We start from the raw sequence: 69,171 nt of genomic DNA, 5'->3' as shown, positions 1-69,171 counted from the left end.
AATATTTGCAGTTCTATATTTCCACGTGTTTGATAAAATGACTAAAAGAAGGATTAAAAAAAAAAAAAAAACAAAGATGGCCATGTTAATGTAGGGAAAAGAAAAGGAAGAATGAATATTTAAGAATACTATTATATTAGGAAATTTCATTCATAAATGGGTGTGTTTCGTCATTAGATTTATCGCAACAATGACGATAGTAAAACGAAGGCAATGATAAGAGCCCAAACTCTTCACCGATCAGTTCTAATGAAAAGAAAGAAAAAAAAAACCAATATTTAATAATAATAATAATTCAAATATTCTAGCAATTGTGGGGTTTTTTTTTTAATTACCCCCTGGATTTTTGAAGTTGATATAAAGAACAATAATTTGCATAATGAATACTTCATATTAGGATGCATTGTACCAAAAAAATGACAAGATATATAATATAGTTATACTACAATTAATCTTCATTTTCATTACAACGTCATCTTTGCCAAAACAGAATAAACTATCTAAAAATTGTGACTCTAATAATAATAATAATAATAATAATTGCAAAGTTGTGATTTCCACTTAGCTTGTGTTGGCTTTAATTCTGTGTCAAATTTGATTGTAATTTCTTCAATCATTTTCTTGTATGTACGTGGGTTTATTTGTAAGAAATGAGTGTGAGAAATCAGTGAAGAATCAAGCTTTAAAGATGAATCTGTGTAGTTCACGACTAGTTAGGGAGAATCTCCCAAGAAGTAACCCACTAAAAGGCCACGTGTGAAGCACATGACTAGAAGTTGAAGTATCACACTAGGCTATCAAGTGCGCAAGTGTTTCGCGAGAAGGGCCATCCCATAAGATACCTGTGAAACATTCTGTTTGGCAAAAAGATAAAGTGTTTTACCATATTCTTTACCCACACTATAAATACTCTCATTACCCAAGAATTTTAAGGAGTGCTTTTCAGAGAGAAAATCCTAACAAATGCACTTGAGAGTTAGAGATTGTCATACCCACAATCATCTACACATTTTCTTGTGGTTTTTCTTAACTCCTACCTCTCCATCTCTAGATTCTTAAGAGATTCATAACCCAAACACTTACCACACCCAATCTAAGTGTTAAGTGAGATTTTGGTGTTATTGGGAAGTATTGGAATGAGCCATTTAGTGGCAGATGCAATCGGGCTGAACTGTGGGATCTGGAAAGTTAGAGGAGACAAGACTTTAAGAAGTACGTTAATAGTAGGAACTTGGAGGGCTCAAGTACATGGGGTAGACTAGGCTTGGAGGGTCTTTTGTTATTCATGTGCTCTGACTTCATTCTATGGTAGATTGATTTTGACTTGAAAGGTCGTGGAGAGGTTTTTCGCCGAGTTCTTCGGTTTTCTCTTCGATAACACATCTATGTGTTATCTTTTGTTTACATCTCTCTTCGCTACTCTTTAAGCTTTCATTTTATTGTTAATTGTTGATGGATATGGCTTATAGCAGTGTTATGGATTCATTGCGCATATTTACTCTTATTTTGTACTTAGTTAAAGTTTAAGTAAAATCAATCTAGCCATAATTTTTAATTTGGGGTCTAAACAAGCTCGTGTGTGTAGTGGGCCTTTTGTATTTTTTGGGCTGGACTGCTTCTTGCTGCACTGTGACCCAATAGTTCTAGGGTAGGAAAGTCGAGACTGGCTTGATTGAAACTTACCTCAAGCCAGTTTGTGCACAAGTTAGGATCCCTTCACCTAGATCTCGATCACTCGCTTACGGCAGAGGACACTGTTACAAAAATGTTATGGCAGGAGGCACATAATATGATAAGGATACGTCTACTGCCAGTAAAAGATAACACTTAAACAATTTTCTCAGCAAGAAAACACGACTATGTGAATATGACGGAAGCACGGTTAATGCTCAATTAATTACAATAAAGGAAGGGAGGGGGGATTAGTCTGCTGTACTTAGTTCTTCAACAAATAAGTCCGAGAAGGGAACCAGTCTTCAAAGTGAGCAATCTCACTAGGAAATCCTGCCATAGAAATTGCTTACTTTGAAAGAATGGACCTAAATGGCTTAACCCCAAGTATTCTAACTTGCTAGAGAGTAGGCTATTAAAAGGGAGAGAAGGGAATAACCTATGGGAGCATGCCTTATCGCACTCTTGTTTTCTTGCTTTTTTTTTTTTCCCTCTCTGTTTTTTTGTTGTTTTCCTTCTTGCTATTTTCTCACTCATTTCCTTTACTTCCTACCTTTTCGTCCTTGTTTTCCTCCTCCCCCCCCCCCTTTTTGCTGTGCACAACTAAGGCCTTTTTATACTGTCTGACGTGATGAGTTTTATTGTTTTACCCCTTAGCTACGTTTCGCCTAGTGTGGGTGTCCTTCCCGGGCCACCCACTGGTTTGCTGGCCGCTTAGCCAACACCACTACCCTGCGCTGGCTACACCATGTCCTATTTCCAAATAAAAGGAGTTTTTGTTTTATTTTCTTCCTTTCCATGGCATTCCCACCAAGATAAGGATTGGGCATTCCCTCTTACTAATTCCTATGGCATGCACCTAGTGATTCTAGTTCATCTTTCCCCCTTTTGGATGATATGTCATCCTAGCAAGACATTTCCCCCAAAAGAGCTTTAAGTAGGAATCCCAGAATAGAGTTTCCCCTTCTCCCCGCCGCCAGACCATACTCTTTCTTACCTTTGACTCGTGGCCTACCGTGCCTGTAGTGGCTAGGTACAAGTAGTGCTTGAGCCTTATGCGTGCTCCACTCCCATGTGAGTCCAGAGCTTGTTTATCGTTCATGCGTTTGTCATGGCCTGTGGATTGATCTGATCCTTTTATGCATCATGTTGCTTATTTTGAACCCTTTGTGGCATGGAGGAGTCACTGGGTCTTCATTCTCTGCATCTCGTTTCTTCCCTGGGCTGGGCTTTGCTCGGGTATGGGTTCTTCCTTCTTCAATCCGGCCCCTGCCTTCTTTGTAGGTCGGCTGACACTTCTGCTATGCTTCTCCATTGTTTCTACCATGTTATCATTTAACTTGTGCTTGTTGGGCTTCTTTTGGGCCTGCCATATACTTTTCTTTTACTCAGCTCACATTGCCCAGTACTTCTGTTGGGCTTATTTTCATATTATCTTGGGCTTCGTTGGCCCATTTCATCCATTTGAGCATTCTCGGCCTGCTTCACTTCTTTGGGCATTCTTTGCCCATTCCATTACTACATTTTTGTGGGTTTTTGCTAAATTTTTCGAGCTTCCCCGGCCTGATTACCATACCATTTACTAATTCCTTTCTTTGGGCTTCTTCGGCCCATATTTGCTTGCTTTCCAATTCTTATGATACTTATGAGCTTTCTATTTCTTCCTTTGGGCTTCCTTGGGCCTGTTTGCTTTCTTCGTGGCCTCTTTACAACTTTATAAGCCTTTGGGCCATTATTCCTGTCATTTAGACTTAATAGTTTTTTCTTACCTTGCTAACCCTTCTTCCTTCATCCTTTTTTATATTATTGGGCTTCTTCTTGTTATTGGGTCTTTTTGCCAAAGTGGGAATCAACAATGTGTTTTCACACAAATCCGAGTTTTCAATAATAAATCAAAGTCTTTTCTAAATGGGTCTACTAAATATAAAAGCCATCAAACGCTATAAGAATGACTCTTTGTTTGCATATAGGTATAATACAAACTTCTCTCTCTATGAGCATATTCTCTATTGTTTCAATTACTTTAAATGACAATAAATTAGGCTCCTCTATTTTATTAGGAAAAAATACGTTTTAGGTTTCTATTATTTTTTACTATCATGTTGTTCAAGTCAAAAGTTAAAGTCATGCAAACCTGTTAAAGAAACAAGTGAATAAATGTTGTATTTTAAAGCTTGACAGCTAGCTATATAGATGGCATCTATCGAGGTTTAAAAGTAAGTTTTAGCCCGATACTCGACAGCTTCTTGACAGATAACTTATCTATCGAGATTTACGAAAATTAGTTTTTCAAATCTAATTTCACGCATATCCATGTGTATGTGTTTAGGCTTTCTTTTCTCACAAGCCTAAACATATATAAGGATTATTTTAAGGGTCATCTCAAATGATGCAAGTGATTGCAAAAGGTTTTTTGCAAGCATATTGTGACTAGAGACATATGCCCTAGTTCATCTTTCTCTTGCAGAAACTGCTGCGTTTGTACGGCGAAGGGTTTTGTAACCAAGGAGCTTTGTGATCTTCATCGTGTTGATGAACTGAAGAACTTTGCAGCCAACATCTTTCTCAAGTTGGTGTGTTAGTCATGTACTTGGATCTGTGCATCGATTGGTTAGTCATGTATTAGGAGCCGTGTATTGAAAAGGAGAAATTGTCACTACAGAACAAGTCCAATTGGGTATTGGGGTAAGGGTTCAATTGTAGGTTGGTATAAGATACTGAGATTCCTTTACTTGTAACCGCTTGTTGTGATAGTAGTGGATTCTCGGGAGTGGTAACCTTAAAATCACCTGGTGAGGTTTTTGCCTTGAAGGTTTTCCACATTCGTAAACAAATCAAATTATCGTGTCAACTTTATTTTTCGCTGCATTTAACTTAGATGGTAATTTGTTTGTACTACCACATGTATTGCATATTAATTAACTTAATTAATTTACTTGACTAATTAATTGGTTAATTTATCACAAGTGATCAATACATTCTTGATCTATCACACCCCATCACAATCACCTAAATGTACAACCTGCCCTCAATATGAAAGATTTAAATCATAAAAAAAAACAACAAACAAAAATTAGTGTCAGGGTTTTCTTGAGAGAGAGAGAGAATGGGCTTTTGATTATACTTAACATGTTTTAACTATTGCAAAATATTGAAACATATATTATATAGAAGGAGAACGAAATGATAAATCACAGCGCAATCATGGATTTACAATCAGGTTTTAGATTTATAGCTTTTATACTTCCAAATATGTATCATGGAACTAAGGCATGATGTGGCAATCTCTAATTGGATGTGTAAAACATGAGTTTTACATCTCATTCTTATCAAAAATCAGTCTCATTCTTTAAACTACAGGGTATAAATAAGCTTTATTTTCCTAAGAATGCATCGAGTTGTTACACTTTGGGTAAAGCAAGAGAGATATGATAAATATAATTGGATTGGATTACTAATCAGTAGATGGTGGAAATAGTCTAAGAAGAGTTCCACTTAAAATAAGTAAAAAGAGACAAAACAAAACAGTATTCACCTCATTGTCCTTCACTTTTAGCCCATTATTTCAGTTGAGATAAACTAATTAATGTCATGTTCTCCTTTGATATTAGAGACTTGAATCCAATTACTTTGTCCAACTCAATATATACTTCTATTGGCACTCGCATTAACACAGTTTTTAGCATTCTTGATTCAAGCCAGCTTCAAATCCGAGACATCATTGATCACTGATCATTCATTCTGTATTCTCCAACTTTAGCATGCTTGATGGGGATCAATTAGCAGAAGTGAGCATTTGGAAATTTTCTATAGCTAGATTGATCCCTAATTGAAAATAGATGGAGACCCTAAATTAAATGAATGGAGCAAAAGTAGTACTTGATCTTAGTATATTTAGAATTAGTTATAAAGTTCTCTTCTAATGTCAAGAGAAGGGCTATCTAGTGCAACTTATAATTTTATTATCTTGCCACCATTCCTTGTCTAAGTTTCTTCTTGCAAGACTTTTGAGGCTTCTATTCCTAGGAATTTGTAATTTTTCTGTCTTTATATATCTAATTACATATTAAGGAGGACACCCCAAGTAAGAATCCGGCAAAGACCAAGAAGTACTCATTCTTAGCATGTTAGCTGCCAGCCCTTCTCTATTACTCCTCATGTGTGGCTATAGAGAATGTTCTGAAGTCATCTTTAGTAGGAGCTGTTAGTTAACAATTCAACCATGGATACCTTTATTTTAATTTTTATTTTTGCGAACATATGGAAGAAGAACAATTGAATGTAGCCAAATGACAAACCAATTGAAACTTCTGGTTTTGTTGCTGATGTTGTAGTTAATGATTGTGGCTCCGATATTATGATGGTTTTATTATTCTAAAATGCTTTGAAATTCACCTGAAATAAAACAGAATTGTGATACAATCCTCCACTATATTTAGAATTCTAGTTGTCCAAAACAATTCCATTAAAATTTTATGGGTAGGAATAAATGGACAATCTACCAATCCTAATCCATTTCAAAACACTTCAATAACACAGTGACTCAATGTCCACTATTTCTGGCAGTTCCAATATTATGACACTAATAATTTGAATTACCCACCACCCTTTTACCACTTTAATACCAAATCCCACACACAAATTTTATATTGCCTCAATATAAATAAAACTAAACCATTGAAGTTGCAAAGATCAATAATTGAGACAAACTCATCACTATTTCAAATTAAGGGAATGAAAACTAAATGAGAGAGAGAGAGAGAGAGAGAGAGAGAGAGAGAGAGAGATGAACCTTAGAGCATCCACATTCATTTATTCTAATTCTATCCTATTTTACCATTCAAAAAGTTACTTTATCAATTATACAATACAATTTTACAATTTCTCAACATTCAATCTTCTATTTTACCATACTACACATTAAAATAATATAAATATAATAATATAAAATTTTTTCCCAATTCTCTCAATTCTCTCTCTGATCTTCCCAATTCTCTCAATTCTCTCTCTGATCTTCCCAATTCTCTCAATTCTCTCAATTCTCTCTCTGATCTCTGTATCTCTTCCCACCGTCCACCTTCTCTCAGTCACACCACCACACCGTCCACCTTCTCTTAGTCACACCACCACCGTCCACCATCCAACTTCTCTCAGTTACACAAAAATCATTCACAAACCAGAGAGAGAAAATCATTCACAAACTAGTTAAATTCACAAACCAAAAATCATCCAGAAATCACAAACCAAAAAACCCAAATCACAAACACAAACCAGAAATCACAAATCACAAATCCACACAACTCGCCGATCTCCACCGGTAAAAACCCAAATCACTCACCGATCTCCGATCTCCGATCTCCGATCTCCGATCCAAATCAAAACAAGAAACCCATGCCGCCGCTGCACCACCTGACCCATGCCCACATCAGTCACCGATCTCCGATGTCCGATCCAAATCAAAACAAGAAACACATCACTCACCGATATGTTGATTTTGTCGGTTTGAAGAGAGAGGGTCATCCACACATGCAAGAATGTCGGTTTGAAGAGGGTCATCGGAGCACCGATGCCTCGTCGGTTGAGTGAATCGGTAAAGGGATCGGAGCACCGATGCCTCGTCGGAATCAGTATCAGAGAGAGAGGGTCATCGGCGAGAGAGGATCATCGGCGAGAGAGAGGGTCATCGGCGAGAGAGAGGGTATCGGAGAGAGTTTGGGTCTGGAGAGAGTAGAGAGCAAATGAGAAAGAGAGAAGGAAGAGAGAGAAAAAAAAGAGAAAGAATGAGAGAGGAGAGAGAAATTGCCGGGTAAATAAACGAGAAGGAGCATTAAAAAATTATTTATTTTTATCCCATTTAGCTACAGTACCATCTTACATTTACGATGGTACTGTAGCTATATGGCAAAAAAAATTTGGCTTTTCCAATTTGCCATTTTCATTGCTGAGCAATATTTAAGTCTAAATGCCAAATATACCTTACATTTGCCATATACCACACTCACTGCTGATGCTCTAAGATTGATATCGAAAAGATCCATTCCTGCTTTTGAACCCCAATCATTGTTTGGTGCCTGAAATTTTCATAGGAAAAAAAACCTGAGTTTGTAATGGTACGGCAGGTAATTGGGTAAGATTATGGACCGTTGAGTGAGGAAAAAAAACCTCCTTTGAGTATGTATGGCTAGTCGACAAACACTATCTATCTCTGTTTTGTAATGTATCTCTCTATTCTTTGAATAGAATCTTGTCAAAGGATGGTTAGTCAAGTCGTTATTAGCGTCTTTGGAAGTGAAATTTAGTATTTTGTGATATTTGGAAGAAACGAATATTGCATAAAAGATTAAGTTTGATGCCGAAAGTTAGAGAGAGAGGAGTACCAGTGGAGTAGCAATTTGTTACTACGTTGATTATTATTTGCTACTATCTGTTGTGTTGATCATTAACAGATGGTTTCATAGTTGTAGAACTTTGAATTTATAGATGAAGTCTATCCTTAAAACATTGCCATAAATTTCCTCTGCATTGAGTTTTCTTTTGCGTGGAAATAAGGGGTGGGAAGCTTAGGCGGAGGGGGAGTGGGTCAACCATCTCTCTTACGCCTTTCTATTTCTTCCCTCTAGAATTTTCTTCTTCTTTAGAGCACCATTTAACGCTTGCTTCATTTGACTCCTCGGTATTTGTATTGCTCTAAATACAAGAATATTTGGATGGATATTTATGGTGTGATATTAACTTTGGCACTATAATTAAGAAATTTTTTGACACATATGACATAAAATTAGACTTTAATTTCATATTTGACTTGAATAATTGAAAAGATAATTATGGTATGGCCTTCACATAAATGTAGACATATGACACAAAATTTGAACTCTAATTTGAAATTTTGCTTTGAGTTTCTCTCAGCTTCACTTATTATTATTATTATTATTATTATTATTATTATATAGATTAATTATTTTCAACAAATCACAATAATCATTCAAATAATAATTATCTATCTCTCTCTCTCTATACACACACACATATGAACAAACCATAACAAGAGAGAAATATTCAATTGCACAAAAATTTACACTACGGTTTCTCTTCTTTTTTATTTTTCTACTTTTTATTATTATTATTCTTATTATGTCAATTTGAATTCATTGTTTTTGTAAAAGCCATATTTACTCTACACTATATTTAATTATGAAATTTTTAACATATGTCGTATATATATTTGATAGATGATTTAAATGATTTCTTCACAAAATTTTGTTTGAATAATTTGATAAATTATGTTATATATTTTTGGGCTTTATTATTATTATTTTTATTAATGGTAGTTTACTGACTTATGTAGTAAGAATTTCCTTTTGGCGATTCATAAAATGATCCTTAACAAATTTTTATTATAATTTTTTTTTCTTTCAAATAATTAAGTTTAACCACAAAATAACCATTAATAATATTCCCACGCATTATGTAGGTCTGCAACTAGTATGTATAAAGACTCTTTCTTGTACTACTAGTATTATTAGCACTCCTAATTTAACTAGTAAACTAAAAACCTAAAAAATTGACTTAGACATATAGAAAATGATACCTAAGAAGATACTAAGGATCTCCTAGAAAATTATAGACCCAACTAAACTACTAGAATACCTTTAATTTGTAGTGATTACAAAAATTACAATTTTGACACTTTATACAAAATTGACTATAACTTATTAAATTAAAAAACCTAACACTCGGACACATATAACTAGACCTTTAAAACCACACAACTTCACATGTGGACCCCATAAATAATTTTTAATCGGTGAATTTGCTAAGTAGTAATAAACTAATCTTCTATGGTTGCATCACATCTAGACTGCATATTTTTCATAGATATTACAATTTTGCAACCGGATACAAAATTGACCATAACTTAATATATATATATATATATATATATATATATATATATATATATATATATATAAACTAAAGTATAATATCTATTGTTGCTATACTCCTGTTGAATCTCATCAGTAGCCACGTTATCCATTTATTCTCTATATTTTCTTTTCTTTATTTAAACTTTTCTCTCCTCCACCCCCCTCCCCCCGTCTCCAAAAAAAAAAAAAAAAAAAAAAAAAAAAAAAACTATTCTTCTCCCTATTAATTCACACCTACTGTTACATTTTTTCCAACATTTTTCCTTCATTTTTGTCTCTTTATCTTCCCACTACTCTCAACTTTACGGTTACACTTTCTTCCTCTTTCTTATATTTTGACTCTTCTTCTCCCTATTTCATTTTGAATAAATTTAATATCATTTTCTTCATCTAATCCATATTTTCCCCCACAAAACTATGAGTATTCTCTCTCTCTCTCTCTCTCTCTCTCTCTCTCTCTCTCTCTCTCTCTCTCTCGGTGGATTTTTGTTCTTTCTTATACCTCTAATTAAGGTTGATGGTTCTTTTATTTTTCTTTCTTTTTTAATATGTGTTTTGGTTTTTTTTTTTTTTTCTAATTTCCCATTACAAAGTCTTATCTTTCCCTTTTATAGCTTTGGTTGAATTTTAGTTTGGGTTAAAACTTAGTTTCTTTTGGAAATAGGAATTTGAATATGCCACCAATTATTTGAGTAATAAATTATTATAAAGTATATTTTGTATTCCTTTAGTTTCATTTTAATTTTGGCTAAGATAACATTGTAATTTTGTGATAAGTTTTGATAATTATGATAATTTCCTTATATCTTAAGAGATGAGAAATTTGAATAATAAATTTAAAACTTATAAAATTTAGTAGTATATTAGGCAAAAAAAAAAATTTCATTTTAGAAAACTAAGTATTATAAAACACACACATGCACACACACACACAGAGGAAGGGGAAAGAATGTCTTAAAGAAACTAGCAGTGATGTATATTAGGCAAATATAATACACTACAATAGAAGTTAGAAGAATGTGGTTCACCTATAAAAAATTATTAATCAAACACATAAAAAATAATAAAATGATATATTTGTAGAGATAAAAAGATTAAAAAAAAATGCTTGCAATTTTTTTTTTTAAATAGACATTACTTTAAGTAATTGTTACTTTTTATATATTACACCTTATTACTTAATATTTATATTTCCACGCATCACGTGGGTCTGCATGCAGTTAAGTTAAAACCTAACACTCAAACACATATAACTAGACCGATAAAACCACAAAACTCCACATGTGGACCCCATAAAATAAGTCTTGAATTGGTGAATTTATCAAAAAGTAATAAATTAATCTTCTATGGTAAATATGTCTCATTGAAACTTTACTAAGGAAAAACGTATTTGAAAAAAAAAAAATCAATGTAAAAAAAAAAATAGTATAATCTTCTAGCATCTCTTCAAGTGCCTCTTATAATTTCCTCATTAAAATTCTTGCCAAAAAAAAACCTTGTGGGAAAAAACCTAGGCGTAGGAAAAAGAGTACAATCAACACATTCTTTTGAATATCTACTCCTCCTCATGAGTTCTTAAAACTTCAATTGCAATAATCTCTTAGTGATTTGAAGAAATAGCATAGATTTTTTGCTTGACAAATCTCTATGAAATTACAGTGTTGTCATAAGTAAATAAATATTTTGTTTATGATTGACCTTTTTCGTAGATTAGAAAGATAACCTACATCTGCATATCCAACAAACTATGGATTAGATCCATTTGGGAAAAAACCTTGTGGGAAAAAACCTAGGCGTAGGAAAAAGAGTACAATCAACACATTCTTTTGAATATCTACTCCTCCTCATGAGTTCTTAAAACTTCAATTGCAATAATCTCTTAGTGATTTGAAGAAATAGCATAAATTGTTTACTTGACAGATCTCTATGAAATTGTAGTGTTGTCATAAGTAAATAAATATTTTGTTTATGATTGACCTTTTTCGTAGATTAGAAAGATAACCTACATCTGCATATCCAACAAACTATGGATTAGATCCATTTGAATAAAACAATCACATGTAAATCGTCCCATGGAAGTGACATAATATATGCTTGATCTTATTCAAATGTTGTCGAGTTGGTACATAACTATCTTATTAGCACGTTAACTAAAAATGCTATGCCAGGTTTTGTAAGTTGTAAGATACATCTGGGCATTGATTGCACTAAGATATGGTATTCCAAGATCAAGAGTTTCTTCATTATCTAGTTGGTGAAAAGGGATTTTCATGTCATCACATGACTGAACTACAATTGGAGTGCTTATAGGATGAGTTTTATCCATTGAAAAAGTGTTTTAAGACTTTTTCTATGTATGTTGAGTCCTAGGGTGTGCATGGGTCAGGTTTTTTTTAATCCAACCCACCATGGTTAGGTTGGAAAAAATCCAACCTAGCACAGGAGTCTAACCCTACCCATCACAGCTCACTTGAATCAGGATGAACCATGGGTTGGAATTTTTTTTTTTTTTTTAATTGAGCATTAGAACAACACAAATATAAATAAAAGCAAATTTGTAAAATAATAAACCTAAGCATAGAAACAAACCAACACAAACTATTTTATTTGTGCTTCAGAGCTAGTAGAACATCATATAGTTATATCCCAACTCAGATGATAAATAAAAGAGTAAATAATAAAATTATATAATATATATTTTTAAATATATATTAAATATAGGTGGGTTTAGTCAGGTTAGGCGAATTTGTGAATCTACTAGCCCGCACCCCACTTGACCCATCATAAAATTTTGTTTTGACAATCTAATTTAACCCACCAACCTCTACGAACTGACCTAACATGGTCGGTTATGTTGGGTCTAGTTGGTTCTGGCAGATCGACAGATTGGGTACACACCCCAAATTGATGAATGATGAACAATAATTCTATTTGGAAGATGTTAAATTTATAAGCCATGTCAATTTTTTTTTATGGGGATCTTTTATCTTGAACTCATTTCATAAATATTTACAGTTTTTATGAGCTCATTTGGAGTCCCCACAAGATTTATATAGGAGGAAAAAATAGTAAGAACAAAGAAAAGTATACAACTATGAGTATTATATAAACTAGTTGCAGACCCATGCGATGAGTGAGAATATATAATTATTTTGTAATATTATAATGTATAATTTATACTCTAAAAATTATTGAAAATAATTTGTTCTCCTTAAAAATTGAACTATTTTAAAAAATATTATCCATTTTTGTTCTATTATTTTGGGTTTTTCTTAATAACTAAATCATGAAACCAATGAAGAATAAAAAACAAAAAACAATGTCTATACATATCTATACTATATATAATAATGGAAGTTTTGAAAAAAAAAAAAACTTTTTTTCTTCTCTTAAAGTTCCTCAGAAATGTCTTTGGCCACTTAAGAAACCTTCATTGTCAAACTCTCATGCATCTAGGTCAATGATCTTAAACCCTGAAAGAACCAAATTGTAGCATTATCAAAATCAGATAAAAATTAAACCCCCAATTAATCATGTTTTGAGATTTTCTATTTCCTCATGACCAAACTTTTGAGGTAGATTTTTTATGGTCTATTGGACTGCAAGATCAAATTATTATGTGTTGTGTTGACGCTCAGCCTTGAGACAAATAACCACCGTCGAGCCTTCGTTCGACTACCCACCGTGACAACGCTCCCACGCACGTGAGGCCTGTTGGAGGACCCTCTCGAATGATCGGCGTGGTTCACACGGAGCTTTGGGTGCTCTCTCTCTCTCTCTCTCAGTCTCTCGGTGGAGGAGGGTAGGTGTCTATCTCTGGTAGTGTGGCGGGAATCTTGGCCAAATTTTAAGAGATTACCAAAGGTGAGTAAAGTCGCCACCAATCATTGGGTTTTTCTAAAGTGTGATTGGTCACCTATTTATAGTTGATTTTATTACCAATCTTAGGCTAAGAAAAAGGGCATTTTTCCTAATCTAATATGGATGCCAAAAAGTCTTGATTCTTGAGTTCGGAAGTTTGGTTACGTGTGGGGAAAGTGTTAGGCACCCCACAACGCCTGTCCAAGGACAGTCTTTTGTTTTTATAAAACCTTAATTTTCAGAGATTGGCAGTAAAACATGATTTTGACATTGGCTTTTGGGACTTTGCATGCATGGGGGCTTTGAGGTTTGGCTTTTGAATGGGTGTGGTCCTAATCTATGCTTTCCTAAGGCATTCGGGCAAAGTACCAGATTTCCACGGCAAAAATTCGGCGATGTGTAACCTTACTTTTGCGGCGGAAATTAGGCATCGCTTGCCTTAGGTGACATGGACTGTGACAATCACACGGAAAGGGGCGGAACAGTTATATACACATACATCATGCACAATGCTAGATCACTGAGCAGGAAAGTAAACTGGGGTCGCCATACTCTAGAGATAAGGGTGGAAGGAGGAAGGAAGGAAGGGTGTTTTAAAAGAGTACATAACCCAATGGGAGAGGCTAGACCCCTAAACCTACTGAACATAGCCGCTTGGCTCATATTTTCATGCTTGCGTCCGTGCCCTTTTTGCTTGCGCCTAGGAGACCATGCCCTAGCTCCAAGTGGCCTTGCTCCATGTTTGTACATGCAAGGGAAAAGACAAGAAAGTAGTAGACAAGAGAGGGAAGGAAAATACGCAAAGAGCATATGAAAGAGGTATAAAGCAGATGAGCATGATAGACATTGCAAGCAAATAAACAAGAAAACAAGCAAACAATCGAGAAGGCGAACAAGTAAGAAAACAAACAGAAGGTGGTGTCCGCAAGGGACAAATGTAGGTTTGGATCGAATGTCCATAACTTCATTGTGTTGAAGCATGGACGACACACTAGCATGCAAGACTCATGCATGGACATGTAAGCAAGTGTGTAAAGATGCATAAAAAGCCAACGGGTGGCGCAAACAAGTATGGCAAGCATATCATCTCACGGAGCGAAAAAGGGGGAAGGTATGCATGAAGCAACCCAGCATCTGGATACGCATCCCAAGTGATTACAACCAAACTAGGCCTCAAGGGCGTCGAATGTAACCACACAACCACAAACCCGCTAAGGGCGTCGAATGTAACCACATAACCACAAACCAGCTAAGGGCGTCAAGCGTGACAAAACCTAGAAATAGAGAGGCTAATATGGAATATAGAGCATAGAAACAAGCAAGCATAAACATGCAAATGGGGTGATCCAAATCCTTTGATATGGGCCAAGGCGTACGGATGAGGACCAAGGCCATAGTGTCAAGATCGGATCCAAACCAATAGGCCAAAACATAAGAAAGAGTGACAAAAGCAACAAAATGGCTATAATAGCACATGGCATGACAAACATAGCCTAGGCCTAGGCACACAAACATGGCATGGAGCGCACAAGCACATGAAAGATGGCATAAAGCATGTAGAGAACATAGATCTAAGCATGTAGGCATGCGAGAACATAGGTCAAGACAATTAGGCATAGAAACATGCATGTAAACATGTAGATCCTAACACATAAACATGGAAGAACATGAATCCAAGCATACAAGCATGCGAAGACAAGGATCTAACCATACATCATGGAAATGTACATATAAACACATAGATCCAAGCAAGGCATAGCCAAAAACGTCATACAAATATGTGAGCGTGTAACCCTAACATCAACATAGTATGAAAAGGGCAACAAAACATGGGAAAACATGGCATAAAGCATAAAACATGTAGATTGAGACAAATAACATATAAACAAGCATGGAAGAACATGGATTTAAGCTAAGAATATGCTAGGAGCAAGATAAAGTGAGAAACATGCTAAGGAAAGTAATAAATCATGTTATTAAGGCAAAAAAAATCAAGATAATTGCTAGAAAAAGATTTAGAAAGTTAGGGGTGTGGATAGTAGCTAAAAAGCTACATCCACACCTCTAAACCCTAAATCCAAGATGTAGAACCAAGGAAAAGAAGATTGGGTGCAATAACACTACCTTGTATTTTTGGTGAAGAAGGAAGAATCAAAAGGCTTTGATGGGTTTTTTTTTTTTTGGTGTGTTTTTTGTGTTTGGAAGAGAGAAAAAAAACGTGTAGAAAACGTCTAGGCATAGTAGACAACTTGGGGAGCCTCCTTTTTTTTTTTTTTTTTTTTTTTTTTTTTGTCTGGAGGGTGCCTAGGACTATTTATAGCCCCGATGCGCTTTTCAAGGCGGTGGACCTTCAAGGGCCGCGACCGTGAGACTTCCTTGGATGGGTTTGATCTTGAAACCTCTGGAAAGATCTTAACTTCCTGATTCTGAAAAGGTATGTTATGGCTCTGGGAAGTTAGCGGTGCATCGATCGGTGCTTCAACCCGGTTTTCATGATATCTCGACCTCTCTAACTTCGATTTCGACCCGTGAATAGTCGTTGGAATGAGAAGTTGATTATCTTTGCAATGGCATTAATTTCAACCCGTTCTGACGGCCGGATCGAAATTAGGGTTTCTGGGCCCACTAGGGGTGTTTTAGTCATTTTCGTTGGACAAGGCACTTTGGGTGCTCCAGTGTCCAAACGGGTTGCGCCACGTCATTTTGAATGTTCTCGCAACCCTATGGAGAGAAAATAATATTTTTGGATTTTTTGGGGTCTGGCATGTAAATCGAGGGCGGACAAAATACGATATCAACATGCTGCACATAATAAGAAAAAGTGTGCTAAATATAATATTTGTTGAAGCCAAAAAAAAAATTGAGAAATGTTCCACAACAAAAAAGAACCATTGAGTCAAAAAATATGAAATCAGTAATTTGACTATTATTACAACGTACACTATTATTGTTTCAAAACATTATAGGTAAATACATTAAACTTGTGTTTGCTTTTCTTCCTCTTTTTACATAGAGTTAAACAAATTTCAAATGTAAAAAAACTAAAATGTCAAAAGATTAAAAAAAAAAAAAAAATTGAACGGGTAAAACGCAACTATAAAATAAAAATTGTACAACATGAATATGAAGTAAGAAGTTGTTGTAGAAATTTCTAATTCTTGAAAACCCTTCTCATAACTGACAACCAATCTTAGCCACCTATAGCCCCAAAGTGATCACATTGTCAGCAACCCACAAAAAATGTCAAATGTAAGAAAACTAAAATGTCAAAGATAAAATATTTATAAAAAAAAAAAAAAATTTGAACAGGTAAAACGCAACTATAAAATAAAAATTGTATAACATGAATATGAAGTAAGAAGTTATTTTAGAGATTTCTATTTCTTGAAAACCCTTCTCATAACTGACAAACCAATCCTAGCCACCCATAGCCCCAAAGTGATCACATTGCCGACAACCCACAAAAGAGCATATCATCCACAAACTTTAGAAATCCAATGGAAAAATTAAAGTTGGGGGAAAAGAAAAAATAAGGAGGGAAAGAACAAACCTCAAAGGGGCTTTCCAAATCTGTTGCCACTTTGGCAACTTTTTTGAAGGTAGAGAGAGCAATTGTAAATTTATAGTGCTAAAAATAACATAGTTAATCACAGGAGTGGCAATTGAAGGGTTTGAATTTCAAAAGAGTAAACGGTTTTGAAGGGTAAAATGAAGAGTTGAGAATTGGAAAAAGGCTAAATTAATGGTGGGTTGGATTTAATGAGTTAAAGAATGTGTAAGGTTGTTCATGGTGAGTTGGATTTAATGAGTTAGAGAATGTGTAAAGTTGCACTATATATATATATATATATATATATATATAGTTTAAAAAATGAAGGAAAAAGAAAATGTGACATGGTCGATGATGTGGCTCAACTGAAGTGTAACAACAATAAATGCTACATTTCAGCTTTTAAATATATATATATATATTGCTTAAAAAATGAAGGAAAAAGAAAAGGTGACATGGTCGATGATGTGGCTCAACTAGAGCGTAACAACAATAAATACTACACTTCAGCTTTTAGATATAACTAGACGCGAATCCGCGTGTTGCGCGTGATAATTATTTTTATGGTGGTTTTATAAAAAAAAATTATAATTTAAACTATTCTAATAATAAGTAATGTATTTCGAAATTATATTTTTATTTATTATATGAACAATCATAAATGTAATATAGGAACAATCCAAAACACCAAAAAAAAAACGTAAACTAAAAAAAAATTAATAAAACTTAACAATGATTAATTGAACCAATATTAGGATAATTTTTTTTTGATAATCTATTAAGGTTATTTTCTTTGTAGAAATTATAATTTCGGTCACCCAAAACATATTATCAAATAAACAATTATTAGCAAAATCTAAAAATTAAATTTCTATACATGCATTGTTATAAAATAATAATAATTAAAATAAAATTGCAAAAGTTAAAATTTGTCACCTATCCGATTATTTTCATTTGGCTAACCTTTGCTTTTCTTTAAATAAATGGCATTATAGAGTACTTCTAATATAACTATTAAGAGTACTTTGTTCACCACAAAATATTAGAAAATAAACAAAAATTAGTAAAGTCTCATAGTTTAACATCTAAATTGAGCACTATAAAAAATCATGTTATGTAACAAAATAAATACCAAATTATCCAAATCATGCTATATAATATAATAATATTATATTTTTATATGCTATATTTAACTCTTTAGGATGCAATAGGATAACATTTAACAATCAAAGAGAATAATTTAAAAAAAAAAAAAAAAAAAAACAACAACAACAATTTAAAAAACAAAACTAAATCACATTAACCCAAAATAGAGTTTTAAAGAATATAAAAAATTATCAACCTAAAGTAAAGATGCAAGAAAAATAAAAAAATCGACCAAAAAATTTAGAGAGAGAGAGAGAACCTTTTTTTTTTTTTGTGAGGGAAAACTATGCATAGAATGGAAGAGATAGTGACAAATTTATAGTAATAAGGTGTAAATAAGAAGAGACAAAAATAAAGGAAGATAAAGGGAAAAAGGAAGAATGATATTAATGTAGAGGGTAGTGGGGAGATGAAAAGGTAAGGGAGAGAGAAAGATTGAAGAAGTAGTAGGGAGATGAAATGGTAAGGGAGAGAAAAGTTGGAAAAGTGTAAATATTAAAAAAAATAAATGTTTAAAACAATTATTGAAAAATTGGAAAGAAAAAAAAAACCCTAAACCTTGAAAGGCTTCAAAGTTGTTGTTGTTGTTGTTGTTGTTTTTTTTTTTTTTTTTTTTTTTTTTTTTTTTTTTTTTTTTTTTTAAGTTGAAAAGGCTCACACAAAAACCTAAAATTGAACTGAAAAAGTTTTGGGTTGGGCTTAATAGTGGAACTAAATAAATAAGAGGTGGGCTGAATTAATTATACAAATTTATTATAAGGTGATAGTGGAAGTAAATAAATAAGTAGTGAGCTGGATTTATTATATGGTGATAGTGGAAGTAAATAAATAAGTAGTGGGCTGCATTTATAGGGCTGAAAATTGTAAAAACCATTTTAAAATTGTAGGACAAAATTTTTTTTTTTAAATAATGTAGCAGTTGATGTGGCTCAACGTGAGAGCAGCAGCATTAAACGTACATTACAGCTTTTAGTAATATATAGGTATATAGATATGAAACCTTGAAAGAGATCATCCACACATTCTATTGATAAGATGACGTCTCTAGAGTACATGTAATAAACTGTGTGATACAATATATGTAGGAAAATATTAAAAATATTATAGGTATTACTAAATAAAACTTATAAACTGATGTGACAATAACTGTGATTAATGTACTTTAACAATCTCATAGCTAAATATTTGAATTTTGTCTTCATCTAACACATCAATTAGTAAACCAAATGTAGTAAAACTTTAACACACATGTATCACTACTCATATATGTATATGGGCAATGACTATTTTAGTTCAAGAAATGGTGTAAGGAGTTTGTAAGAGGAGGAAGTATACTCTATTTCGGGTGTATGCTTCCTCCTCACAATTGGTGGGACTCATCACTTGTGAGTCTCACCAACTATGAGAAGGGAGAAACATACATCCGAATCGGATGTATTTTCTCAAATTAGAGACCTTTTCCTATGTGTGGGACATATTCCGTTGAAACTTCACAAAGAAGGCAAGGCAATTCATTGGTTACCACGTACAAGTTGGTAAAAACCGTAAAATAGAGACTTTTTTTTTTTGGTAAACTGGATAATGCATTCAACTAAGAAGAAAAAAATCAGAGACAGGACAAAGCCTGATTAGAGATAAACCAAACAAGTCTGCCATATAGGCATCTAGGGTAGAGGGGGGGGGGGGGATAACTGAAATACAAAAAAGAAGAAGATAAAGAGCATCCTAATCTAGCAAGGCCATCCGCACAGCGGTTGCCTTCCCTGAAGCAATGAATCACCTTCACTTGGGGGATTTGGGATATCAATGCCCTGCAATTAGCCACAATAGCAAAGTTAGTAGCATTCGGGCTTCCAGTATTGTTCATCAAATCAGAAACGACTTTAGCATCCAATTCAACTTCAAGAGCATTAATATGCATCTGCAGACACATTTGTAATCCGTCCCTAAGCGCCCAAAGCTCAACAAGAAAACTGGTAGTATTCCCTATATTCCTCGCAAATGCTCTAACCCAAATACCATTATTATTGCGGATAATTCCTCCTCCACCCGCTGCACTAGGATTGCCTAGAGAAGAGCCATCCGTATTCAATTTGAACCAACCTCAACCTGGTCTCTCCCAACGAATGAGTCTTTCAAATCTTGGGTTCTTAGAAGCTGAAGTTTTTGCATAGTAGGTGAATTCAGCTGCTTTTTGAATGACCTCCTTGTGAATGGAAGAATTCAGGGGAGTGTTCTTAAAAACCTCCCTATTGCGATGGTTCCACAAGACCCAAACGCCAAAGGAGAAGAGAATGTTCCAAGGAATTTGGAGGTGACTGGAAGGTCTGATCTGCCTGCAATTTTTCTCCAACCAAGAAAAAAGGTCTGAAGAATAAAAATCAGGCCCAAGATCACCCATTCCCAGGTTCTGCCAGCAAGTAGAAGCCACATGACAGTCCCTTAGCAGGTGTATGATGGTCTCTGGATGATGGGAGCATATCGGACAAGAAGTGTTAACTTGAATACCTCTTGCAGCAAGACGTTCCTGAGTTGCTAAGCTATTATGACAGCACATCCATAGAAAGAACTAAATCCTTGGTAAAACCGGAATTTTCCAAATCCATTTGCCATTAAAGAGATGATGATCTTCCTCATTTGCTAGGCTATACGCACTATTTAAGTTAAAATCCCCATTAGGAGAAGCTGCCCATATTAATTTGTCTTCCTCATTAACAACACACGCTCGAACACACATTGGCAAGTAACACCATAGAAATCTTCTCCCAATTCCAACCATTAACAGAAGCCAGGTCCCTGATTTTAAGATCCTCTTCTTCCCTTGTGAGAGGACCATGCATCAGAGATCTCAGGGAGCCATGAGAAGTCCAACAATCATGCCACACACTAAGATTACTGTCTCTACCCAAACTCCATCTTGTTCCTTTTTAGAAGGTATCCATACCCTTCTTCAAAGCTTTCCAAGTCCGAGAGCTTGGAAGGGAATTTTCCTTGCTGGACGAGAGCCTTCTCAGGTTAAGATACTTCTTTCTCATCACTTGAGCCCACAAGGCATCCTTTTCAGAATGAAATCTCCAATTCAACTTAGCAAGATATACAATATTCCTTCCTTTGGCAGATTGAAGACCAAGATCGCCTTTAGCAATTGGTTGGGTAATTTTCCCCCATCCTACCCAATGCATCTTCCTTTTTACATCGCTCGATCCCCACAGAAAATTCTTATTTAATCTGTCCTGATTGTCTAGAATTCTATCAGGCAAGTATGTGGTTTACATCACATAGGAGGGAATAGCACTAGTGGTGGCTTGAATGAGAACTCTCCGACCAACAAAGGATAACAGATTTGCCTTCCAACCAGCTAGTTTTCGGCTAACTTTGTCCAAAACAAAATTAAGATCCTAATTAAAAGCCCCAGCATGCCTTATGGGAAAACCCAAATAGGACCCCAGATTAGTGGTAGGGTGAAATCCAAGAACCTCACAATACTCTAATCTAAGATCTTCATTGATGTTCGGAGAGAAAAACACCTTGGACTTGGAGGGGTTAATCTTCTGCCCGGAGATCAAACAAAATTCATCAAGGGCTTCCCTCACGGCTAAGAAATTTTGAGAGTCCACCTTTGTAAAAAGGAGAAGATCATCTGCGAAAAATAGATGAGAGAAGGCCGGGCCACTAATAGAAGCTTTAACCGGACACCAAAGCTTGTTGGAGCACTTTTTTTCTATAATTCTGCCTAAAACTTCCATGCACAGTATAAAGAGATAAGAAGACAAAGGGTCTCCTTGTCGAATGCCCCTAGAGGGGAGGAAAGGATCTAGAGCACCGCCATTAAACAAAATCGACGTAGTGGCAAAAGATACACAACTCATTATTAGTTGAATGAGATCAGGGGGGAAATTTGCTGCATAGAGAACCTCACAGATGAAAGACCATTCCAATCTATCATAGGCTTTCTCTAGGTCAATTTTAATTACCATATACCCAACTTTGCCTTTTTTCCTGCTGATGGTATGAGTGATTTCTTGGGCAATAACAACATTATCCACTCCCTTTCTTCCCGGCACAAAAGTTGATTGGAAGGGAGAGACCAACTTATCCAAGAGAGGTCTAATTCTAGCTACAATGATCTTGGTAATGACCTTATAGACCATGTTGCAAAGGCTGATAGGTCTGAAGCTCCCAATGGATTCCGGCCCTTTTATCTTAGGGATTAAGGCAATGTGAGGCAATGGATCCCTTTTATCTTAGGGATTAAGGCAATGGATTCCGGCCCTTTTATGTAAAGGCAAAGCCTTTCATTGGTGACGTCGTACCGCACTAACGCCTACAGTACTAAAGCATACTCATCATTCAGCCTTTCAAAGTTGCTATCCTATATTCCTATCTATAAAAAATAAAAACAAAAGTTGCTTTGCCTTTTTTTTTTTTTTTTAAATAAAAGTTGCTTTGCCTAAAGCTGTCTTTTACAACAAAGAATCAATTTTCTTCTTGGAAAACTCTCCAAGGTAAAATTCCATATTGGAAAGGAGCCCTTACTGATCATTCGTGTTCGACTTCATTATTTCCTGCATCGCGAATTATTGCTACCCATATATTCTTGATTGTTACACAGTTATAAAATCTCATTTTGAAAATAAAATTTAAGTTATAATTATGAAATGGTAAGTGTGACTTTAAAATTTTAACTGAAATTATTGATTTCAAAACACGATTTTAGTTATGAATTTTGTACACTATACACTCAGTATGTTCTTGGAAGGAACTAGGTAATTTATTCGTTTAAAACTTGTGAACCAAGTTTCTAAGTCACAGTGGTCCGTGATCCAGCAGACATTGACTTCACTCTTTCACTCTTTCCCTCTTTCCACAAGAAGGAGGTAATTAAGACCCCACATTTCTTTACTTCCCCATCTTTTAATGAATGAGACCAGTCTATAAAAATACTCCATCCTAGTTCACTCTTATGCATCACATATCATTTTTCTCCATAACACACACTCCACATATCTCTCTCTAGCTTTCTCTTGTTTTTTGCCCTAAGTTTTTCTCCGTTCGATTAAAACATGGGAGAAGAAAGCCCACTTGTAGTAGCTCAAGCAGTCCAAGATGCACCCATCATTTCATCCTACAATGATCGGATTCGCCCACTCCTTGATACAGTTGACAGCCTCCGTCACCTTATGATCACAAGAGAAGGCATTCAGCTCCCCACCATTGTCGTGGTTGGGGACCAATCCTCAGGAAAGTCAAGTGTTCTTGAATCACTTGCCGGTATCAACCTTCCCCGTGGCCAGGGAATTTGCACAAGGGTGCCTCTCATAATGAGGCTCATGCACCAGCCAACTCCTGAACCTGATCTTTCCTTGGAGTTCAATGGTAAAGTGGTTCGAACTGACGAAGAACATGTTTCTGAGGCTATAAATCTTGCCACAGAGGAGATTGCCGGGTTCGGGAAGGGGATTTCCAACTCTCCTTTGACATTGGAGGTAAGGAAAAATGGTGTGCCTGATCTAACTATGGTTGATCTTCCTGGAATTACTAGAGTGCCAGTCCATGGTCAGCCTGAAAACATCTATGACCAGATAAAAGATATTATCATGGAGTACATCACTCCTGAAGAGAGTATTATACTCAATGTTCTATCTGCAACAGTGGATTTCACTACTTGTGAATCTATCAGGATGTCACAGACGGTGGACAAGACTGGTGAACGGACTCTTGCTGTTGTTACTAAGTCTGACAAGTCTCCCGAAGGCCTTCTAGAGAAGGTTACTGCTGATGATGTCAATATTGGGCTTGGCTATGTCTGCGTTAGGAATCGGATAGGAGAAGAATCTTATGAAGAGGCGCGAGTGGAAGAGGCTAGACTTTTTGAATCACATCCTCTGCTTTCCAAGATTGATAAATCTATTGTGGGGATTCCTGTTCTGGCACAAAAGCTGGTGCAAATTCAAGCAGCTAGTATAGCTAGAAATTTGCCAGCTATTGTGAAGAGCATTAATGACAAGTTGAACTTGAACGTTGCTGAGGCGAAAAGAATGCCCCAGAAGATGTCATCTCTTACTGAGGCAATGACAGCTTTCATGCAGATTATTGGATTAGCCAAAGAATCATTAAGGAAAATTCTTGTGAGAGGAGAATTTGATGAATACCCAGATGAGCAAAACATGCATTGCACTGCTCGGTTGGTTGAAATGCTCAACCAATACTCTGATGAACTTCACAAGCATGCTGAAAGTGACCCTGCAGAGAAATTTTTGATGGAGGAGATTATGGTTTTGGAGGAAACCAAGGGTATTGGACTGCCGAATTTTCTTCCCCGCTCTGCCTTCCTTACTATCCTACAGAAAAGGGTGAAAGGCATATCTAGCATTCCAACTATTTTTGCTGAGAAGGTCTGGAGTTATGTTGAGGAAATTGTTATTTCTGTCATGATGCACCACTCTGAACACTATTACCAGCTTCAGCTGTCTTTCAGGCGTGCTGGACATAATCTTATAGCCAAGATGAAAGAGCGCTCTATCAACTGGGTCATGGAAATCGTTGAAATGGAGAAGCAGACGGATTATACTTGTAATCCAGAGTACTTATCTGATTGGAATAAATTAATGGTTCAACAAGATGCCTTCATGACGTACGTCTTGACTAATGTAGATTGGCCTTCAGTAATAAAGCTTGGAGGTTTCGGTGAGATTGACGTTACTCACCTAAAGAAATATTCTCATGTTCTACAACAGGCTTTTGATTTGAAGATGAGAATTACAGCTTATTGGAAGATTGTGTTAAAGAGATTGGTTGACTGTATGGCTCTACATTTACTGCTCAGTATTGGAAACTTGGTGAACAAAGAGTTTGAAGCAGAGATTGTTAATGAGTTAATGGGACCTGGTGGTGGGATTGAAAGGATGCTCGAGGAGTCGCCTGCAGTTGCTTCAAAGCGACAGAAAATAAACAAGAGTATAGAGCTGCTTAAAAAGTCCAAAGAAGTGGTTGCCAAGATCATGGACAAGATCGGTACCTATAATGATTAGTTTGTTTGCTATGTTATTTAAATAATTGCTATGCTTTCATGTTAACAAAGTAGTTTGCAATATATGTATTTGGTTTTGTTTTCCTTTCTATGTATTTGGTTTGTTTCGCTTGAAACGGTGTAAGTTTATTATCTTTTTGTTGGTGGGGAGAACCAATTTTAATTTCATGAACCTACTTAGTAGTTTTAATTTCTTCATATCTGTGAGTTCTCTGTAGTTCAAGATTACAAAACCAACTTATATGTTTAGAGTACTGAAGAAATCCTCAGAATACTAAGAAGCATTCTGAGAAAAATAGCTTCTTATAATGCATTCTGTGATTATTAATATATACATATATATATATATATATATATATATATTTGATAAACTATTAATATATATGTGTGTGTGTGTGTGTGTGTGTGTGTGTGTGTGTGTGTGATAGAAGAATGAAATGATTGGTTATGGTCATTTGCAATAATCAGGTAGATGAGGTGAAGTCTGTAATATAGAGGATCATTTCCTTGGAATTGGGTAGTGGCTTATGACTATAGCTGCGGGATGTTGAATAGTTTAAGGCAACCAAGCAAAAAGATTAATTACCTATTGACGGGAACAAACTGAAACTACGTTACATTTAAATCATGCATTAATCTAAATCAATCAAGCTTTAACCTAAATCATAATAACTCGTTGATTCAATCTTTTCCCCCCTTGAATCAACGTATGCCCTGTTGAAGAACTTCCTTTTGGGTTTGTATGGTTGAAACTATCTTGGATGTTTCTACCCATGGAAATTAAGGAGCAACAAATTAGAATTAGCAATCTTAATACATTGATTGTCAACTTTGCTTAGGCCCACTTAATGGTATGAAGGTAAAGACTGATTTGCTAACCAAATTTAGAGTTTGAGCTTACAAGACCTTAAAATTGAATAGATTTCTGAGTTTGGGATTTCATATGGATCTCGTAGTCATTTCATATTTTGCATTTAAAAAAAAAAAGTAGTGCTCAGGTATTTCTATGCTAACAATGTTTAGTACATTGGCCAATTTAAATAGTCAACCCAAGATTTCTGTCAAAAGGAGCATTATCATCACTAGCTACATGTTGACTAACTGTTGCGGAATGAATGGGCAACCCCCCATGCAGCAGAGCACATTTTTCTTTTCCTCAAACTTCTCAGAAGCATACAAAGGAAAACGTCCATTAACCCGGAAAGCATGGATGTTATCAAATGGCAGTGTCAATTGTACTTCCACAGTTATAAATTCAATGTGGTAGAACCAATGTGATTGGTTGAACATTGTAATGCAAAACTTTATGTAATTTTGTATATAACTTCCTTTGACCTAACAGTTAGTACCAAGATATTACTTTTAGAAGGATAAGCCACAGAAGCAGCGCATGAACTACCATATCAAATGTTTTAATCATGTAAAGGGGTAATTTCTACTCAAATATATATTCAGCTTCATTTCACAGCTTATTTTCTTAAATTTTCTTCTTCCTTTTTTCCCAAGTTGACAAGAATATACAAGAAGCTTTATGAAACACCTATTTTACAACCAGGGGATTCAAAATATTTTCTTATCATTAGACAAGAATTTTTCAACTTGACGGGCAATGTAATGGTTACCTAACCCAGAATTAAGATTGACTCGATAATGTAGCGGAAGAGCCAATCCATGTTGCATCCGATGAATGAATGAGACTCTGGGTGTCATCTGAGCCCTGTCCCATGATCTGATCAAAGTATTCTCTTAGTGCCTTAAATCTCAAATCATCTCCATAAATACTTGGATCCATGATCAACTCATGAACAGCAGTTTGGCCTTCAAGCATGCTTACTACAGCAGACATGGTAGGCCGAAGTGTTGGTGATGGATTAGTGCATAATAGAGCTACTTTCATAATTTTTACTGCCTCTTCTTTACTGAAATTAGATTTTAAGTTTGGATCCACCAAATCCATCAAATTCCCCTTTTGTTGTGAAACAAGGGCCTGTAAAAGAATAAAGAAGAAAATGGAAAGAAGAAATTAATTAGCATTATATATTGAGCAAAAAAATACAAATCTTAAACGATAAGATAATAATTTACTGAAGCCAAATACAAAAAACTTGTTCTTAAAAAGAAACTATATCTAAAAAGACTTGTAATGAAAATAAAAGTGAAATTTGTGCAAGATTCATGCTATTCTTATATTGCCAACACTAGCTCAATTTAACATTTTCATTTTATATCATTATTCAGGTCACCCCTCTACCCACCAAAAAATAAAATAAAATAAAAAAAGAAGAAAGAAAATTGTATATATGGAATGCTTAGCTCTTTAAATGTTTTAATCAGAACTCAGTAAATGTTATTTGGTTTCAATGAAGATAAGTCTTGTGCAAAATGGCACTTAAATCTGGATTGGTAAATAAACACACAATATAGGGCCAAATAAAGAAGTCCCAAAAAAAGTGACTGGGTCTCAAAGCTGCCTTTAGTTTCAATTATAAGAAAATTTTGATGAAGATCTATCTTACCCAATCTAGAAGGCATACAAAATTTTCATTTGGTCGATATTTCATGTTGTTCTTCCCAGCAACAATTTCCAACGCAACAATCCCAAAACTATATACATCTGCTTTATATGTTAAATATCCCCATAATGCATATTCTGGTGCCATGTATCCTCTGCACAGAAAGATCATTCGATTAGTAAGGTTTCACTAGAATGAGGTTACAAGCTTCTCTAACAAACAAAACCATGACAAAATAGTTTTAGGTAACTAGATTTCCTATCATAATAATTCTATTTCCATTTTGGCAAGCAATTATACCATTAAAAAAGCTAGCATTATTTAATCACAAATTTGTTTCACATGAAAGAAACTTCACCAAAAACAAGATTTGTACCGTTAACAATTGCAAGCCTTGAAAGACTACACTTAATGTTGATTAGGTGGGTTGAGAGAGGGAGGGGAAGGGGGGTGACTCTATTTCTCTACTTACTACTGATATTGCCACTTTGCAAGTTGATAATTGATTTAGTCATGCACCATTAGCCATACAGGAAAGCAGAATAGAAATTAAAATTTCTCTATATTGCTTAATGCTTGTATAAAAAGGTAAAAATTTAGCGGCAGCATTCACCATATGAAATTTAATTTTTGAATAAAACAGAAATTTCACATCCTTCTTTCTTATTCTGCAGTTTCTATTTGATGAGAAGTTTGAGATGTTGCTTCAATACATATAAAATTGAGGTAAACTAACTTTGCAGATTATTTCTATATCTATCATGTAAATAATTTGTAAAGCAGGAATACTAAATAGGAGTACAATTGGGTAGCAAATGCAGATGGCTAATATAAATAAAGCTCCTACTAATACTTAAAGTAAGGACTTTCCCATAGTACTGTGTATACTTGAACTTGTTTATGGAGACTTTAATTGCTGCCTTATTCTGGTTTTCTTTTAGGAAAGAAACTTGAAATTAGAGCAATTAAGATTCATATTTGTCGAAAAAAGAACACAAGAAAAATCTAAGTTCAGAATGAAGGAAGAAAAAAAGGTAGCTCACACAGTTCCTGCAACTCGGGTGCTAATGTGGCTGTTCTCCTCTTCGTAAAGCTTGGCCAACCCAAAGTCAGAAATCTTAGGATTAAGGTCCCCATCCAGTAGTATATTGCTAGTCTTGATGTCCCTATGAACAATTTTCAGGGGTGATTCCTCATGCAAGAAAGTCAGACCTCTTGCTATGCCAAGACATATTTTTTTCCTTGTAGGCCAGTCCAATTTCAGTCGGCTTTCCTCTGGACCCGCAATGTAGATAGCTCAATCAATGATATCCAAATTTTTAGTTCAACCAATAGGTCCTATATGATTCATGGAAATTGACTCCTACTCTTTTCAAGTCAAAATAATAATATGCCAAAGATGAAAGATTAAGCTCACCAAATAAAGCGTGTTCAAGGCTATTGTTTTTCATGTATTCATATACCAACAATAACTGATTTCGTTCAACACAGCATCCATACAGTCTAACAAGATTTGGAAGTTGTAATCCAGAAATCATGCCTATTTCATTCACAAATTCACGATTCCCTTGCTTTGATTTAGAAGAAAGTTGCTTAACTGCAATTATGGTACCATCTAATAAAGTGCCCTGCATTGACATTATAATTTGCACTATTGGTTATGTACAAGGTCTATCTGGACCAGTGAAAATGCGAAGGGAATAAGAGAGAAAGGTATTAAATGCATTCATGCAAAGATAGAAGACCATGATGGAGTTGTAGATTACCTTGTATACAGCTCCAAAGCCACCTTGCCCTAGCTTGTTTGCAGCATCAAAATTGTTAGTGGCAGCTTTAATTTGCCTGAATGTAAAAAAACCAGTTTGCAGATCTAGGCCTCTCAGTTCTGTATGGAAAAGATTTTAGATATTAGAATACATCTTAAAAATTTACAAGACTGCTTCATTAGCATTCTGACTAGTCAATGATATCAAAACTAAGTTACCTTGTTCCCTTGATTTCCTGCCTCCCAAACATCCCTTCCACCAAAGAATTCCTAAAATCAGGAGGATAAGGCTTGACACCAAAACTACGGTTCCAACTGTGATGAGTACCTTCTTTTTTCTATCATCAGGAGGGTTGAAATCTACACAGAAGGAAAGTAGCAAAGAATAGTGATTGTAAAACTGCATTCGGTTTTGTACATTGTACTGTAAAGGCATACACATAGGTGGATCTAGTGTAAAACCAGATACTATTATTATAATTATTATTATTATTATTTTGAGAAGATAAAACCAGATACTATTATATGGTTCAAAACACAGGCTAGGTAATAAAAAATGGAATTAGAGAGGAAAAAGAAAAAAGAAAAAAAAATCTTTGTATATCTTCCACCCAGCTACACATTAACATTGTTTCAAGTATTTTACTTTGCATCCAGTAGTTTTGGGGATGGCTTCTCCATACACCATACAATAAGAATATATTACTTTCTAGTTTTGGAAAATAGAAACATTCAAAACTCAAAAGTGAAAGAATGAGAGTGAGAGTGAGAAATGCCTGACCATGTAAAAGGACTACAGAACATACAACTTTTGTACTTACCAGCATCAATGGAGATAGCCGATATAAGAGGACCATATGTTCCTCTCTTTGGGACATCCGTTGTCCCTTTCCCAGACCAGTGAAAGCGGATCTCCAAAATTTTATTCTCAACCAATGCTGTAAAGTTCCTGACAACTGCTTTGTCAACTCCTTGTGCTTCCTTTTCAATATCAAAATCCTTCAGCACCCGTTCTTCCTACAACAATGTATTTAGGTTCAATTATCGTCTATAGCATTTAGGGAAGAAAAATGATCCGACTGACTTCCAGTACCTGGATATAAGCATCAAACATCCGTCTTCCAACACTGAAAAAGAATCTGTTGTCTCTAAATATAATCTCAGCAAAGTGAAGTTTCACGGTATAATTTCCATTTGCCAAGCAGCGCACATAATGTTGATGGCTTAACTTCATGCCCCCAATGTTTTTTTTTTTTTTTTTTTTTTGAGAATCAACACCACTAATGTTGACTGATAAATAAGAATTCTATTGGGAAGATATTAAATTTATAAGCTACAAATAGGAGGAAATAACCGACATTTTATATATAACCGACAGTTTTTATGAGCTCTTCAAGAGTCCCCACAAGATTTAAATAGGAGGAAATAATAAGCAAGAACAAAGAAAAAAACCAAACAACTATGAAACCTTGAAAGTGCTCATGCACACATTCTATTGATAAGATGATATATCTAGAGTACATGTAATAATTTGTGTGATTGAATATATGTAGGAAAATGTTAAAGATATTATAAATGTTTCCCCATAAAACTTATTATAAAATAATATGACAATAATTGCGATTGATATACTTCCATTATCTCATAAATAAATATTTAAATTTTCTCTTTACGATGGCTAACACATCAATTAGTAACCTCAATCTAGTAAAACGACGGCTTTATTGAAATAATGGATAATAAACACAACAGAGTTCACACTGCTAACTGAGAGAGCAGTAACTTACAAAACAAACTAAAACCCAACAAGCAAACCAAACACTAATTTAAAAACAACAACACTTGAACTTCGAACACACAAAACTAAAAATAGTAGCTAAAGCTTCATTTGCAGACAACCTCACGAGATGAGACAAAACCCGTAGAATTGCAACAGAGAGGCATGGTAACAAGAAGGTGTAGTATGTGGCAATACCCGATTGTTACTTTTATTTAAATAACAGTTTTAAGTGTTTAAACAATATTATACGTATTTTCATACACTTTTTTACTCACACGTATTTTTAAAAAATACAAACAATATTATTAGAACAACGTTACCCGGCCATTTCTCTCTTTTATTGAGAAGCTCCTCACTTTGCCAACAGGTCTGCGCAAGTATTGGCTTCCCAGTTCCCACACCATGGGCACTTCCCAGTTCCCACCATGGGCAATGACTATTTTAGTTCAAAAATGTATGCGGACGGAGTGTGTAAAAGACGTGTGTAAGTGACCTTTTCCTATGTATACAATGTACAGGACATATTCCGTTGAAACTTCATAAAGAAGGCAAGGGCGTTCATTGGTTACCACGTACAAGACAGTAAAGTAGGAAGCCTTATGTAAAGGCAAAGTTGCTTTGCCTAAAGCTCTTTTACAACAGAGAATTAATTTCTTCTTGTAAAACTCTCCAAGGTAAAATTCCATTTATTGAAAATTTGAAGGGAGTTTTTACTTACGCATTATTGTTGTACACATCTTCTTTAGTTATAACACACAGTTGTACGCATAGCTAAGAAAATTGTATGTTTGAAAATAAGATTTAAATTATAATTGTGAAATTGTGAGATTATGATTTTACAATTTTATATGAAATTATGTTTCAAAACACAATTTCACCCGTCGGTTTCGTACACTGTACACTCAATATGCTCTTGGAAGGAACTAGGTAAATTTTTAATGTTTAGAACTTGTGAACCAAGTTTCTAAGTCACCGTGGTCTAACAGACATGGACTTCACTCGTTCCGCATGAAGAAGGTAATTAAGACCCCACATTTCTATACTTTCCCCATCTTTTAAGGAATGATATAAAAATACTCCATCCTAGTTCACTCTTATGCATCACATACCATTTTTCTCCATAACGCATACACTATATCTCTCTCTAGCTTTCTCTTGCATTTTTGTTCTAAGTTTTGCTCCTTTCTATTAAAACATGGGAGACGAAAGCTCACTTGTAGTAGCTCAAGCAGTCCAAGATGCACCCATCATTTCATCCTACAATGATCGCATTCGCCCACTCCTCGATACAGTTGACAGCCTCCGTCACCTTATGATCACAAGAGAAGGCATTCAGCTCCCCACCATTGTCGTGGTTGGGGACCAGTCCTCAGGAAAGTCAAGTGTTCTTGAATCACTTGCCGGTATCAACCTTCCTCGTGGCCAGGGAATTTGCACAAGGGTGCCTCTCATAATGAGGCTCATGCACCAGGCAGCTCCGGAACCTGATCTTTCCTTGGGGTTCAATGGTAAAGTTGTTCGAACCGATGAAGAACATGTTTCTGAGGCTATAAATGATGCCACAGAGGAGATTGCCGGGTTAGGGAAGGGGATTTCCAACGCTCCTTTGACATTGGAGGTGAGAAAAAATGGTGTGCCTGATTTAACTATGGTTGATCTTCCTGGAATTACTAGAGTGCCAGTCCATGGTCAGCCTGAAAACATCTATGACCAGATAAAAGATATTATCATGGAGTATATCACTCCTGAAGAGAGTATTATACTCAATGTTCTATCTGCAACAGTGGATTTCACTACTTGTGAATCTATCAGGATGTCACAGATGGTGGACAAGACTGGTAAACGGACTCTTGCTGTTGTTACTAAGTCTGACAAGTCTCCTGAAGGCCTTCTTGAGAAGGTTACTGCTGATGATGTCAATATTGGGCTTGGCTATGTCTGCGTTAGGAATCGGATAGGAAAAGAATCCTATGAAGAGGCGCGAGTGGAAGAGGCTAGACTTTTTGAATCACATCCTCTGCTTTCCAAGATTGATAAATCTATTGTGGGGATTCCTGTTCTGGCACAAAAGCTGGTGCAAATTCAAGCTGCTAGTATGGCTAGAAATTTGCCAGCTATTGTGAAGAGCATTAATGACAAGTTGAACTTGAACGTTGCTGAGGCAAAACGAATGCCCCAGAAGATGTCATCTCTTACTGAGGCAATGACAGGTTTCATTCAGATTATTGGATTAGCCAAAGAATCATTAAGGAAAATTCTTGTGAGAGGAGAATTTGATGAATACCCAGATGAGCAAAACATGCATTGCACTGCTCGGTTGGTTGAAATGCTCAACCAATACTCTGATGAACTTCACAAGCATGCTGTAAGTGACCCTGCAGAGAAATTTTTGATGGAGGAGATTATGGTTTTGGAGGAAACCAAGGGTATTGGACTGCCGAATTTTCTTCCCCGCTCTGCCTTCCTTACTATCCTACAGAAAAGGGTGAAAGGCATATCTAGCATTCCAACTATTTTTGCTGAGAAGGTCTGGAGTTATGTTGAGGAAATTGTTATTTCTGTCATGATGCACCACTCTGAACACTATTACCAGCTTCAGCTGTCTTTCAGGCGTGCTGGACATAATCTTATAGCCAAGATGAAAGAGCGCTCTATCAACTGGGTCATGGAAATCGTTGAAATGGAGAAGCAGACGGATTATACTTGTAATCCAGAGTACTTATCTGATTGGAATAAATTAATGGTTCAACAAGATGCCTTCATGACGTACGTCTTGACTAATGTAGATTGGCCTTCAGTAATAAAGCTTGGAGGTTTCGGTGAGATTGACGTTACTCACCTAAAGAAATATTCTCATCTTCTACAGCAGGCTTTTGATTTGAAGATGAGAATGACAGCTTATTGGAAGATTGTGTTAAAGAGATTGGTTGACTGCATGGCTCTACATTTACTGCTCAGTATTGGAAACTTGGTGAACAAAGAGTTTGAAGCAGAGATTGTTAATAAGTTAATGGGACCTGGTGGTGGGATTGAAAGGATGCTCGAGGAGTCGCCTGCAGTTGCTTCAAAGCGACAGAAAATAAACAAGAGTATAGAGCTGCTTAAAAAGTCCAAAGAAGTGGTTGCCAAGATCATGGACAAGATCGGTACCTATAATGATTAGTTTGTTTGCTATGTTATTTAAATAATTGCTATGCTTTCATGTTAACAAAGTAGTTTGCAATATATGTATTTGGTTTGTTTCGCTTGAAACGGTGTAAGTTTATTATCTTTTTGTTGGTGGGGAGAACCAATTTTAATTTCATGAACCTACTTAGTAGTTTTAATTTCTTCATATCTGTGAGTTCTCTGTAGTTCAAGATTACAAAACCAACTTATATGTATAGAGTACTGAAGAAATCCTCAGAATACTAAGAAGCATTCTGAGAAAAATAGCTTCTTATAATGCGTTCTGTGATTATTAATATATATATATATATATATATATATATGTGTGTGTGTGTGTGTGTGTGTGTGTGTGTGTGATAGAAGAATGAAATGATTGGTTATGGTCATTTGCAATAATCAGGTAGATGAGGTGAAGTCTGTGAAATAGAGGATCATTTCCTTGGAATTGGGTAGTGGCTTATGACTATAGCTGCGGGATGTTGAATAGTTTTAAGGCAACCAAGCAAAAAGATTAATTACCTATTGACGGGAACAAACTGAAACTACGTTACATTTAAATCATGCATTAATCTAAATCAATCAAGCTTTAACCTAAATCATAATAACTCGTTGATTCAATCTTTTCCCCCCTTGAATCAACGTATGCCCTGTTGAAGAACTTCCTTTTGGGTTTGTATGGTTGAAACTATCTTGGATGTTTCTACCCATGGAAATTAAGGAGCAACAAATTAGAATTAGCAATCTTAATACATTGGTTGTCAACTTTGTTTAGGCCCACTTAATCGTATGAAGGTAAAGACCGATTTGCTAACCAAATTTAGAGTTTGAGCTTACAAGACCTTAAAATTGAATAGATTTCTGGGTTTGGGATTTCATATGGATCTCATAGTCATTTCATATTTTGCATTTAAAATAAAAGTAGTGCTCAGGTATTTCTATGCTAACAATGTTTAGTACATTGGCCAATTTAAATAGTCAACCCAAGATTTGTCAGAAGGAGCACTATCATCACTAGCTACTACATGTTGACTAACTGTTGCTGTATGAATAGGCAACCCCCCATGCAGCAGAGCACATTTTTCTTTTCCTCAAACTTCTCAGAAGCATACAAAGGAAAACATCCGTTAACCCGGAAAGCATGGATGTTATCAAATGGCAGTGTCAATTGTACTTCAACAGTTATAAATTCAATGTGGTAGAACCAATGTGATTGGTTGAACATTGTAATGCAAAACTTTATGTAGTTTTGTATATAACTTCCTTTGACCTAACAGTTAGTACCAAGATATTACTTTTAGAAGGATGAGCCACAGAAGCAGAGCATGAACTACCATATCAAATGTTTTAATCATGTAAAGGGGCAATTTCTACTCAAACATATATTCAGCTTCATTTCACAGCTTATTTTCTTAAATTTTCTTCTTCCTTTTTTCCTAAGTTGACAAGAATATACAAGAAGCTTTATGAAACACATATTTTGCAACCAGGGGATTCAAAATATTTTCTTATCATTAGACAAGAATTTTTCATCTTGACGGGCAATGTAATGGTTACCTAACCCAGAATTAAGATTGACTCAATAATGTAGTGGAAGAGCCAATCCCCAGAATTAAGATTGACTCGATAATGTAGCGGAAGAGCCAATCCATGTTGCATCCGATGAATGAATGAGACTCTGGGTGTCATCTGAGCCCTGTCCCATGATCTGATCAAAGTATTCTCTTAGTGCCTTAAATCTCAAATCATCTCCATAAATACTTGGATCCATGATCAACTCATGAACAGCAGTTTGGCCTTCAAGCATGCTTACTACAGCAGACATGGTAGGCCGAAGTGTTGGTGATGGATTAGTGCATAATAGAGCTACTTTCATAATTTTTACTGCCTCTTCTTTACTGAAATTAGATTTTAACTTTGGATCCACCAAATCCATCAAATTCCCCTTTTGTTGTGAAACAAGGGCCTGTATTAGAATAAAGAAGAAAATGGAAAGATGAAATTAATTAGCATTATATATTGAGCAAGACAATACAAATCTTAAACGATAAGATAACAATTTACTGAAGCCAAATACAAAAAACTTGTTCTTAAAAAGAAACTATATCTAAAAAGACTTATAATGAAAATAAAAGTGAAATTTGTGCAAGATTCATGCTATTCTTATATTGCCAACACTAGCTCAATTTAACATTTTCATTTTATATCATTATTCAGGTCACCCCTCTACCCACCAAAAAATAAAATAAAATAAAATAAAAAAGAAGAAAGAAAATTGTATATATGGAATGCTTAGCGCTTTAAATGTTTTAATCAGAACTCAGTAAATGTTATTTGGTTTCAATGAAGATAAGTCTTGTGCAAAATGGCACTTAAATCTGGATTGGTAAATAAACACACAATACAGGGCCAAATAAAGAAGTCCCAAAAAAAGTGACTGGGTCTCAAAGCTGCCTTTAGTTTCAATTATAAGAAAATTTTGATGAAGATCTATCTTACCCAATCTAGAAGGCATACAAAATTTTCATTTGGTCGATATTTCATGTTGTTCTTCCCAGCAACAATTTCCAATGCAACAATCCCAAAACTATATACATCTGCTTTATATGTTAAATATCCCCATAATGCATATTCTGGTGCCATGTATCCTCTGCACAGAAAGATCATTCGATTAGTAAGGTTTCACTGGAATGAGGTTACAAGCTTCTTTAACAAACAAATCCATGACAAAATAGTTTTAGGTAACTAGATTTCCTATCATAATAATTTTATTTCCATTTTGGCAAGCAATTATGCCATTAAAAAAGCTAACATTATTTAATCACAAATTTGTTTCACATGAAAGAAACTTCATCTAAAACAAGATTTGTACCGTTAACAATTGCAAACCTTGAAAAACTACACTTAATGTTGATTAGGTGGGTTGAGAGAGGGAGGGGAAGGGGGGTGACTCTATTTCTCTACTTACTACTGATATTGCCACTTTGCAAGTTGATAATTGATTTAGTCATGCACCATTAGCCATACCGGAAAGCAGAATAGAAATTAAAATTTCTCTATATTGCTTAATGCTTGTATAAAAAGGTAAAAATTTAAAGGTAGCATTCACCATATGAAATTTAATTTTTGAACAAAACAGAATTTTCTCATCCTTCTGTCTTATTCTGCAGTTTCTATTTGATGAGAAGTTTGAGATGTTGCTTCAATACATATAAAATTGAGGTAAACTAACTTTGCAGATTATTTCTATATCTATCATGTAAATAATTTGTAAAGCAGGAATACTAAAAAGGAGTACAATTGGGTAGCAAATGCAGATGGCTAATATAAATAAAGCTCCTACTAATACTTAAAGTAAGGACTTTCCCATAGTACTGGGTATACTTGAACTTGTTTATGGAGACTTTAATTGCTGCCTTATTCTGGTTTTCTTTTAGGAAAGAAACTTGAAATTAGAGCCATTAAGATTCATATTTGTCGAAAAAAGAACACAAGAAAAATCTAAGTTCAGAATGAAGGAAGAAAAAAAGGTAGCTCACACAGTTCCTGCAACTCGGGTGCTAATGTGGCTGTTCTCCTCTTCGTAAAGCTTGGCCAACCCAAAGTCAGAAATCTTAGGATTAAGGTCCCCATCCAGTAGTATATTGCTAGTCTTGATGTCCCTATGAACAATTTTCAGGGGTGATTCCTCATGCAAGAAAGTCAGACCTCTTGCTACGCCAAGACATATTTTTTTCCTTGTAGGCCAGTCCAATTTCAGTCGGCTTTCCTCTGGACCAGCAATGTAGATAGCTCAATCAATGATATCCAAATTTTTAGTTCAACTAATAGGTCCTATATGATTCATGGAAATTGACTCCTGCTCTTTTCAAGTCAAAATAATAATATGCCAAAGATGAAAGATTAAGCTTACCAAATAAAGCGTGTTCAAGGCTATTGTTTTTCATGTATTCATATACCAACAATAACTGATTTCGTTCAACACAGCATCCATACAGTCTAACAAGATTTGGATGTTGTAATCCAGAAATCATGCCTATTTCATTCACAAATTCACGATTCCCTTGCTTTGATTTAGAAGAAAGTTGCTTAACTGCAATTATGGTACCATCTAATAAAGTGCCCTGCATTGACATTATAATTTGCACTATTGGTTATGTACAAGGTCTATCTGGACCAGTGAAAATGCGAAGAGAATAAGAGAAAAAGTATTAAATGCATTCATGCAAAGATAGAAGACCATGATGGAGTTGTAGATTACCTTGTATACAGCTCCAAAGCCACCTTGCCCTAGCTTGTTTGCAGAATCAAAATTGTTAGTGGCAGCTTTAATTTGTCTGAATGTAAAAAAACCAGTTTGCAGATCTAGGCCTCTCAGTTCTGTATGGAAAAGATTTTAGATATTAGAATACATCTTAAAAATTTACAAGACTGCTTCATTAGCATTCTGACTAGTCAATGATATCAAAACTAAGTTACCTTGTTCCCTTGATTTCCTGCCTCCCAAACATCCCTTCCACCGAAGAATTCCTAAAATCAGGAGGATAAGGCTTGACACCAAAACTACAGTTCCAACTGTGATGAGTATCTTCTTTTTTCTATCATCAGGAGGGTTGAAATCTACACAGAAGGAAAGTAGCAAAGAATAGTGATTGTAAAACTGCATTCGGTTGTGTACATCGTACTGTAAAGGCATACACATAGGTGGATCTAGTGTAAAACCAGATACCATTATTATTATTATTTTTTTGAGAAGATAAAACCAGATAATATTATATGGTTCAAAACACAGGCTAGGTAATAAAAAATGGAATTAGAGAGGAAAAAGAAAAGAAAAAAAATCTTTCTATGTCTTCCACCCAGCTACACATTAACATTGTTTCAAGTATTTTACTTTGCATCCAGTAGTTTTGGAGATGGCTTCTCCATACACCATACAATAAGAATATATATTACTTTCTAGTTTTGGAAAATAGATACATTCAAAACTCAAAAGTGAAAGAGTGAGGGTGAGAAATGCCTGATCATGTAAAAGAAGGAATACAGAACATACAACTTTTGTACTTACCAGCATCTATGGAGATAGCCGATATAAGAGGACCATATGTTCCTCTCTTTGGGACATCCGTTGTCCCTTTCCCAGACCAGTGAAAGCGGATCTCCAAAATTTTATTCTCAACCAATGCTGTAAAGTTCCTGACAACTGCTTTGTCAACTCCTTGTGCTTCCTTTTCAATATCAAAATCCTTCAGCACCCGTTCTTCCTACAACAATGTATTTAGGTTCAATTATCCGTCTATAGCATTTAGGGAAGAAAAATGATCCGACTGACTTCCAGTACCTGGATATAAGCATCAAACATCCGTCTTCCAACACTGAAAAAGGATCTGTTGTCTCTAAATATAATCTCAGCAAAGTGAAGTTTCACGGTATAATTTCCATTTGCCAAGCAGCGCGCATAATATGTGAGAGAAAGAGGTGATAGGCGTGCATCCATGTACAATTCGGAGTCATTCATTTTGAGTACAGATTCATTTGTTGCTATGTAGTCATGTGAGCTACTCCAAACATCCCAAAAATCTCCAGTGCTACTAAAGCCCCAACTATCATCCGTCATCATGCGAACAAATTTTGCTGCACCTCCTAACTCTAAATCTGCTTCATATTTGACCTTTCCAATGGTGGTTGCATTTCCACCACAATTTATATTCAAAGAATACTGATCTGGAGAGCACCAAAGTAATCAGATACAATCAAACAAAACAAGAGATATTCAATTATCGTTAATAATTTAATCTTCTTCTTTGTTTTATTGATAAAAAATCATTGATGAGTGAGGTGTGATATTGATAATTGAAGCATCTAAATGCTAGTTTGATTCTAGCATATATTTACCTTTTGAACATGGATTATTCTTCAGACATTCCGTAAGAATTCTAGGTTAAAATGAAGCATAAGGAAGAAGAATTAGCATATTTAAAATAAATAAAAGAGAAAATTGCAAAACGCACCCTTAAAGTTTGAGAGTATTTAAATTTTACGGCCTAACGTTTCAGAAATTAGATTTTATTCTCTGAAATTATATTCCATTCGCATTAACAGCCCCTCTCGTTAGTTTTTGCTGACATGTCTGTTAAGTGCCACATAATGAAGTGTACTAATGACCCAATTGAAACACAACACGTGGATTTAATTATTACATCTCAGATAAATAACCTAAAAAACTCTAAATTATTTCTACCAAACTATTAAATAATTTAATTCTATCTTTTACCTTAAAAAATACAATAATTTAATTAATTATTTTTTTTACCTGATAGGACGAACAAACCCAAACAATAAAAAACGACGAACACTAGCCAAAAAAAAAAACCGATAGAACACGATGAACAAACCAGAAAAATCAAACACAAAAATTCAAACCAGCAAAAAAGCAAATTACCACAGTAGATTCAAACCCAGAAAAACACGACCATAAGATTGGAATGAAGAAATAATCGAACCTAGGAAAATTGAAATAAATGTAATGAACAAGAATGTTGGGAAAAAAAAAAAAAGCAAACGAGCATTTTCCTTTCGATCTCAATTGACGAGATCTAAGAGCACTTCGCCGAATAACCCAATCCATAGCCATCAGGGCACAACAACTCATTTACCCACTAACTGTCGTGACCCATCAAAACAAAGCCAAAAAGCCCATCTCCCACTCTTCTCTAGTGTTCGCCAAGCCGCCGATGAGAGACCATGATTCCAGATATGGGCTCTCCAATCTCAATGTCAATCTCCTAGGCCTAGCCATCAATCTTTGAAACCACCACCAAATCGAGATGAGTAGCGATAGCGAGGCGAGGCCGGAGAGAGCAAGGAAGAAGTTGAAGAACTTGGGGGATGAAATGAAAGGCTGATGATCTTGAGTAACCATAGTTAGTAGCCCAGCCTTTTGAGTTCTGGAATTCTATCTCTTTCTCTTGGCCTCACCGATTTGTGGGGTAATTGTGATTTTTGTTTTAGTTTAGTTCTTTATTATTTTGATAGTTTCTATGGCCTATGGGCTATGCGGGTATTAATTGAGATTGTACTGGGTTGGATTTGATGTTAGGAATTTTTGGGATGCCCAAAAGAAAAAATATTTGAATTATTTTATTTTTTGTTTTAAGTTTATGTGACTTTCAATTTTAAAGAATTTAATTTTAATTATTTAAAGTGTTTTTAGTTATTTATTTGAGATGGAATAATTAAAACATAAGTTTGGGTGGCACTTAATAGACATGTCAACAAAAACTAACGAGAGTAACGGCTAATACAAATGGAATGTAAATTCCGAGAATAAAATTCAATTTCTGAAACATTAAGTTGTAAAATTTAAACAACCCAAATTTTAAGAGTGTGTTTTGCAATTTTACATAAATAAAATTATAAAAACTGCCCTCCTTAGAAGTTAAATAAATCAGAAGCTTACGAGTTGTCCCGGCTAGAAAAGCTTCTGTACAAATTTCTGTTGAATAACAAATGAGTTACTTTCCCAAAAAAAAAAAAAAAAAAATGAAGTAAATGAATAAAGCAAAGTGTTGAAAGCTCAAGTAGGTTGATTTTAGAGGAAAAAGTTTCTTACAAGGTGTCTGGACAAGTGTTTGGTGCAGAGCTTTCAGAAAAATTATTGTAAGAGAGATCTATTTGACTGCATGAAAACATAATTTCCTTTAATCTTCCAAAACATAAAATTACATATTCATGAATTTTGATATAAATTGATTTTAATGCTACAATTGATCTGATATTTCATGAATTTTGATATAAATTGATTTTAGTGCTACAATTGATCTGATATGTACAGAAGTTGAAAGAGGAAATTTGAGAGTTATGTAAAAACTTATGACCATATTAACCCCCAATTAATACAAACTGAGTTCCTTCTTTCCATAATTAGCTAAATAATTAACCAATTCAGTGATTTATACCATCCTTATGGATGTTCTAAGAAAGACATGTTACATGTATTCTATAACAGCATTGTGTTCTATATATCTACCATAATATAGCATTTCTAAAACTTCAAACTGGATTTATCAAAGCTAAACCAAGATCAACTTAGGCCCACTCGGCCACTCCCACTAAGCATTTCTAGATAACAAACATTGAACAATGGAAAAAAATAATGGTGTTCTTTCAAAATGCAAAGTAAAGAGGTCACGAAATGAACATTATCTACTGTCGCAAATAAAGAATATAAATGAATGGAAATATCATGCAAATTCAGTGTAGAAGTTAAGATGGAAAACATACTAGCGGCTATCTCTGCCCTTAATCCAGTCTGGAATTGGCCCACTGAGCAGGTTTTTTGTCAGATATCTATCCAATGAGCATCAAATCATCACATTGTGATTAGAAACACAAATATTGTTACTGTTTCGAATGTACAAAAAAGAAATTTTATTTTTAAACTTTTGTGAGCTGACTCTATTTGTATGAAACCTTTCAGACATATGACTTTGTACCATAATGTTTCATTCCAAAAACCTTTCAGACAAACAGGCTCTTACACTATGTTGGTAAATCAACAATCTCAAAAGTTTAAATTGCTTTAGGAAGCAAGCCAACATAGTACGTCCAGCTTAACATAAATGGCCCCCAGGATCGGGTAGTAAGTTGGCCAACGCATGAATTTAGAGATTGCTTACATGGTGTCCAAACTAGTTAGAACTTCCAAATTTGGAATGTTTCCATTCAAGTTGTTGAAGCTAAGATCCCTGCAAAAGGAAAAAGCAGATGTCAGTACACAGTACGCTAAATAACTGTCCAAGTCAACATGGTGAACTTAGAGACATGTTTGTTCCCTAAATTTGAATGGACCTAGAAAATAACATAAATTTAGGTATAGCAGATTGATGGAGGACCTGATAATATGTTCACACACTTAATATATGGAGCTATAAATCTATTATTATAGTTTCCATTCATAATTGAAGAGTACTAAGTATGCATCTGACGATGGCATTTTTGTACTGAGTAACTCAAGCATCTAGAATTTTTCCAATTACACACACTCCAAAACAAATGTTCATGTATAGTGTAAAACACCTAAACAACTAGTCTCAACTTTAATTCTTCTTGAATGACCTCACAAATTGTCTCAATCCCTGTCATATTATGGAAATTGACAAAAGTATACAGCTAGTCCTCCAAACTTTACTTATTATTCATATTTCATATGACCTCTCTCAATTTTAAGTTACTAGTCTTTTTTTCCTATCATGAATTTTGGGCTCCACCTGACACTTTTATCAATGTATTATGTTGTATAACATTTTCAGTTTCTCACACCCACATTGGAGAGTGTAATAGGTTTTCATGGTATATACCAAATTAATGAGATCAAAGGTCTTCTTAAACATCACAATGTCATTATCGTTCTTATCTGTAGATATCCTTGGCTAACAGTCTGTCTTAGCAGTTTAAATTACAATCACTAGACAAAAGAGGCAATAAATTCAGATCATATTTCTTGAGATACTAATTCTAATACTATACAATAATCTATCTGTCAAGCTAGGAATAAAAGGTCTCAAAATTTCTTGTCTCAAAAATTGGAATTTAGCAAGTTATCAATTGCTAGCTATGTCCACACATTTTGAACTTCAATGCCTTTCAAGTGTTAATATTTTTCTCAATATATATTAATGTTTTTGCAATTCGCTAAAAATTAAAGAGAAGAATGAAATGAGGAATTACAAAACTTTCAGCTGTGTCATTCCTGATAAATATCCAGGGATTTGTCCTGACATATTACAGCTTCTCAACATCCTGAAACATAAACCAACTTCATATAAGCAAAATCGCAATAACAAGTGTATTACTCTAATTGCAGATAATTTTACAACATAAAAACCTTACAATCTTATCAGGCCTCCCATGTTACGTAGGTTCGGGAAAAGTGAACCCACTCCATGTAAGTCACTAATCCTTCTGCATGATATTGCACCATCAATAACTGTTATTTTCTGTGGCTATAAATTTTATTAGTATAAAATCACATGAAATTATTGTAGAGATTATGCAACTCAATAACTTTTAACATAGAACACGGAACTCACAGCTCTGTTAAATTGCTCAAGACCGAAATGCTAGGAGGAATGGGCCCCTCAAGACCACTAGCTTCGATCTCTCTGTTGAGGACATAATTACAATGGATTTAGATTAAAATTGAGACTTTTAAGTAGAAGTGCTTTACATAAAATTGAAGGAATATCCCATACAATTTCTGAAGTTGTTTCCAACTTTGAAAGGAATCAGGCATTCTTCCAGTGAAGTTGTTACTACTAATCCTACTGCATATGGGCCAGATAGAAACAAGATAGAATGAAATGCAAACTTGATCATTTTTCAACAAAAAAATCAAAAGTTACAAATAGTACAGAAATTGAAAAGTTTACAACCACTTACAGTATTTTTAATTTGGTCAAACTAGTAAGAGCTACTGGCAACTCTCCCGTGAGATTGTTAGCATTAAGAACACTGCAGTAAAAAAGGAAACTTAAGAGCAGTTCATCATACGCTATTGTTATGTTATGAAACTCGTTGAGAATTCAGAAATGACTAATCAAATGTGATTTAAAGATAAAGAAACACTAACAGCAACTCCAAGTCAACCAAGTTTGCAAACCCAGGGGGAACAGGGCCAGAGAACAGGTTGCTTTCGATGGTCCTGAAATACAGTCCAAAATTACAGACAGCAGAGCGTTACCAAATGAATTGTCAAAATTATTTAACATAGAGATCCAGAGCATACAGAGCTCTAAGAGTGGTAATATTTGCCAAGTAGTCAATACGTCCTGTTAAGTTGTTTGTACTGATGGACCTGCACTTGAGTAATTTCATTAGTTTAATAATTAGCTTTTACTAGCTAACCTTGGACTTGATAGTGTAGAGAGTCATTTACAGATATTCCAACTTCAATGAAGCCCATTCTCGTGGTATCATTCCACTAAGGTAGTTTCTATTCAAATCACTGTCAGCAAGAGGAAAGTCTGCTGTAAGTAGAAGCCTATAGTCCAATTTGCTGGCTAACAAGAAAAACAAATAATCGGAAGCCCTTCTTACATTTCCTTAAGGTTGGGTAGCTTAACCAAAGATGGTGGAAGTATACCAGCAAGATCCTGCCCTTTCAGAAATCTGTATAACAAAGATTAAAGTAAAATAAAAAATAGAGAGAGATTACAATTTTATGTAACAATTTCAAAGTAATGTCTTAGCTTAAATTCAATGACTAAAAAAGAGAGAAAATTTTAACAAAATAAAGAAATAGGTGTTTATCCAATTTTCAACTAAGTTACACATCTTATTCAAATATTCATTGCTATTATTTGCCATTAACCTTCATAAGAAAATTTAATAGAATAACTTTTGTGTTATATGAGCAAAGGGACTGTACATGCTAACCACGTGGCATACACTACCCGTGTTGGAGCAATTGCAGACTATAGAATTATTGTACAATGGCCTCTGACTTGAAGCTGGTGTAATCCAGCTTGAGTCATTGCATGGATTTACTTTGAAATTCCAGTCTTTCTTCCCCAGCTGTGTAGCTATTTCTTGAAGGGCTTCCACTGCACACATCAAACACATCAACTTCTCTACCAGGATTTTTTTGTTACCCAAATAGTTGCTAAGTATGCCTATAATTAACGTGCGAATAGCGCAGCTGAGAAAAAAAGTTAACAAGACAGCTGTATCAAATCCTAAATTCAAATAATGCCTCAGTTATGAGGAATATCTGGTTGCCTTTACCCTGTCGAGCTTGTTGTGGGTTGCCTGGGTGAACAAATACTTATTGAAAGGACAAAATTCATGCTGTATGAAAATGCCTAGGGAATGTTCTTGGTGTTGGGTAAAATTGCTGAAGTTAAGGCCTATTACTCCTAATTCTGTAAGCACCTAATTGGGATTGGAATGGTTTTGTTCAGATTGAGTAATTGGCACATTAGAGAACTTCTCATTACCAAATATGGTCCTAGGATAGTTTATGATGCATCAATCCCATCAGTGACTTAGGTCCCTTATTTTATTTTATTTTTTTTATAAAAAAAAAATAAAAAATAAAAATAAAAAAAGTTCAACTGCTATGTGGGATTCTATAAGAGAAAGAATCATAACTAGAGTGGTCTCATTTAATTTGGTTTCACAAAGCAAATCCAAAGCATGGTTTCATAATTCTACAATCGACCCATTTCATGTGACCAGATATGGCCACGAAGAAGGTAAAAGTCATGTCTTGGTTTCTCTGTGATGATCCTTGAAATTCAGTTCTACTATGGGGTGTCTTATTGCAGTGCTAAAAAGGCTAATTAAATAGTATTACAAGCATGTCAAGCCTTTAACTACGTGAGGCCAAGTTATAACACAGAGGCAATAAGGATGCTGCTAACAGCCAATACAAACTTCCTTAACCTGAAGACACTGAAACTTCAATATACTGATTTCCAATACAAACTTCCATCAATTTGAGCTTGCTTACCAAAATAACATATAAATATATATAAACAAAAAGTACCTTCACTATCAGGAAGACTCCCTGTTGCTTGTGCTTCAACTTGGTTTGCTCCTGTGCACATAAACACTATTACAAAGACAATTAAGCTAAACACGGCCACTGGAATACAAGCAAGCTTTGCCATCTTCCCCTCCAAAAATCCCACTGGGTATTGAGTATTGACAGCCACTTTCTAAAACACTCTACAAAACTCTCTCTCTCTCCCCCCTAGATCTCTGCCTACACGCCACACACTTATGCAAAACCCATTAAAGGCAAAACTGCAGGTGTACAGTTTATTCAATATGCACTGGTCTTGTTCCTTCAAAACTATATATGTTTGATGAGTCCTGCTAATGACAATTTAGACATTAAGTACTATTTTATTATGGGTGTCAGAATATTTATTGGAACTTTTGGGGGGTTTTTTTTTAATTTTAAGAAATCAAGATGGTTTCAATTAAAGGTGGATTTGTTTATAAGTTTTTGTTCATGTATTGCTTTTACTATATAGTAATATAGTATGAGTTGTATTACAACTTTGTGAGGAAACCGTGTGCGTAAAACACTTGTCCAGTAGTGCCATCCACTAACTCCAGAGACATTACGTGCCCCCCACAATCTTTGACTAACTTGACTTTAACTAAATTCTGAAGGCTAGGTGGTACAGTGTCTGAATTACGTACACATTGGTCAATCTCATAGATCTTTTATTCAAAGTAACAAACTTGACCCGTTTGATGTAACCACAGACTTCTGGGTTTTTAGTTCAACGGTGAAGATTGGTCTAAATCCAAAGACATTACATGCCCACAATCTTTGACTAATTGAATACAGTTTGGTTTTACGTGTACCATTAATTGTCTAACTCTTTCAGCTTCCCCCGCCGGATGCAAGTTTTGTGGAAACTGGAAAGAGTGAGTGATGACACGTGGTACCATCCAACAGGCTCATTATATGATAGATGCAGAGTAAGAGTTACAACAACAAAAATTGTTTCAATTGTACACAATTCATAAATAGAATATACAATATTATACACGGTTTATACAGATGTCCATAATATTATATAGAATATACAATATTATACACGGTTTATACAGATGTCCATAATATTATATACATTTGTTTAGTATATAATATAAATATTACATGAATAAAGGACTGCATACCAACGGTTTTTCATTTTGGAATAGCACAATTTTGTCTCTCCAGGGCGATTGACGCCACGACTAACTTTCACGTGCATGATTTAGAGTCTCTTAAAGTTAGGTCCAATTAACAGATACTTTTAAATCATTTATTAATAAATCATTTTTAAAGAAAATATTAATAGCACTTCTAAGGTTTTGATTATTGTTTTTTGAGAAGTGCTACGTTCACAACATTTTCACAACAAATCATAAGTGGTTAGTTATTATTGGTTCAAATTTGAACTTAACACTAAGATTACTTTTTTGCCCCAACAATAACAACCAGTAACAATCTGTCACTTAAGATTTGTTGTAAAAATGTTGTGGACATATCATTTCTCTTGTTTTTTTACTAGTCATTTAACTCATGCGATGCACAGGTTAAATTACTAAATGAGTTTGGAAGAAAAAAAAATTATATTTGCATTTAAATAGTTACTATTAAGACTTTAAAAAGAAAAATAGTTAACAACGTAGCATAGATGCATGAAATGCTTGTGAGGAGATGGGTAAATGGCTATATCTATCCACAACAGGCATTGGAATCATTTTTAAAAAATGTAATCATAAATAGGTAATAAATAACACTATATAACTAAAAGAAAATAAAAGGACATAAAAAATGACTTAATATTTTAAATATATATTCATAGTTAATTGGAAATTTTTTATAGAAAGTAATTAATTGATATCAAGAACATAATAAATTTAGGCCTAAAAAACTAACTGAATAAATAAATTTTTAAATTACCTTTTTTATAATTTTTTGTGATTAATACTAAATCAACAATGTACAAAAATCTATACAGTATGCACGTCTAAGGAAACTAAGTAGATCTAACTGATAGAGTCACGTAACACAGATATTCTAATAAGACTATTGGGAGATAGTTGGAAACCAAAGCCCAAGTGAAAGATGAAATAAATAAATGAAACAAATTTAGTATTTTTTTTTTGTATAAAATAATAAAAGTAAGGATGGAATGGTGTTTTACATGTACCTTCCAAGAAGTTGACTTTCTGCTAAAAAGTTGCTAAAGTAGCAAAACTCAACTCCCCCACGTGACTATTATCTCCTCTTCTACAATGCCACTTTTTCTTTTTCTTTTTAATTCTGGCCCCTTCTTAATTCTCTTCATTCTTATCTTTTCTATGACGTTCTTTCATCTCCTGTTTTTTTTTTATCTTATTTTCTCTCATAGTGCCTCTGTAACTCTCTCCTATGTTTTCAATTTTTTATTTTATTTATGTTTCTTTTCCTCACAATAAGATCATCCACTGCTTTCATTCTCATCTTCTTCTTGCTCTTCTTTTGTCAAATGCTGAAAAAGTTGAAAAATGGGAAACTGTTGGGTTTGGTGGAGTTTGGACTTGTAAAGTTGAAAAGTAGAGAGACGCATCAAATCCCGAAATTAAGATTTTATTATTTTGACCTTTCTTTTCTTCTGTGTTTTCTGTGTCTTTATTTTACAACTGTATAGTACTTATATCCAGTGAAACAATATAGTTTTTTAAAGAGAAGTCAACTTATGTTAGTGTTAGACAATTTTGAGGTTAATAAATATAAATAGTGCGGTGTAGTAGGTGTACCCATCATCGCTTCCAGTGGTAATTGTTCCATTTTCTTCAACAATGATTCAAGAGTACCTCTTGAAAAACAACATAATCAGTAGCCAAAATATAAAAGAAATATTAGAAAAACAAAGGCAAATCAGAATGAAGTGATAAATAAGGACGAAAATGGCAGACCACGAAAATGCACCTCCAATTTACTTAGTGGTAATGACTTGGAAGCCCTGATGATTTTCAGGAACATGTTAATCGCTTGCTATGTTGGCGTTGAAATTGTCAGCAATTGTTTTTCAAAGACAGAGGTATGAGGTTGGAAAAGAGAAACTACTTGCAAATAGCAGTTTTTTTGCAGTCCGATTATATTTATATGTTCTAAGGAAAAAACAATTATATGGTACAATGTAACGACTTGTTTCTTTTGGTTGTGGTTAGTTATTTAAAATTTCAAAAGACACAATTGTTTAGTGTCTTATTCTGCAAAACGAAAAGACATAATTGTTCGGTATTTAAATGTAGATGAATGGTATAAATTTATGTAGCCATATGGCGCAATAAGACGCAGTCACCAAAAGGTTAAACATTTCGACTATTAGTTATTATATAAAATAAATATATAGATATAAATATATAGATTATGTGACCAAGATTTTACCAATTATTTTCAATTTTTAACAAATAAGTAAATAAAATTTCCAGCAAAACTAATCCAAAGTAAATAATCCTCATTATTTTTTTTTTCCTTTTGCTTAGTGACATGAATACGTAAAGTTAATTAGACCCTCCTCCAATATGTACTTGAATGTTGCGCGATATGAATTTTAGTCAACAGTGAAGAATAATTGGTCTAAATCCAAAAAAAAAATTCATCCAAACTTTGATTAGCATGACCACCAATTTTTCACTTTGACCTTGCAAACAGGTTGGTCGGATCAGGTAAATGGAGCTCAGATTAAAAAGTTTTGAAGTGGGTCACGTGGCAACCCATTTTTATTCAAGGTCAAAAATCTCAAGTTTAGGCTCTTTTGAGTTCAAATCGTCAGATCGAATTTTTTTCATATTTTCTTTCACTAATAAAACTTAATCATTAAAGATAGCTTGGTTTTTGTAGGAAAAACATAGTTTATATCGCATACAAAATATACGCAGTGAAAAATTAACAGGTTTATTTCATTCGTAATTGATAACATGTACTACGTAAATTTTAGAATTTAAGAACAAGAAAGCGTACCTTGGTGCAGTGAAATTCAAAACAAAAAATCAAAAGTACTTGGGAACACTTTTAATCTTCACTACAATTTCACTTATGCCCAAGAAGTGTGATCTCTCAATCAGTTTATACGTATGTGTTCAAGGGAGAATAAGATAGTGGCTTACACTCACGTATACACAATTTTTATATCTCTTACAAAATTTTTTATGTTTCTCTCTTTATATATAACTGATTATTTAATTGGGTTAGCTTTTTAGGTCATTCCAATTAGGCTTTAGTATGTGGCTTGGAGTGGGACTCAAATGGACAAATAAGACACTAGCTCCAATGGGTTTTGGGTCTTTCTATCAACTCTTGACAAGCTCAAAATACCATTAATTATATTTAAAACTACTATATATATATATATATAATTGCACTCCAGGCCTTATTAATAAATTATATCCCGAGACTTTATTATACATTCAACTCCTTCATTAAAATATTTGTAGTAATACGAAGTCATGAATGTTGACCGTCACTTTGAAGATTCTTACATCTTAATCCTTGAAAATCCGATTTAATCCTTGAAGTTATTCATCATATGTTTATGAAATCCAATTTCATAAATATATATTTTAGTAACTTCTTACTAAAGTAGTTAGGCCTAACACTCTAAATAACAAATTCATTTAACTTATTTCAAAAGAATATTTTATATCTCCGTTAAGAAATTATGAATTCCATCTTGAGAATATATATTCTTTCAACATTAAATGTGGCTGCCCAACATACTAAGATTTTGATCGTGACTTTAGATCTCACTTCTGATATATCAAAGCAACATACGCTTCATGATCAGATTCATTATTCTCTCAAGATTGAGAGTTCATATAAATAAAAGTCATGAGATTTATTATTCATTTGACATTCATTGCTAGAATAATGAATCTCACAGTGGTTCAGTTCAATATGTCTTAACACTTAAAACATATCAACTAGAAGTCTCCACTTCCATGTTCAAGATAAATCATCTTAGTTGATATGTTATAGTCGTCGCAAGTGAAATATCCAATTTGATCACCGACTACAAACTAAAATTCTGAGTTTACAAAAAACTTGTGATTTATATTTTCTGTGACTAAATCACATAAATCACTTACAATGCATCTCATGAACTATATGATAATGTACAAATATTCATGTTACCATTATTTTAGATAATTGTGGGGAGTAAAAAGACCTTGATGGGTATATGGGCCTTTGGGCCATGCTAAGGAAGGCCGACCTGCTCCTGGGTTTAGAACTTGTTAGTATTATGGGTCGGCCCATACGCCGAGGATCTGACGGTACAGCCGAGGATGATTTTTCTCCTCGGACGGACATCGAAGATTCCGGGACTTCATTGTAAAGGTTAGGGAATGACACGGTGAAGACCAATGGTAAAAGGGGGTGAACCCTTGAATGTCCTAGAAGCATCGATGCTAGAGAAATACCAAGGATAAAGGCTGTCACCTCCACATTAAAGACCCTGCACCTACCACTCTGGCCGCATTAATGGGGAAGTGACACCTGAACAGTGGAAGGGAAACTTCTGGTTACTATTCAAAGGCATTGAGAAAAGAAATATCTAGGCTAAAGGGGAGTTGGGGCAACACGTGTACAAAGTATCAAAAAGAAGAGTATTTAAGGAGCAACCTAGAACTAAAAAAAGGGGGGACTCGTTTTTGTAATCTAAAAGTAAAAGCAAAAAAGAGGAAGAGATAATATAAGAACAATTCTTGGCTTACGTCCGAGGAGGTTGATTGACAATATTCCCCGTTGTTTTTGAGTGTTTGCAATCTTTGGCTTGTCATTTAATCCTCACACACTTCTAACCTGGATTTCAAGCCCACACTCTACAAATTCATATTGTTTAAGGCTTATTGGACCTGAGCCCGTAACTGTTCTTGGGGCCAGGTGCAATTGTGCGCTTACAATAATAATAAAATAAGTTTATTACATAGAATATAATGTTATACATGGCATACAATAGGATTTTAGGGCACTAATCCCAACAGTTTCATTGTGCACCATTGTACATTTCTTTCAGCTTTTACTCTTATCCCCCACTCTTTTTTTTGGGGGGGGGGGGGGGAGAGGGTAAAAAAAAATTAAAGATGCAAGTTTTATGAAATGATACAAGGTAGAAGTTAAAAAAAAAAATGTTTAAATTTTGGAATAGCATAAGAAATGAAATATAAAAATTCACCAAAATTAAATTCTTGCATTCTTTAATGATATGTATAATACAAAAAAAAAAATTTAAATTCTTGTTCTTCATGGCAATCACAACATTATGCTTTGTTAATAAAAATAATTTTTTTTAGCATCTAACTTAATCCCAATAGGAGATTCTCAAAATAATGTGGATACTCACCTATTGTTTTGAAGGAAATACATATTCTTACAAAATTGGGGTCAAGTGGGAATTCAGATACCTAAGGGCATCTAATTCCCTTGTGCAATATTTTGTTACTAAACATAGGAATGTTAGGAAACCTTTAAATATTTTCAAAAATCCTAAAATATTACCCTATATTGACTGTCACCTAAGGGTTTAAAATGCACAAATTTACAAGCAACTTTTACCAACTTTGTGTGATATGTGAAGATAATTCATAATTCATGTTCTTCTTTTTCTTTTTGTATACATCATAAAAATAAAAATAAAATCAAAAAGACCAACATTAATAGAAGAGCCCAGGGTCAATTTCATGGACACTGGTCTTAGCAATTTCCGTATCTCATTTTGATTTCTCAGTGAACTTTCAAAGTGCTTTTTAATTTTCCATTCTCCACTGTTGTGTTATGGCTGTGAGGCCAATTCATTGCATAGTTCCGAATTTTTGTGATTTCCTTCTCTGATATATCTCTATGTGTCGGCTGAAGGAAAAAATCTGGTTTTGCATCTCATGCAAAACCCACAGCAGAAGCGACAAACTAGGATCTATTTCATTCATGATTGATAACGTGCACAATGTAAATTTCAGAATTTAAGAACAAGATAGCATACCTTGGTGTGAAGAAATTCAAAACAAAGATTAGAAGCACTTGGGAACACTTTTAATCTTCACTCCAATTCCACTTTACGCCCAAGATGTGTGGTCTCTCAATCAGTTTTCAAAGGGAGAATGAAAGTGTGTCTCACACTCTCTCACACACCGTTTCTTTTTCTTTTCTAATCTCTTCTTATAAAAATTCTGTATGTTTCTCCCTTTATAACTAACTGATTATTTAATTGGGTTGGCCTATTGGGCCTTTCCAATTGGGCTTTAGTGTGTGGCTTGGAGTGGGACCAAAAGGGACGAATAAGACACTAGCTCCAATGGGCCTTGGGCTTTTCCGTCAACTCTTGACAAGCCCAAAGTTACCATTAATTATATTTAATACCACTATATAAATATAATTGCACTTTATGCCTTATTAATAAATTATTTCCCAAGACTTTATTATGCATACAACCACTTCATTAAAATATTCGTAGTAATCCAAAGTCATGAATATAGACTGTCACTTTGAAGATTACTACATCTTAATCCTTAAGTACCCGGTTTAATCATTTATGTTATTCGTCATATATTTATGAAATCCAATTTCATAAATATATACTTTAGTAACTCCTTACTAAAGTGGTTGGGCCCAACACTCTGAATAACTAAATCCATTAAACTTATCTCAAGGGAATATTTTGTATCTCCATTAAGAGACTATGAATTCCATCTTGAGAATATATGTTCCATCAACACTAAATGCGGATGCCCAACATACTGAGGTTTTGACCGTAACTAATAGATCTCACTCCTGATATATCAAAGCAACCTACATCTCATGATCAGGTCCATTATTCTCTCAGGATTTAGAGTTGATGTAAATAGAAGTCGTGAGCTTTATTATTCATTTGACAGTCGTTAGGAGAATAATAAATCTCACAGCGGTCCAGTTCAATATGTCTTAACTTTTAAAACATATCAACATACCAACTAGAAGTCTCCACTTCCATGATCAAGACAAATCATCTTAGTTGATATGTTATAGTCTTCGCAGATGAAATGCCCAATTTCATCACCGACTACGAACTAAACTTCTGAGTTTACAAAGAACTTGTGATTTATATCTTCTGTGACTTTTCTCATAAATCACATACAATGCATCTCATGGACTATGATAATGTCTTAGTTCATTTATAGATAGTCTCATATAATTGAACAATTTAATTATTAAATACATGCCAATAAATTGGGTTTTAGGGCATAAACCCCAACAATCTCCCACTTGCCCTCAAAGACAATTTATCATATATCTAACACTTATTTCCCTTTAGAGTAATTCATAATCATTCTAAGGCAAGGCTTGGAAACAAGTTACAGCCAAATTTATTGCATAAATTATCTTTTCTACTACTACTATTTCTCATGTACTCATATCTCTCTAATGAGAAGATATCATTTACACTTAATGTGTATCTTCACCACCTAGAGTGAACACATATCTTGAAGTCCAACTTCATGAATCACAATCAAACTACAAATCAGTATTTGCACATCCAGTAATAATCAAAACTTCACTTCTGTGGACAAGCATATAACACCTCATTCCCATAAGATATTTGAGTATATGCTTTACTCCCACTAACTTAAGTAATCTTTGATTCAATAGATATTTGCTTACTATGCCCACCGTAAAATAGATATTTAGCCTAGCATGTAGCATAGCATAAAGACTTCATATCTATTTGATATAAGGGACCGTCTTAATATGCTCTTCCTTTTATATGTCTTAGGACCACAATCCTATATAAAGGAACTTCAAACTTAAAAGGAAAGAATCCTTTCTTGAAGTATTATATGCTATACTTGGCTAGAATCTAATCTATTTAAGCAGTTTGAGATAGACTCAACATCCTAATTTCTGAATTATAACAAAGTTTAATTCTTAGGATGTGACCAGTCTTTCCTAAGTACTTTATATCAAACAGGACTAGACAACCAAAAACACATTGATGACAATAAATCAACATCATTCTAAATGATTAGAATGTCATCAACATACATTAAGAAATTTATTATTCTATATAGCTATACACGCATAAGGCCTTTTAATATTTGATCAAAATCAAACAATTTGATTTCTTGATCAAAGATAATATTTTATGATTTAGATGCTTGCTTTAATCCTTAAATGGAATTTAAGGAACTTGCAATCTAAATACTACCGTTTCTTTGCTATGTACAAGTCTAGTTACATCATATAGATGTTTTCCTCAAGATTGCTACTAAAAGAAGCTTTCTTGATATCCATTGCCATATTTCATCCAAATGAAATATAATGGATAAGAGAATCTAGATAAAGTCAAACTTGACTATTGGTGAAAAAATCTTTTCATAGTCGAACCATTTCGTTCTGAATAAATATTTTCACCATTAGTCTTGACTTTGAAGGTTTGCACCTTCAAATCTATCAATCTCAATTTTTCTTGTAGACCTATTTGAGAACAATAGGCTTAATGCCATTAGGCTCCTCTACAAGTTCTAAACTTTAAATAGAATCTAATTCTATTTACATAACCTTGATCCAGTAATCCATATTTATATCATCTATTGCCTCAACATAGGACCGAGGATCAAATTCATATCCTTGTGGAATGACTTCAAAAGTTTATTCCAAAAGTATGAATTTATTTGATAATTGATAATCCTCCCACTACGATATTGTATTGGTGTATTAGCTATATATCTAGAATAATTCCTTGTGATGTATCTAATACAACCATCTCATTTCTAAATGTATTTCATAGTTGTCTTACAACAAATTCTGACATTTTTCTTCTAGAACAATTCTATGTATAGCTTTAAGATTATTCACATAGTCATCATCAAGAACTTTGTATTTGTACTTTACAAACATCTTATCTTCTTTATGACTACCAAAACAATCTTTTGAAATTCCTTTTGGATACCCAACATAAACACACATTTTTCTACCTTTTGATTTCATTTTGTTAGACTTCCTTTCTAGCACAAGTGCTGGACATCCCCAAAAGTGGAAGTATCATATACTAGGTTTTTACCTAATCCACAATTTGACAAATGTCTTAGGAACAAACTTTTGAAATCAATTTTAGAAAATGTATAGTAATACATAGAGTATATCTCCAAAAGAAATAAGGAAATGGAAATACTTATCATGTACTTTACTATTTTTAAAAGAGTCTTATTCTTCCTTTATGTATGCACTGACTTAAAGAAGTCATTGATATTATATTCCTTTACAATAAAGTAATCCTAGATCATATTATCCTCTAAATAGAATTCATAGATTGAAAATTTAACAAATAATGGTTCTAAAAGCCCATCTTTCACCAATCTTGAATATCATTTAGATTAATAAGATCTAGACATAAGTGCCAAAAACATACAATACCGAAGGATGAAAACTTTCTCTTTAAAAAGTAAAACATGTAAATCTCCATCTAGAAAACAATCATGGACAAAACTTAGCTTTACCAAAACGGAAACACTTTCCTTTTGGTCATACTTTTGAGTCTAATTTCCTTTTGGCAACTACTAGGGCAAATAGCTTGCCCAACTGTTTGGTATTTTAATTCCTCTTCTTACCACCTTTTCCTTTTGGTCTAGGCTAAGAATTTGATTAAATCATATTGATCCTAGCCTTAGCTTTTAGGATGTCTTCCGTTGTGTAGAACTCACTCATCAATTCAGATAATATAAAAGAAATTTATTTTCAAAACAATCTGAATTGGTCAAATGATTCTAACATGGACTTATGGATCATATCCATATGAGATTAACATTTAATCTCTACATCTAAGAATTCTAATTCATTTTAAAATGAAAATATTTTCATAAAATGATATAGAATTGGAACTACTTAAGCTTTTCTTGGCACTCAATATGACTTATATTAAATATCGTCTAGTAGCACGATATTTTATACCAAACATCTCATTTAGACTTAATACAAAGTCTAAGTCTAATACTAACTCTTGCATCTCATGCTGTAGCACATTTGAGATAAAAGCCAATGTAACATATTAGCATTTCAATGGAGATTATGATCATATCATAAGCCATCTTCCATCAATGCATCATGCATAGGAAATTATGATAATGCTGAATTGAAACATATATATGTACTTCAGCTCCTTAAGCACCATGTCCAAAATTATATCTTAGTTAATGTGATTCAATAAAAAAAATAGTTAGAGAACAAAAATTTATGGCAACTTCAATTCGAGACTATGAACATAATTACAGGGACACTATATTTTGCATCCATAACCATATAGTATAAAACCCGAAAAACATACTATACTAGGTGCAACGACAACCTAATCTCACAATTAATATTCCTCAGCATAGAGTGAATACCAACCACTACGATCAGGCGAGAATTACTCTCATTATTAATGCTATCATGGTAACTCTTACCAAACAAAATAATTTGCCGCTATTTCTTTGGCCTCTGAGTGATAATAGCAAGAACTCAGCATAGAGGATACTATCAAACTTAGTCTAGTGTACACCATTGCCTAGAATCATGTGTAGCCACATTTCATCCCCTTAAACAGGCTTATTATGTAGTGCCATGATACAAAACACCCTCCGCATGGAATGCAAAGCTCGAGGCTAAGACAAGGTGTTTGATCAAACTACTATAAACCAAGAAATTCAATCATGTAGTACCATGAAATAAATACTCTCCGCATGGAATGCTAAGCTCGAAGCAAAGTCAAAATATATATTTCACACTACTATGAACCAACAATGGAGGCCGTGAGATCCAACCCTTGTATCTCTCTCCCACTAGAAATTTTAAAACAAGTGGATTGTCCTAAAAACATTGTGATCTAATCACAAATTTAACCCTACACATCAAATGTGTTTAATTGTTTAAATTCGATGTGATGTTACTAAGTCACGTCACTTTAGTGTAACGAACATTCGCTTAATCACAAAGAAGTTTAACCTTGTAATCCTTGAAGTAAATACCCTCCGCATGGAATGCAAGACTCGAAGTCAAGACAAAGTATTTATTCACATTACAATAAACTTAACAAAAGGGTTATTTAAGCACTCCCACTCGTTATTTGGGTTTTTTCTTAAATAATTGTGATCCCATCACAACTAATAACCTTGCACTTGTTCAAGACTCTAATCTCATCAGAATCACTAACTAAAATGGAAGTCCTAAACTATTTAGGATTCCTTAAACACTAATGAATCAAAAATTAGTTATATAGAACTCTCTCCTTAATTTACTAAATAAAAGATTCTAATCTCATTAGAAACTATATAACTTTTTAATTAGAATTTTAATCTCATTAAAACCCTCTAATTAAAATAAATTAAGGACTTTTAATCATAAAACAATTTAGGACTAAGAGTTCTATTTAACTAACATCTATGATCTTAGTAGGTCTTTTAGTTAGATAATGATTAATAAATATCCTTAACTTTTAAGGACTATAAAATTAATCATATAGCCTTGCTTTTATAGAAGTTTTAACACTTAGTCAAAAACAAGTGAAAATTCAAAATTCAGTGCCTTTGATCGGTCGAAAGGAATTCTCGATCGATCGAGACTCGCAAAACTGATTTTTTTCAGAATTTTTAGGTAACCGTTTTTGACATCTTTATTGTTCTACCATCAAAAACACTTTTTGATTTTATCAACGAAGATTCACAGATCAAGAACCATAATAATGCTAGACACGTGAAAAAATATAATCCTAATCTCATTAGGAATAAATTTCATTAAATTAGCATTAACACATATAAATATATATAACGTAATAAAAACTCATATTATATATAAAAATCTATATTATATTATATATAATATAATATACAAATTAATATATATATATATATATATATATATATATATATATATATAGTTGTCAGAAGGTTTGAATCCTCACGGATTCACTTTCTACAAAACAAATAAAATTGTCAAGCATTTGTACACTAAGTCAATGCACTTGCACAAAGGCCAATCAACCGTGGGCCATCTTATTGTCTTATTCTAAACCAAGTTGTACAACAAACTCAAGCAATGCATTAAGTCCAAAAGGTGCAAGTAGTGAAATGAGAATTCAAACCATGCAATTGGTCACCTTTTCTAAGTCCAATCCGTGACATAAATTCAAACCATGCAAATTTGAATTCAAAGTCAAACGGTGCAATAACTGAAGCAGTTTTCCTTTTCAAGCGGTTACTTCATCAATTAATAACTACAATAAGGCATGCAATCCGTATATCAACTATGAAATAACAATCAATGCATCAACACTCAATTGTATTCATATCCAAGCACTTTTCTACAAGACACGGCTTCACACAAAAACAATATATCCTTGTGAAGAAACGGATATGTATATACAAGTGATGCAATTTTCTTCATTATATTCATATGATGCAAAAAATTAAAAACACAAAGACAACGGTTTTTCTTAAATTCTAAAATTTAATCACACGCTATACAATCATGATATGAAAACCTGGCTCTGATACCAATTGAAGGAAAAAATTTGGTTTTGCATCTCATGCAAAACCCACAGCGGAAGCGACGAACTAGGATCTATTTCATTCATGATTGATAACGTGCACAATGTAAATTTCAGAATTTAAGAACAAAATAGCATACCTTGGTGTGGAGAAATTCAAAACAAAGATTAGAAGTACTTGGGAACACTTTTAATCTTCACTCCAATTCCACTTTACGCCCAAGATGTGTGGTCTCTCAATCAGTTTTCAAAGGGAGAATGAAAGTGTGTCTCACACTCTCTCACACACCGTTTCTTTTTCTTTTCTAATCTCTTCTTATAAAAATTCTGTATGTTTCTCCCTTTATAACTAACTGATTATCTAATTGGGTTGGCCTATTGGGCCTTTCCAATTGGGTTTTAGTGTGTGGCTTGGAGTGGGACCAAAAGGGACGAATAAGACACTAGCTCCAATGGGCCTTGGGCTTTTCCGTCAACTCTTGACAAGCCCAAAGTTACCATTAATTATATTTAATACCACTATATAAATATAATTGCACTCTATGCCTTATTAATAAATTATTTCCCAAGACTTTATTATGCATACAACCCCTTCATTAAAATATTCGTAGTAATCCAAAGTCATGAATATAGACTGCCACTTTGAAGATTACTACATCTTAATCCTTGAGTACCCGGTTTAATCATTTATGTTATTCGTCATATATTTATGAAATCCAATTTCATAAATATATATTAGTAACTCCTTACTAAAGTGGTTGGGCCCAACACTCTGAATAACTAAATCCATTAACTTATCTCAAGGGAATATTTTGTATCTCCATTAAGAGACTATGAATTCCATCTTGAGAATATATGTTCCATCAACACTAAATGCGGATGCCCAACATACTGAGGTTTTGACCGTAACTAATAGATCTCACTCCTGATATATCAAAGCAACCTACATCTCATGATCAGGTCCATTATTCTCTCAGGATTTAGAGTTGATGTAAATAGAAGTCGTGAGCTTTATTATTCATTTGACAGTCGTTAGGAGAATAATAAATCTCACAGCGGTCCAGTTCAATATGTCTTAACTTTTAAAACATATCAACATACCAACTAGAAGTCTCCACTTCCATGATCAAGACAAATCATCTTAGTTGATATGTTATAGTTTTCGCAGATGAAACGCCCAATTTCATCACCGACTACAAACTAAACTTCTGAGTTTACAAAGAACTTGTGATTTTTATCTTCTGTGACTTTTCTCATAAATCACATACAATGCATCTCATGGACTATGATAATGTCTTAATTCATTTATAGATAGTCTCATATAATTGAACAATTTAATTATTAAATACATGCCAATAAATTGGGTTTTAGGGCATAAACCCCAACATCGGCACGATACCTTAAAAGATTAGATTTCTTTTGATTTCTGAGTGAACATGCACGTCAATCCAGCCAAACATATTAAAGTAACACAATTTTATTTTGAGTTTTGACTGAAAAGAAAAAATAAACAATTTCAGTTGTGCCCCACAAATTTAAAACAAAACGAGGTACCAGCATGGACAAATTAGTGTCCATCATGTCACAAATTAACTCTTACTAGTCAATTGTGCTAATAATTTCTATTGACAATTGAATAGTAAGAATTTGTCCATTGTTCAAACTCTTACTATTCAAGTACAGTATAGCTTACCATTAAATTAATTGTTAATAATATTTTTTCATGGCAACTTCGGAGCTAGTTAGAACAAAGTTTGTCTTGAAAGAATAACGCTAAAGTGGATGATGTTACAAGCTTCATTCTTAATTGTACAATAGATTAGGTGGGTGGAGTGAGAAATGGAATTACAATATAAAAAAAATCCAGTTGAACACAAAGTTTGTATAGTCAACGACTTACTAGTATGAGGATTTAGTCAAAGGAAATGACTTACTCGTTACACAAAAAAGACCAACTAGTAAGAGCACCTTCACCAGCTAGGTTGACATAACTTAAGCTAGGTCAACCTCACGTCACATATAAACCCAAGAACATAAGCCCTCCCCTACGAAGGAACAAAGAACATAAACCCTTCCTTATGGTCCATGCATAAACAACATAAACCCTTCCTATGATGCATGAAGAACTTAAGTCCTCCCCTATAGGAAGATACATAAAACCCAAGCAGAGAGGTAAAACCTAGGAAACTAGCAAGAAACTTTGGTTGAAGGAAATGTTTAACTTTAAACGCTAGTTGCCTAGGTCGATGGCTATAAATGAATGTTTATGTAACACCCCAAACCCATACCAATGCTTTAGATGCACAACATGTATAATAAATAATCAAAAATAATACAATGGAATAGAGTGTAATGAAGTATCCACAAACCAACTTCGAACCATCAAAATCTTTCCTATGAAATCCATAAAAACAAAAAGCTTAACAACAAAGTCTCCAAATACAATCTTGAAGAACTCTACAAATTTCAAACTCACTATCCTAAGAAAATATACTAAAACAGTCCATCAATTAACATAGCCCCAAAAGAAGACTTCAATCTATGGCTCCAATGATCTACTACCAAAATATATTTCATTGCTCTAATTTGAAAGGGTGGAGAAAGGGGGGTGAGCTAGAACCCAATAAGAGACTACATAATATGAAGATTGTTAACATATATAGTGTTGTGGGCTTTAGGCCCAACTAGTTTACTTGTATAACACTCTTACTTGTATAGCACTCTTACTTGTACTACACTCATATTTACTTGTACTGCACTCATATGCCTACTATATAAAGGCACTCATGTATATTCTTTCAGTGAGAAATACAATATTATTGAATTCAGTATTTCTAACATGGTATCAGAGCCACTACTCTGACCTTTTCTTAGCAGTCTTGTCTTTATTGGTGGTGCTCTATTCTCAACATCGCTTCCACCATCACAGCAGCCGACGCAGTTTTTCGTCGTAGAACCTCCAACGTCTTCCAGTCGTTGTCCCTTGGTTCCGGACCTGCAGCTGCCGTCATTGAGGAGTACCGTACCACATAGACCACTGCACTTACTATCTCCGTTGTGCATCTTGCTCTAATAAATATTTTTTAGTCCAGGTGCTCCTTACCTAGTTTTTCGCGTAGATTTCATTTTTGCAATCCATTTTTGCATATTTTACTTCTAAATAAAGAATAAGGACAGGTCTTCTTCCTTTTGCAACAATCGTCGCCGACAATCCAGTAAACGTTTTTGCAATTTTTGCAAACGTTTTGGCCATAATATTGAGACTTACTTTCAGCGCAATAAATCAGCCGTTTCAATTTCTACTGCCACTATTGCTAACATTGAGAGTGTCCAACCAATGGCTCCCGTCTCTACACAGTCTAAGTCTTCAGGTCGCACTTTCACCATGACCACAGATGACCTTAAAAACATCATCGCCAATGTCATTCGTATGGTTGGTAATACATCTTATTCCTCTTCTCTCTCAGCTTTATCCGGTATGTCTCCTTCCTCTTGGCTTATGGATTCTGCTTATTGCAATCACATGACACCTCACTCGTCCTTATTTTCTGAACTTAAACCTACACCACACCCTCTTACTATTCGCACAGCAAATGGTTCCACAATGTCTGGTTATAATATAGGTTCCGTTTCAACTTCCAACCTTTCCGTTTCTGGGATCTTTAATGTTCCTGACCTTTCTTACAATTTGTTTTTTGTGGGACAATTAGCTGAATTGGGTTATCGAATTATATTTAATTATTCTGGGTGTATTGTGCAGGATCCAAGAACGGGACAGGAGCTAGGGACCGGTCCCAGAGTTGGGCGTATGTTTCCCGTGGACAACCTTCGTCTTCCACTTGTTGCTCCTGTTTCTATTGCCACAGCTGCTGCTGTTTCTTCTATTCCTTCTCTTGCTCTTTGGCATGCTCGACTTGGTCACGCATCTTCTTCCCGTGTACAAAAATTGGCTTCTAGAGGTTTGTTAGGTTCAGTGTCTGTAGAAAATTTTGATTGTGTTTCATGTCAATTAGGAAAACAATCAGCTTTGCCTTTCAATTCTAGTGAATCTATATCCACTGATATCTTTGACCTTATTCATTCTGATGTTTGGAGACCTTCCTCTGTCTCTAGTATTGGTGGATCTCAATATTTTGTTGTCTTTGTTGATGATTACTCTCGCTATAGCTGGATCTTTAATATGAAACATCGTTCTGAATTATTGCAAGTGTATTCTAATTTTGCAAAAATGGTTGAAACTCAGTTTTCTAAACGTATCAAAATTTTTCGATCTGATAATGCTCTTGAGTACACTCAATATGCTTTCCAAGCTGTTTTGCATTCCTATGGCACTATTCATCAACTAACTTGTCCAGGTACCTCTCAACAAAATGGTAGAGCCGAACGAAAACTTCGTCATATTCTTGACACTATTCGTGCTCTTCTTCTCTCTGCCAAAGTTCCTGCTCCTTTTTGGGGCGAAGCTGCTCTTCATGCTATTCATGCTATTAATCACATTCCTAGTCCTGTCATCCAAAATCAAACTCCATATGAGCGCCTTTTTGGGTCACCTCCAATCTATCGCCACCTACGCTCATTCGGCTCTGCTTGTTTCGTTCTTCTTCAGCCACATGAGCATAACAAACTTGAGCCTAGGTCAAGACTTTGTTGTTTTCTTGGCTATGGCGAAACTCAAAAGGGGTATCGGTGTTATGATCCTATTTCTCATCGCCTTCGTATCTCCCGCAATATTGTCTTTTGGGAACATCGCCTATTTGTCGAGCTCTCTCACTTCTGTGCTTCTCTATCTTCCTCTTCTGTCTTAGATCTATTTCCAAATGAGACACAAATTCCTTCTGTAGCTGCTCCTGACCCTCTTATAGCTGATCCTGATCCTCCTGTAGCTGCTCCTAATTCTCCTATTGACTTCTCTGTCCAACCACCAGAAATCCTTGATCCCTTTCCTAGTTCCCCCTTTAATGAACAGGTGGAAGATGAACAGGTCAAAGACGAGCTACCCAACCCTGATCTTGGTTCCCCTGCTCCTGCTCTGCCTGAAGATCATGCACAAGACATTCCACCTCGTCACTCAACTCGGGTAAGGTCCATTCCTACACATTTACTTGACTATCATTGTTACACTGCCCTTGCTACACTGCATGAGCCTCACACCTATCGTGAGGTTTCCACTGACCCTTTATGGCAGATTGCAATAAAAGAGGAACTTGATGCATTGTCTAAAAACCATACTTGGGACTTGGTCAATCTCCCCCCTGGGAAATTTGTGGTTGGTTGTAAGTGGATCTACAAGATTAAGACTCGCTCTGATGGGTCCATTGAGCGCTACAAAGCTTGTCTTTTTGCAAAAGATTTTACACAGGAGTATGGAATTGATTATGAAGAGACATTTGCTCCGGTTGCTCGTATCTCATCTGTTCGTGCCCTCTTAGCTGTTGCTGCTGCTAGTAAATGGGATCTTTTCCAGATAGATGTCAAAAATGCATTCCTTAATGGGGATTTAAGTGAAGAAGTTTATATGCAACCTCCTCCTGGTCTCTCTGTTGAATCAAATAAGGTTTGTCAACTTCAACGAGCACTTTATGGCCTTAAACAAGCTCCACGTGCTTAGTTTGCCAAATTCAGCTCTATCATCTCTCGTTTGGGTTACATGGCCAGTCATTATGATTCTGCCTTATTTCTTTGTCGCACTGACAAAGGCACTATTTTACTTCTCCTGTATGTGGATGATATGATCATAACTGGTAATGACCTTAGTGGCATTCAAGAACTCAAGGATTTTCTCAGTCGGCAGTTTGAGATGAAAGATCTTGGACATCTCAGCTACTTCTTGGGTCTTGAAATCACTCATTCTACAGATGGACTTTACATTACTCAAGCCAAGTATGCCTCTGAACTCTTGTCTAGCGCTGGACTCACTGATAGCAAGACTATTGACACTCCAGTCGAGCTTAATGCGCATCTGACTCCCTCAGGGGGGAAACTATTGTCTAATCCCTCTCTTTACAGACGCTTAGTTGGCAACCTAGTTTATCTCACTGTTACTCGTCCAGACATTTCCTATGCTGTTCACCAGGTGAGCCAATATCTGTCTGCTCCACGATCGACTCACTATGCTGCTGTTCTGCGTATTCTTCGGTACCTAAATGGCACTCTCTTCCATGGTCTTTTCTACTCTGCTCAATCTCCTCTTGTTCTCCGTGCATTTTCTGATGCTGATTGGGCAGGAGATCCCACTAATCGCAAGTCCACCACTGGTTATTGCTTTCTTCTTGGTTCTTCTCTGATTTCTTAGCGAAGCAAGAAACAAACTCATATGGCCCGTTCCAGTACTGAAGCAGAATATCGTGCCCTTGCTGATACCACATCTGAGTTTCTTTGACTACGATGGCTTCTTAAAGACTTAGGTGTGTCTACATCCTCTGCTACTCCTCTTTATTGTGACAATAAAAGTGCCATTCATATTGCTCACAATGATGTCTTCCATGAACGGACTAAACACATCAAGATCGATTGTCATTTTATTTGTTATCATCTTGTCCATGGTGCTCTTAAGCTAATCTCAGTCTCCTCTACAGATCAACTTGCAGATATCTTCACCAAGTCACATCCTAAGGGACGCCTTCGTACTTTGGTTGACAACCTCAAGTTGGTCTCACATCCACCTTGAGTTTGAGGGGGGCTGTTAACATATATAGTGTTGTGGGCTTTAGGCCCAACTAGTTTACTTGTACAACACTCTTACTTGTATAGCACTCTTACTTGTACTACACTCATATTTACTTGTACTGCACTCATATGCCTACTATATAAAGGCACTCATGTATATTCTTTCAGTGAGAAATACAATATTATTGAATTCAGTATTTCTAACAAAGATGTCTTTCAAAACAAAACATTAGTATCATTGACAAAATATAGTCTTTACAAAATACTTGCATATAGTTTTAACAGTAATATAATATATTCTATAAAAATGTCAAGAATAAAACATTTAACTATAACGCTGTAATCATTAAATAAAATAATAACCACTTTAGTTAGCCAAAATACTCTAAATAGGTAGAAACAATATATTATAGAAATAAACAATTTTTCCACTTATAAAGGTCGATACCAATAAAACAATAATTTGATATGGAAAACATTAAACATAAGCTAGGCAAAGACATAAGCTGCTAAACACTCGATGGGTGATTCCCATGGGGAATAATAACACTAACCTCAAAGAGACAATACTGGCTCTAAAGAGCAAACGATAACACTGGCTCTGAAGAGCAAACGATAGCACTGCACCACACCACAATAACACTACTTCAGCCGAAAACCAACACTTAACCCTATGTTGGCAAAGGTTGTAGACTGTCTAGCTGACCATTTAAACAAATCTTCAGAGATGTTATGTTCTAAAGTCCACTTACCTCTAGTTACTAATACTCGTAGTCTAGATCCAAAATCATATGAGCTCTTCCTCCACACCTAAAAGTAAAGGAGTAACACATTTATATAGTTAATCCACCTTGACATATACCATAAGGATGTAAGGGACACTTCCTAATAATTTACTAGTCTTTAAACATCTCTACAATCCTCTATAACATATTACTTCTCCTTACTACTATTATGTCTTTGAGGCTAATAAAGGTATTACAACCCGTAAGGATACCATCTAATGAGAATATGCATGCTAGTGGTTCACCAAGATTTTCATCAAGTCCTAATAGGTTAATATCAAGACAACCATTGTCTAGTTAAGTGTCAAATTTATATTTTCTTTAAGATTTCATATAACACTTCAACACCACCATGAAACACTCTATAAGATCCAAATATATATATATAGCATCCATAGAAATCTCTACCCACTACCCGTGTGACATAGCAACCTATAGCATGTACTGACTATTAGAAATTTAATCTAATATATACATATATATCAACCTTTGTTAGAGCAAAGGTCTGAAAATCCAACAGGTAACCAATATGATACAACCCTCAGTACATGCTAAACATGTATATAGAAACCCAAGAAAAGTTCAATGTACTATTCAATCGAATTAATTCTATGGGACATGGATCCATTATGATATTCCCTAACAATCATCCACCTTAGCCGATTGTGTATATTATCTATCTATTTTAACATGCTATAATAGACTGAATGATCAAGTTCAACGTATAAAGGATTACCTCTACAGTTTCGTCCTCGTGAAGCTTAGAAATTAGGGAAATAGCAAGCCGCTGCTCTCAAAATAAATAAAAGAAAAATTTCTTTCACGTGGCTGACTTAAAAAGATCCAGTATGTGTATGTCTAAAATAACACTCCAATTCAATCTAGGAAGATCAATCCCACTCCAATTAGTACTCTTGAATAACACCCTTACTTGGGCTAGAGTTTAAGACCCACTAAAACTTAAATAAGCTTACAAGACCTTGATTCCCCATTAAACTCAAATCAAGGTTGTTTAGATAGGTTAGAATTCTAAAGAATTCTTATGACACTTAAACTCCTAATTCAAATAGGTTTTAATCTCTTATCATTTTCCTTAACTGATAAGGAGACTATAAGTTTAATATGAATAATCTACAAAATAACTCTCACATTAAATCTTCTTTTATTTATTTTCGTTGTAGATACCATGATATAAAATAATATCACCTTCAAAATAAATTAAATAATTCATCAATTTCACTCTAGAAGCAATTAAATTCAATTTAA

General features: G+C 34.6%; 4 protein-coding genes across 7 annotated transcripts; 2 read left to right on the top strand and 2 right to left on the bottom strand.

The window, feature by feature from the left end:
* Window positions 1-23,091: 23,091 nt before the first annotated feature.
* On the top strand, window positions 23,092-25,381 carry LOC142637379 (dynamin-related protein 4C-like). Its single transcript, XM_075811662.1, has one exon. The coding sequence runs from the start codon at window positions 23,217-23,219 to the stop codon at window positions 25,182-25,184; it is 1,968 nt and encodes a 655-aa protein (XP_075667777.1). The 5' UTR covers window positions 23,092-23,216; the 3' UTR covers window positions 25,185-25,381.
* Window positions 25,382-26,526: 1,145 nt separating this feature from the next.
* LOC142635956 (putative LRR receptor-like serine/threonine-protein kinase At1g07650) lies at window positions 26,527-31,567 on the bottom strand. Its single transcript, XM_075810006.1, has 8 exons — window positions 30,555-31,567; window positions 30,283-30,478; window positions 29,681-29,821; window positions 29,463-29,581; window positions 29,114-29,324; window positions 28,740-28,971; window positions 27,700-27,850; window positions 26,527-27,170 (listed from the first exon to the last, which is right to left on the bottom strand). The coding sequence occupies exons 1-8, from the start codon at window positions 30,693-30,695 to the stop codon at window positions 26,817-26,819; spliced, it is 1,545 nt and encodes a 514-aa protein (XP_075666121.1). The 5' UTR covers window positions 30,696-31,567; the 3' UTR covers window positions 26,527-26,816.
* A 751-nt stretch (window positions 31,568-32,318) lies between these two features.
* Window positions 32,319-34,474, top strand: LOC142635955 (dynamin-related protein 4C-like). The gene has a single exon (XM_075810004.1). The coding sequence runs from the start codon at window positions 32,437-32,439 to the stop codon at window positions 34,402-34,404; it is 1,968 nt and encodes a 655-aa protein (XP_075666119.1). The 5' UTR covers window positions 32,319-32,436; the 3' UTR covers window positions 34,405-34,474.
* Window positions 34,475-35,751: 1,277 nt separating this feature from the next.
* Window positions 35,752-47,311, bottom strand: LOC142635952 (putative LRR receptor-like serine/threonine-protein kinase At1g07650). Of its 4 annotated transcripts, XM_075809998.1 has the most exons (24): window positions 46,954-47,311; window positions 45,835-46,009; window positions 45,504-45,575; window positions 45,343-45,411; window positions 45,193-45,261; window positions 45,037-45,108; window positions 44,847-44,918; window positions 44,660-44,731; window positions 44,498-44,569; window positions 44,298-44,369; window positions 44,136-44,207; window positions 43,085-43,153; window positions 42,690-42,755; window positions 42,019-42,084; window positions 41,866-41,901; window positions 40,302-40,342; window positions 39,748-40,130; window positions 39,475-39,670; window positions 38,886-39,026; window positions 38,668-38,786; window positions 38,320-38,530; window positions 37,946-38,177; window positions 36,906-37,056; window positions 35,752-36,372 (listed from the first exon to the last, which is right to left on the bottom strand). In XM_075809998.1, the coding sequence occupies exons 1-24, from the start codon at window positions 47,075-47,077 to the stop codon at window positions 36,019-36,021; spliced, it is 3,006 nt and encodes a 1,001-aa protein (XP_075666113.1). In that variant the 5' UTR covers window positions 47,078-47,311; the 3' UTR covers window positions 35,752-36,018. The 4 variants fall into 4 exon arrangements, with proteins under 4 accessions (XP_075666113.1, XP_075666114.1, XP_075666115.1 ...); XM_075809999.1 differs by lacking the exon at window positions 45,835-46,009 and having other exon boundaries at window positions 46,954-47,086; XM_075810000.1 differs by lacking the exon at window positions 46,954-47,311 and having other exon boundaries at window positions 45,860-45,973.
* Window positions 47,312-69,171: the final 21,860 nt, after the last annotated feature.

The sequence above is a fragment of the Castanea sativa genome, chromosome 5 (assembly GCF_040712315.1).
Source record: "Castanea sativa cultivar Marrone di Chiusa Pesio chromosome 5, ASM4071231v1".
In the NCBI taxonomy this organism is placed as follows: Eukaryota; Viridiplantae; Streptophyta; class Magnoliopsida; order Fagales; family Fagaceae; genus Castanea; species Castanea sativa.
Note: the sequence above shows the minus strand (reverse complement) of the source record. Positions and strands in the feature narration are given on the sequence as shown.

Excerpts from the sequence above, each read along its gene's own strand:
- LOC142635955 (XM_075810004.1), top strand. The coding sequence starts at position 32,437 with ATGGGAGACGAAAGCTCACTTGTAGTAGCTCAAGCAGTCCAAGATGCA.
- LOC142637379 (XM_075811662.1), top strand. The coding sequence starts at position 23,217 with ATGGGAGAAGAAAGCCCACTTGTAGTAGCTCAAGCAGTCCAAGATGCA.
- LOC142635952 (XM_075809998.1), bottom strand. The coding sequence starts at position 47,077 with ATGGCAAAGCTTGCTTGTATTCCAGTGGCCGTGTTTAGCTTAATTGTC. Across the intron at positions 42,085-42,689 it reads AAGGGCAGAGATAGCCGCTA|TCAAATAGATCTCTCTTACA; the intron begins GTATGTTTTCCA and ends GTTTTCATGCAG. Across the intron at positions 39,027-39,474 it reads GGCTATCTCCATAGATGCTG|ATTTCAACCCTCCTGATGAT; the intron begins GTAAGTACAAAA and ends CCTTCTGTGTAG.
- LOC142635956 (XM_075810006.1), bottom strand. The coding sequence starts at position 30,695 with ATGAAGTTAAGCCATCAACATTATGTGCGCTGCTTGGCAAATGGAAAT. Across the intron at positions 29,325-29,462 it reads GCTTTGGAGCTGTATACAAG|GGCACTTTATTAGATGGTAC; the intron begins GTAATCTACAAC and ends ATGTCAATGCAG. Across the intron at positions 28,972-29,113 it reads CCTTGAACACGCTTTATTTG|AGGAAAGCCGACTGAAATTG; the intron begins GTGAGCTTAATC and ends TTGCGGGTCCAG.